This window comes from Lactuca sativa, chromosome 5 (genome assembly GCF_002870075.4).
Source record: "Lactuca sativa cultivar Salinas chromosome 5, Lsat_Salinas_v11, whole genome shotgun sequence".
Lineage (NCBI taxonomy): Eukaryota > Viridiplantae > Streptophyta > Magnoliopsida > Asterales > Asteraceae > Lactuca > Lactuca sativa.
In genome coordinates, this window is record NC_056627.2 from 258825074 (window position 1) to 258886021 (window position 60948).

Here is a 60948-nt window from a genome sequence, read left to right on the forward strand (position 1 = left end):
CCGAGAAGCCCGGAAAATTTATCTTTTCGGTTTCGAAGCCCGACTTTTGCAAAGCCCGGTTTCTTAATAAAACTCCCGGTTTTATTAGAAACGATCGTTTTAGGAAACGAATTGCTGCCCGATTATCATCAAATCATGTGAGTGTATAGTCACTTTCATTTTACATATAGATATGAAGTATTTACCTTGTAATATGTGCTATGTGTAAATATATTAATTGTTTATTCGAGGTGACTGTTGTGTTGATGTTTTACACAAGTTTTAAACTATATAAGTATTCTTATCTACAAATATGTTGGGTAGAACATGGGTAGATAGTGATGTGTGATAAAATAAAATTGATGAGAGGCCTCGATGAGTTTTGAGATCCAGTCATCTAATGGAGTTTGGATGACGACCATGGACTTTCTAGACAGTCCAGCGGGAAACATTAGCAGGTCCGCAACCTGTAGGTGTTAATGAACTGAGAGTGTTCATTCGATGTACTCCATCCCCCTCATGGTAGCCTTTAGGACATATATGGCTGAGGAAACCCCTTAGCAGTAGTGTCCATCCCGATGATGTTCTTTAAGCTAGGTCCCTTGTGACAAGTGTTTAGGGACATAAAGTGAGGATAACGGGAACGGGTAATCAGGATTATTGTTGATTGATGAACTTAGTAAGTTTATTATTATTGTGGGTTGAAAACCCTATATGCTCACCAGGCTCCCAAACCTGACCCACTCAGCTTTTTATGTTACAGGTAGTGGACCCCGATCATAGTCGGAGGACGACGAGAGATTTTTGGATTATAGGCCAGTAGTTGTAAATAACTGTTGAAAGGCTTATAATGTCTTGTTTATGCTTTTGATCTGTATCAGAACATGACATCCCGAGGTTTTGATATATATATATATATATATATATATATATATATATATATATATATATATATATATATATGGAAAACATATACTTTCTTAATGAAGGGTTTTGATAAACTTTTATCATATTTTGTTTGGGGACCAATTCTGCAACATCTTTTAAAAAGATTTCTCTGATTTTATTTTAAAAAGCATAAATTAAATCGGTCTTTTCTGGCCGAGAAATTAGGGGATGTCACACCTTAAGCCACCGATCTAAATGATGAGTACGCCACACGTACAGGCTGAGTACGATGGGCATACTCAGCTGAGTTGACTCAGTTGAATTTTGATCTTTGGCCTTGACTAGGATTTTGACTAAGTTTGACCTAGGGGTATTTTGAGTATTTTGATCAATGATTTGAGACAGGGATACTGTTTATTATATAGGTGACATGTAGAGTTGGTATATTGAGAAGTGCTTTATCCAGATATCTTTTCAGACTGAGAGGTAAGTTTTTTATTCACTGTACTTGTGCGTCGAAGGCACCAATGTCGTCCCACTAGATTATATATCCTACTATATTGGATTTTGTTATGCGTTAGTGATCTGTTACACCTGTATCCTGGTATATAGGATGCTGTTATGCAATAGTGATCTGTAGATCTGCCTATTAGTTTGTTAACTGGTTATATGATTATCTGTTTGCCAAATATATTTTATTTGTTATATGTCAACATAGTGTGGTTGGGTTGAGACGAGGTTATGGGCCTAGTATGCAATATGTGTGGCAATCCAACCGGGAGTTTGTGGGCCAAGACTATCCAACCTGGAGGTTGTGGGCCAGGGTAATCCAACCGAGAGGTTGTGGACCCAACATGCAATACGAATATATGTTTGGTTGTATGTGCTACTTTGGGCGAACTCCCTAAGCTTTGGCTTATAGTTTTAGTTTATTGTTTCAGGTACTTTAGACGATCGTGGAAAGCAAAGGTATGATCATGCATATCCTCTTGGTTATATGATTTTGGATTTTGGGATAATCTAATTGTGAACATTACCCTTGGAAACAATGTTTTGTAAATAATTGTGGTCGTTGGATTGTTTTTGCAAAAATGAAAATTTTACTCTGATTTTTGGGATGTTACAGGTTGAGTATTGATTGTTGATGAATTTTTCAGCTTGTTGTATATATTCATATCTATATTATAGGATGGGTAGTTGTTGACCGGTCAATCAGTTTCAGAGTTTGGTATATTTAGTTTCTTATGGCTTTTGTCTAGTGGTGCATCAGATCAATGAATTAGTTGTCAATGCACTCTTGATCGTTGGTCTTTTTATTCATCGTCAATAGCAGAGGTTCTTCAGAAATTTCGAACTATATCAGTTGGAGTTCCATGGATGTGCCAACCCATTGTCAAAATCTATACTTTGTACATTTGATTTCTGGATATGGGTACCCTCAATGGTTGGTTTTGAAATTGTTGTTCATAGTAGGCTCAATTTTGGTAGACTTCCTTGGTTATTGGAAGTCTGAATGGTGGGATAACATTTTTTAGTTTTTCAGGTGTGGCTTTGGATCTGAGTAGAATCCAATTTTGGCATGTGGCGTCGACAAGGTTGGTAACAGAATTGACCCAACCAAGATTTTGTTAGCCTTTCTGTTAACTTTGGAAGTTTTATTGAGCTAGTTGTGTATTGGTAGGATCTGTTTGGTTTCAATCATGGTATGTTATCTTATGTTCGACCATTCATGTGGATGTTTCTGTTAACGGTTGAGGTCCATCGTTTTGGTAAGATCTCCAGGTACCACACCCTATGGGTAAGGTTGTGAGGAAGAAGGAGTGCAGTAGAAATTGGGTTAATTATGTGTTTCCCTTAAGGATATATGTAGGCTGAGTAAGATCCCATGAGAACGCTTGTATCGAGCTATTGGAATGGTTCTTAATTGGTTTGTAGCCCTTGATTTGGAACAAGAGTGGAGCTGCCTACCTCATTTTCTAGTTGTGTGCGACCACGTTTTCGACTGATTTAACATTGGTAGCAGCCTATTCTGTGAAAGGAATTGTGTGTGATAAAAGGGAATGACCCATGTTGTGTTTGGTTAGCATTGAGGAGGGGATGTTGTTTGGGTTCATGCAAGATGGTGGCTTGATGGTTGATTATTTTTAGGCCCTGGGGTGTTGGTAGTGAGTCTTCATACTAGTGATGGAATGATGGCAAGATCGGCATAGTACCGTGAGCTTTTCGTTTAGTGGTTTGAAGGTGTCACGATGTATCTTGAACTAGTGGTTGTATGATTCATATGGATAGGACCCGGTAGTCATCTGATCGAGACTCTTAGGTCTCGGATCGTTAGCCTTCTTGTCATGGTTAGGTGTTAATGCATTGTTGGGAGTCGGTGGAATCAGTGACTAGCTGGTTTGGATCATGTAGGATATTAAAGGTTGTTGGGAGTAATAGTTGTGCATCATAAGTCTTTTGAAGAGTGTTTGCAATATGAACCCCTTTTGCTTGTGTGTTGTTTATCAGGAGTTTGGTTACCAATGTTGGGTATCGGTTATGGAATTTTGAGTCATGAAGTTCATTGTTAATGTCTCGAGTGATTTGTTAGGTGGAGGTACACCTGATCTAATAAGGGCTTTGGATGCAACATCAAATTCTTGGATGGACCATCATTATACTCGTGGGAGCTGTAGGTTGATGATAGTCATTGCGAATGAGTACTCTCAAGCTATTGGGTTGTTGCTGGCAGCTGTGGGTTTCCGAGTGGTCTCTCGAGTTTTCTTCATAATATGCCTTGATTTCGAAGTAGTTAAAACGATTTTGGGGAATATGTTGACATTGTTCGTGTTTCACTACAACAGTTTTTTAGCTGACACTCGTTTTGGGAGTCACCTTGTTTTTTAGTGGAGAGTTTAACAGTAGTGAATAGTCAAACAAGGTCTTGGATTTCTGGATTTCGGGCAAGGTAGTGATGATTATTCTTCAATGGTTAAAGATAGTAGGTTAGGGACTCATTATTAGTTCGGGTATGTAATATCCTCTAAGATCGGGTTTTGTTTATAGTATGGAAAGGTACTCGCATGTATGAGTCGACTTCTCAGTTTTGAAGGGTTTTGAATGGACTTGGGAACCCAAGGAAGAGATGTGAGAGCATTACCATGAGTTATTCGCAGCACGGACTTCGAGGACGAAGTCTAAATCAAGTGGGGGAGAATTGTAACACCTCGATTTCTAGGTATTTTCCATTTACACCCTTAATATGGTATTGTTTGCAAAATTGGCCCCAAGGATCCTTAAATGAGAAACGCGCCTCTATTGTGTTCGCTGGGCGTATACTTTTCTACGATGGGCGTACGTGGTCGACACTTAAACCCTAAAATTTAGGGTCTGGACCATATTTAAGCATCATTAACTCCCCACGACTCTTCCCCTCATCATCATTCATTGCCCACTTCGTACCTTACAAACCCTAATTTCCATTTGTGGTGTTGTAGGCTCATTTTGGTGATTTGGTGTTCATTCTGGAAGGAAAGAAGCCATTGGATAGAAAGGAAGGAGACCCAAGCTTTGAGATCTGAGTTTTACACCCCTTAAGCAACCTCGAGAAGGTATAAAGTTCTGAACTTGTTGATTACCTCATTATATCTTATTAGATGTGAAGTTTTGTGCGTTTAGTCCCATATTTTTGGTCTAAGTGAGTATGGACTACTCTAGACCAAATGAGTTGTCCTTTTGGACGTTTTAGGGTGTCTAGAGTTATAAAAATGGAATCTTGATTGTTCATATTCCTCCATGCATGCTCTTTATTCGTTTAGAACCTTGTATTAAGTTAGGGTTTTGGTGTTGGGCAACTTATATCCATGCAAGATCATAAAGTTGGAACTTTATGATTAAGAACGTTATTTGGGACTACATCTGGGTTTTGGGATGAAATAACCTAATAGAATAAGCATTTAACGGAAAAAGTTCCATCTGACCGAGTAAGTTGGGTGTACTTCTGTGCATGTTGCGCGTACTCCCTTGGAGCTCCATTTCTGGATTGGTGAGTGTGTCATGCGTACATGCTAAGTATGTTGGGCGTACTCAGCATGACTTAAATCGGTTGACTTTTTGACCTTTGACTTTGACCATGATTTTTACCAAGTTTGACCTAGGGGTATTTTGGGTATATTGATCTGTAGTTTGAGATATGGTCACTGTTTTTAATAAAGGTGACCGGTAGAGTGCTTTTCAGAGCATTGTGGTGTTCAACTATTTCGTCAGGACTGTGAAATGAGTTTTCCTCATTGTATTTGGGCGTCGAAGGCACCAATGTTGGCCTAATAGACGATGTATTATGGTATAAACTGTTTCTTTGTTGTGGAGAACTGTTAAGCTCTACATGATTATTTGGTTGTTGTTATGTGTTTTATCTGTTATATATGTCGACATAGTGTGGTTGGGTTGAGACTGTACTGTTTTGTGATATTAGTCAACAAACCGGGCAATGTAATCGAAAGATTGTGAGCCAGGGGTAATCCAACCAGGAGGTTGTGGACCCAATATGTGTTTTGTATATGTTCTGTTATGTGGTGGTATATATATATATATATATATATATATATATATATATATATATATATATATATATATATATATATATATAATTAGTTTTCGATACAAAAACAATTTTAGAACTAAAATCTCGTCATAATTACAATATATAAGATAAAGATCTCATCATTTTAGAATTTGTTGCTCCATAATCTATTATCACAAAAGTGTTAAGCAAATTATGTTTTTAGTACTTTAATCATTTGATTTTCTATTCATGTGGAAAAACTTCCAATGTTCATGTGGAAAAGCAAAATCCAAAGTAGGAAAAAAAATCCTTTATTGGAGCTGGAATTGTTGAAACCTTTGGATCTCAATCAAAAAACTAGATTAAAGTAGGAGAGTATATACGAGAATGAAAACTTAAAAAAATCTAAAGCTTCATAGGTTAGAGGGAGTGGTGCATGCACCTCATATGATGTCATTTTTGTAACAAAAATGAATAACATGTCGTTTTTTAAAGGGTGTGTCAAGATTATTTTTTTATATATATTTAAAAAAAACAACATTTCATTAAAAAAAACACTACAACATTTGAAATATTATTTAACTTGATTTGATACTTACTAAATACTAGACTTAAAACTTAACTTCAATTTGACTTAAAAATAGACTCAATACTATTTGTCAAAATTATATTTCTTGATAAGCTTCACTTGTATTTTCTCTGCAGCTCAACGTTTATTATCGGGTAATTTTAAACATCTTTCATTATTAGCTTCCACTAACGATTTTTTTCTTTTTGTCAAGGTTGTAAAAAACGCTCGACGTTAGCTAGTCGGTGGACAAAGGTCAAGGGATTAATCGGCTAGACGGAGATTTATCGGAGACCATTAATTGCTAATTTGTTGAATTTTAAAAAATTAAATATGAATAATATCATATCAAAGTTCGTAAATACCACTAATATGATAACAATATAGGTTAATATGATTTATACAACAATAATCATGCCTCAGATTGTTTCCATTGGAATAAAACTTATTCAAAATGTTAAATTTTCATTGTTTTATGATGTTTCACTCATTATGTATGCATGTATTAATCGTTAGGCGCCCTCTAATCTGTAACGCCTGTGTTTCCGGGCTTGCCATTTTTAGCAATGTAATAATCTAGGTTAACCTTTGTAACCCGTTTTGAAATAATAATGAATGTATTATTTGAGTATTATGTGTTTTGTGCTTAATTGCTTAATTATGTGGTCTGATTAATTAAGAATAAATATAAGCGTCAAAATTTAAGTGTAAAATGAACTTAATATCTTTGGTTAATGTTGTAGTAGTTGAAACGAGGTTTCCGAATATATATAGAACGCCCAAATCGGACTTCGTATGAGGAAGTTATGATTTATCGAAGTTTCGACTTAGCGTTATGCAGCCTGAAATACTCGATTTGAGATCGAGCGGTTTTTAGCCGAAGCAATCTAAACGAGGATCGAAGGTCTCGTTGTTGGTATCGAAGCGATAAAAAGTTAGGCGAGAACGGACGTCAAACGAAGAAGTTATGAATTTATAACGAAAGTTTCTGTCGCGGCCTATTAAAAATAAATAATAAAAATAAAGTCAAAATTAGCCGACGGAGTCTAAACGAAAGTTGTGGAGCGTAGTCTCACCTTCGCGTGGATATAAAGAACGTCGAAAACGGAGTTCGTATGAAGAAGATATGAATTTCCGAAGTTTGATAAATAAATTGTATTTATTTTTAATTGAAAAATCGGAAGCTTTATCCGAAAAGTAGTCATCGATCTGATCCGAGGTACGCGCCGCGTAATTGTGTACACCTCGCGTACTCCGAAGGTGTCGACATCACAACAAGTGGCTTCGGATACGTAAGCAGTGACGTTTCTCGGACCAGTACGCCCCGCGTACGTGCGAGGCTCAGCCTCTATAAAAGGAATCCGAAGGCAGCCGAGTCTTTTGCCAATTTCTTCTCTTCTCTCTCCCGTTTTGCATCATTTTGCGTGCTAGAAATACCCTGAAGCCTCGGTATTATTCTCGAGCCCCGAGGCAAGTCCTGAGATCCCGAAGATCCCGAGAAGTGCGGTTTCCGAGTCGAAACTCTGCCCGCGAGAAGTTCGATTGTTGTGAAGATCTTCCAGATCTGCTGAGGATTACTACTTCTGCAAGTCGTAGTGCTGTCCGATCGTCTTCTGATCAAGTGAGTGTATACTACCTTTTATAAACACGATAATAATATATGTATGGTTCGAGTGTATTAAGTAAATTGTGGTTTATATGTGTAAGGGTGCAGTTACTTTCTTCTAACAAGTAACTATGAAGTATTTTATGCCATATACTTGTTATGTGTATATTTTGTGATTGTATGCGTGAATGGATATTCACTTTATTTCATCTCATAGATCTAAATTGCTTTCTATGAAATACGTGTTATGTGGTACGCCTCATCTGTTATGTGGAATATATATTGAATGAAAATGATATACAGGTTTTTAAACTATGTATGAAAATATATATTTTATCTACTAATATGTTGGGTAGAACATGGGTAGATAGTTGGTGTGTAATAAACAGATGAGAGGCCTCGATGTTGTTGTTGTTGTTGATCTAGTTATTCAGCGGAGTATGGACAACGACCACGGACTCTTTCTAGACAGTCCAGTGGAACGCTAGCAGGTTCATAACTTGTAGGTGTTGTGAACGATGTGTTCACCGGTGTACTCTATCCCCCTCATGGTTGCCTTTAGGATATCTATTGTTGAGGAAACCCCTTCGCAATGATGTCCGTCCCGATGAAAATCCTAGATTAGGTCCCTTGAGATAGATGTTATTTTAGGGACGTAAAGTGAGGATAACGGGAATGGGTAATCGGGATAGTGATCGGTTGGTGAAATTAAATATAACTTATTTATTGTAACGCCTGTGTTTCCGGGCTTGCCACTTTTAGCAATGTAATGGTCTAGGTTAACCTTTGTAACCCGTTTTGAAATAATAAGATTGTATTATTTGAGTATTATGTCTTTTGTGCTTAATTGCTTAATTATGTGGTTTGATTAATCAAGAATAAAAATAAGCATCAAAATTTAAGTGTAAAATAAACTTAATATCTTTGATCTATGTTGTAGTAGTTGAAACGAGGTTTCCGAATATATATAGAACGCCCAAATCTGACTTCGTATGAGGAAGTTATGATTTATCGAAGTTCCGGCTTAGCGGTATGCAGCCTGAAATACTCGATTTGAGATCGAACGGTTTTTAGCCGAACCAATCTAAATGAGAATCGAAGATCTCATTGTTGGTATCGAAGCGATAAAAAGTTAGGCGAGAACGGACGTCAAACGAAGAAGTTATGAATTTATAACGAAAGTTTCTGTCTCGGCCTATTAAAAATAATTAATAAAAATAAAGTCAAAATTAGCCGATGGAGTCTAAATGAAAGTCGTAGAGCGTGGTCTCACCTTTCCGTGGATATAAAGAACGTCGAAAACGGAGTTCGTATGAAGAAGTTATGAATTTCCGAAGTTTATTAATCATTTTGTATTTATATTTAAATCAAAATTCGAAAGCATTATCCGAAGCGAGTCATCGATCTGATCCGAGGTACACGCCGCGTACTCGAGTATGCCCCGCGTACTCCGAAGGTGTCGACATCGCAGCAAGTGGCTTCGGATGACGCATGCGCTTACGAACTTGAAGCAGTACGCGCTGCGTACTGCTGTACGCCCCGCGTAATTGAGGCTTCCAGCCTCCTATAAATAGGATGCGAGGGTTCCGGGTTCTTTTGCCAATTTCCTCTCATTTTCGTGTCGAAGCTCTGGGCAAAAACCCCCAAAGCTATCCCGAAGTCCCGGTATCATACTCTAGCCCCGAGGCAAGTCCCGAGATCCCGAAGATCCCGAGAAGTGCGGTTCCCGAGTCGAAGCTCTGCCCGTGAGAAGTTCGATTTTCGAGGAGATCTTCCAGATCTACTGAGGATTACTACTTCTATAAGCCGTAGTGTTGTCGGATCATCTTCTGATCAAGTGAGTGTGTAGTTATTTTCTTCTAATACAATAATACGAAGTATTTTATATAAAATACGTGCTATGTGTATATATTTGGTTGTGTTATGTGTGAATGTGTATTCACTCTCTTCTATCTTATAGATCTGATTATTTCTCTATGAGATATGTGTTATGTGTGTGTGTGGCTCATCTGTTATGTGATATATGTGTTGATTAAAGCATGCTATACAGGTTTTTAAACTATGTATACAAATGTATATTTTTATCTACTAATATGTTGGGTAGAACATGGGTAGATAGTTGGTGTGTAATAAACAGATGAGAGGCCTCATTGTTGTTTGATTTAGTCATCTAGTGGAGTTTAGATGACGACCACATACTTTTCTAGATAGTCTTGTGGAAACATTAGCAGGTTCGCCACCTATAGGTGTTAATGAACTTGGGTTTTCATTCGCTGTACTCCATCCCCCTCATGGTTGCCTTATTTGACTTATATTGCTGAGGTACCCCCGAAGCATGTGTTGTCGCCCCGATGAAATATTCTTAGACTAGGTCCCTTGTGTTAGTTGTTTTAGGGACATTAAAGTGAGAATAACGGGAATGGGTAATTGGGTTATTGTTGGTTGGTGAAAAAATTAAATATGATATTTATTGTGGGTTGAAAACCCTATATGCTCACCAGGCTCCCAAGCCTGACCCACTCAGTTTTAAATTGTATTACAGGTAGTGGCGGAAGGGCATGAGATGGACGAACCATCAAGTTGTTTTGTTTACAAGTCTGCATATGTTTATATTTGTTATATGACTTGTAATGTATTCGTTTATGCTTATTGGTCTGTATCGGAACATGACACCCCGAGTTTTGATTATAATGAAAATACATTTCTTTTATGAAATGCTTAGGTAAACATTGTGTTATCATGTTTTGTTTTTGGGAGCAAATTCCGCAACTCTTTCAAATCAAAAGGATTTACTCTGAAAATATTCAAAAGCATAAATGAAAATCGGTCTTTTCTGGCCGAGATTTTGGGGATGTCACAGTTGGTATCAGAGCATTAGTTTAAGCGAACTAGGAATTTGTAAGATTTCTAGACTTAAACTTAGAATGTTAAGTGAAATTTTGAGATGTGTGTCTGTTGTGATTTAGACACGAGCACTAGATTATTTTAGGAAAGTTGCCTAAAATGCTTTATGTGCTAAATGTTATATGTTGCCATATATGATATTATTTGTTCGGATCTATGGTCTGTTGCCGACCGGATCTAGAAACCTTATGTGTGTAGGATTCTAAGCGTACGTCTACGATATTAGAACTAGCATGTAAACGTTTCGGAGTGATAAGGATGATTTGATTATCTATCATGATTGAGGATCTAATTTCACCTTATTTGGTGTAGATCAAAATGGTGAGAACAAGAAGTGGAGTTGGAAATGCTGACGAAAACAGGAATCAACCACCAGTGATTGAGCAAATACCTGTCGTAGCAGCAGCGCCTGAGCCAATAACCATGGCTGGTGTGTAATTGATGATTCAGACGATGTTGGATCGTCAGATGGATGAAACTAGACGGTTACTTCAATAGAATCGTGAAGAACTGTCGATTCGTGTGGAAGAGCCTAAACTGAATGAAGGGCACTCAGAAGGTGGAAACTTCAGTGGTTCTGTTGGTCCAGCCAACCCACCGATAGTTAGGCAAGACAATCGTGATGGAAGGAATGATGGAATGGGATGCAAGTACAAGGACTTTTTAACTTGCAAACCATCGACCTTCAATGGAAAGGAGGATCTGATTGGGGTTATGGATTGGATCTCCGAAATGGAGCTAGCCTTCATGACGTGTGGCTGCAGAGGTAAGTTGCAAACTATCTATGCCGTGCGTCAGTTCCGAGGTGGAGCCCTTCGTTGGTGGAACACTCTAGGGAAGACTTTGAGCCCTAATGAGCCACTGCAATTGTCATGGGCAGAGTTCTTGGTGCAGTTTAAGCGCAAGTTCTGCTCGGCTCAAAATCTGTTGGAGTTGGAGAACAAGTTCCTGACATTGACTAAAGGCAGCATGTCAGTTGATGAATACACCAATAACTTCACCGATAAGATGGAGTTTGCCTTGCGTATCGTTCCAGATGAGCTGACAAAGGTGGATCGGTATACGAAGGGACTTCCATGGGAGTACGAGGTGCCAGTACGTCAGGCACTTACTCTAGAGGCAGCTATCTGGGTTGCCAAGTCTGTTGAAAACATGATCAAGGGGAGAACCACCGACAAGGTTGATGTTGGTGAGAAAAGAAAGTTTGAGGGAACATCTGGTTCCGGTAAGAAAGGAAAATTTTCGAAATCTGATTCGAAAAAGTTTGGAGGAAAAGGAGGCGAAGCAAAGTGGTGTGATAAGTGTAAGAAAAAGCACTTTGGGAAATGTAGCGAGGATGTGACCTGCTACAAGTGTGGAAAGGTTGGACATTTTGCCAATGAATGTCCGAACAACAAAAGGATGTGTTTTGGGTGTAATGAAGAGGGGCACATTTTGAAAGACTGTCCGAAGAAGAAGGAGGCAGCAAAGCCCAACATTCCACCAAAGCCGAAGGCGAGAGCCTTCCAGATGACACTTGAGGCTGCGAAGGATGAAGCTGATGTCGCTTCAGGTACCTTTCTCGTAAACGAATTACCTGCTCGTATATTGTTTGATTCTGGAGCCAACTACTCCTTTATTTCGCATGAGTTTGGTAGAAAGCTAGCTTTGCCTGTTGATAGACTAGATAATGCTTTATTAGTTCAAGTAGCTAGTGGCAAGTTTGTGCCTGTTAGCCATCGTATGAAAGACATCTTAGTCGACCTTAATGGGAATAAGTTTCACGAGGCGTTATTGCCTATCGAACTAAATGGTTTCAACATCGTGTTAGGAATGGATTGGCTTAGCGCCAATGATGCCGATATTTTATGCAAGAAAAAGATAGTTAAAGTAAACCCGCCTGGAAAAGATTCGTTTATGGTGTATGGGGACAAACGACGAGTGAATTCTGGAATCATTTCTCTAATGAAAGCCAGAAAGTGTTTGACCAAGGGATGTACATCATATTTAGTGTTTGTGATTGATGCTAAGAAAGAAAAGAAGGTGATGCAGAGCATTCCAGTGGTGTGTGATTTTCCGGAAGTATTCCCCGAGGATCTTCCTGGATTACCACCTGATAGACAAGTGGAGTTCAGAATAGACTTGTTACCAGGAACCACGCCAATAGCAAAAGCACCTTATCGATTAGCACCGACGGAGATGAAGGAGCTGATGATGCAACTTCAGGAGTTATTGGACAAAGGTTTCATTAGACCTAGTTCATCGCCCTGGGGAGCTCCGGTGTTATTTGTGAAGAAGAAAGATGGAAGTATGAGAATGTGCATCGATTATAGAGAGCTGAACAAGGCAACAATAAAGAATAGATATCCGTTGCCGAGGATTGATGGCCTGTTTGATCAATTGTAAGGTTCGAGCTATTTCTCGAAGATCGATCTTAGGTCAGGATATCATCAGCTAAAAGTAAGAGAGCAAGATATCGAGAAGACTGCATTCAGAACTAGATATGGACACTACGAGTTCTTGGTTATGTCGTTTGGACTAACCAATGCACCGGCAGCGTTCATGGATTTGATGAATAGGGTTTGTAATCCTTTCCTTGATAAATCCGTGATAGTGTTCATAGACGATATTCTGATTTACTCGAAAAGCCAGGAGGAGCATGGCAGACACTTGCGAGAAGTGTTAGAAGTTTTGAAGAAGGAGAAGCTTTATGCAAAGTTCTCCAAATGTGATTTTTGGATTCGTGAAGTCCAATTCTTGGGTCACGTGGTCAACCAAGAAGGGATAATGGTTGATCCAGCGAAGATCGAAGCTGTGATGAAGTGGGAACAACCGAAAAGTCCCACGGAGATTCGAAGCTTTTTAGGATTAGCCGAATATTACCGCAGGTTTATCCAAGGCTTTTCTTCGACTGCTACTCCCTTAACAGCTTTGACCCACAAAGGAGCTACTTATGCTTGGAGTGATAAGCATAAAGAAGCATTCGAGAAGTTAAAGAAGAAGCTATGCGAGGCACCGATACTTTCTCTACCCGATGGAGTTGAAGACTTTGCTGTTTATAGCGATGCGTCTGGTGTTGGATTGGGTTGTGTTTTGACCCAAAGAGAAAAGGTGATAGCATATGCGTCTCGACAGCTGAAGGAGCATGAAAAGAATTACCCGACTCATGATTTGGAGTTGGCAGTGGTAGTTTTCGCTCTGAAAATATGGAGGCATTACCTCTATGGCACGAAGTGCAAACTTTTTACTGGTCATAAGAGTCTCCAATATCTCTTTAATCAGAAAGAATTGAATATGAGGCAACGACGCTGGCTAGAATTACTTAAAGACTACGACTGCGAGATACTTTACCACCCCGGTAAAGCTAATGTTGTTGTTGATGCTCTCAGTCGGAAGGTCAATCTTGAAAGGAAAAGGCCAAGAGCGTTGAGAATTGAAGTTGTCTCGACCATTGCGGAAAGTATAAAGAAAGCTCAAGAGGAAGCTTCTAAGAAAAATGACCGAAAGGAGGAACGTTCGGGTAAAACGTTGGTGTTTGGTACTAACGGTCATGGACTGAAGGTATTCCAAGATCGTATTTGGGTACCTAAGTCAGGAGGAATTAGGGATCTTCTGATGGAAGAAGCTCACAAAACCATGTACTCAATTCATCCAGGTAGCACTAAAATGTATAGGGACCTGAAACCCTACTACTGGTGGCCGACGATGAAGCTTGATGTTGCAAAGTATGTGGCCGAGTGTGTGACTTGTGCGAGAGTCAAGACACAACATCAGAAACCGCACGGGAGTTTAGAACCATTACCTGTGCCTATGGGTAAGTGGGAAGACATTGCTATGGATTTTGTCACTAAACTGCCCAGAACAAAGAATGGTCACGACATGATTTGGGTGGTCGTTGATCGATTCACTAAGAGTGCGCATTTCATAGCAGCCAAGGAGAAATGGTCTATGGAAAAGCTTGCGAATTCTTACGTGAAGGAAATTGTGAGGCTTCACGGTGTTCCGTTAACGATTGTATCGGATCGTGATAGCCGTTTCACCTCAAGGTTTTGGAAAAGTCTACAAGAGGAAATGGGTACCAAGTTATGTTTAAGCACAGCTTACCATCCGCAGACTGATGGTCAGAGTGAAAGAACAATACAAACACTTGAAGATATGCTGAGAGCATGTACCTTGGAATTCCTAGGTAATTGGGATGAACATTTACCGTTGGTAGAATTTTCCTATAATAATAGTTTTCACTCGAGCATTAAGATGACACCTTATCAAGCTTTGTATGGACAGAAGTGTCGTACGCCGTCTTGTTGGCTTGAGGCTGGGGAAAAGCAGTTTATGGGACTGGAGATGGTTCATCAAACTGCTGAAAAGTTGAAAATAATTAGGGAAAGAATGTTAGCATCTCAAGATCGTCAAAAGAGCTATGCTGACAAGAAGCGAAGACCGATGACTTTTGAGGTTGGAGATTCGGTTTTGCTTAAAGTCTCGCCGTGGAAGGGACTTATAAGATTTGGTAAAAGGGGAAAGTTGAGTCCAAGGTTTATTGGACCGTTTAAAGTCCTTCAGAGGATTGGGAACCAAGCTTACAAGCTCAAATTACCCGAAGAACTGAATGGAATTCACAACACCTTTCATGTGTGTTATTTGAGGAAGTTCACGGGAGAAGTTCCCGATATAATTCATATTTCTGAATTGAGAATTGATGAGAACAAAAGGTTGATTGAAGAACCAGAGGCAATTGTTGACCGAAAGACTAAGAAGTTGCGACGCAAAATGGTTGGGTTAGTGCTTGTCCGATGGAAACACACGAATGGGCCGAATCTCACCTGGGAGACGGAGAGTGACATGTTGAGTCGCTATCCGCATTTGTTTGTTGATGTGTGATTCCGGGGACGGAATCATTCTAAGGTGGAGAGAATTGTAACGCCTGTGTTTCCGGGCTTGCCACTTTTAGCAATGTAATGGTCTAGGTTAACCTTTGTAACCCGTTTTGAAATAATAAGATTGTATTATTTGAGTATTATGTGTTTTGTGCTTAATTGCTTAATTATGTGGTTTGATTAATTAAGAATAAAAATAAACGTCAAAATTTAAGTGTAAAATAAACTTAATATCTTTGATCTATGTTGTAGTAGTTGAAACGAGGTTTCCGAATATATATAGAACGCCCAAATCTGACTTCGTATGAGGAAGTTATGATTTATCGAAGTTCCGGCTTAGCGGTATGCAGCCTGAAATACTCGATTTGAGATCGAGCGGTTTTTAGCCGAAGCAATCTAAATGAGAATCGAAGATCTCATTGTTGGTATCGAAGCGATAAAAAGTTAGGCGAGAACGGACGTCAAACGAAGAAGTTATGAATTCATAACGAAAGTTTCTGTCTCGACCTATTAAAAATAATTAATAAAAATAAAGTCAAAATTAGCCGACGGAGTCTAAACGAAAGTCGTAGAGCGTGGTCTCACCATTCCGTGGATATAAAGAACGTCGAAAACGGAGTTCGTATGAAGAAGTTATGAATTTCCGAAGTTTATTAATCATTTTGTATTTATATTTAAATCAAAATTCGGAAGCATTATCCGAAGCGAGTCATCGATCTGATCCGAGGTACGCGCCGCGTACTCGAGTACGCCCCGCGTACTCCGAGGGTGTCGACATCGCAGCAAGTGGCTTCGGATGACGCATGCGCTTACGAACTTGAAGCAGTACGCGCTGCGTACTGCTGTACGCCCCGCGTAATTGAGGCTTCCAGCCTCCTATAAATAGGATGCGAGGGTTCCGGGTTCTTTTGCCAATTTCCTCTCATTTTTGTGTCGAAGCTCTGGGCAAAAACCCCCGAAGCTATCCCGAAGTCCCGGTATCATACTCTAGCCCCGAGGCAAGTCCCAAGATCCCAAAGATCCCGAGAAGTGCGGTTCCCGAGTCGAAGCTCTGCCCGCGAGAAGTTCAATTTTCGAGGAGATCTTCCAGATCTGCTGAGGATTACTACTTCTATAAGCCGTAGTGTTGTCGGATCATCTTCTGATCAAGTGAGTGTGTAGTTATTTTCTTCTAATACAATAATACGAAGTATTTTATATAAAATACGTGCTATGTGTATATATTTGGTTGTGTTATGTGTGAATGTGTATTCACTCTCTTCTATCTTATAGATCTGATTATTTCTCTATGAGATATGTGTTATGTGTGTGTGTGCCTCATATGTTATGTGATATATGTGTTGATTAAAGCATGTTATACAGGTTTTTAAACTATGTATACAAATGTATATTTTTATCTACTAATATGTTGGGTAGAACATGGGTAGATAGTTGGTGTGTAATAAACAGATGAGAGGCCTCGTTGTTGTTTGATTTAGTCATCTAGCGGAGTTTAGATAACGACCACATACTTTTCTAGATAGTCTTGTGGAAACATTAGCAGGTTCGCCACCTGTAGGTGTTAATGAACTTGGGTGTTCATTTGTTGTACTCCATCCCCCTCATGGTTGCCTTATTTGACTTATATTGCTGAGGTACCCCCGAAGCATGTGTTGTCGCCCCGATGAAATATTCTTAGACTAGGTCCCTTGTGTTAGTTGTTTTAGGGACATTAAAGTGAGAATAACGGGAATGGGTAATTGGGTTATTGTTGGTTGGTGAAAAAATTAAATATGATATTTATTGTGGGTTGAAAACCCTATATGCTCACCAGGCTCCCAAGCCTGATCCACTAAGTTTTAAATGGTATTACAGGTAGTGGCGGAAGGGCATGAGATGGACGAACCATCAAGTTGTTTTGTTTACAAGTCTGCATGTAGGGTTTCAAAGCACTCCATGGATGATGGCAATGGGCCCCTTTGATGAATTCTAGGTTAAAAGCCCAAGACTTGTCTTTTCCCTATAAATAGTCATGTATTATTCATTATTAGGGTTAAGAGAGTGGCAAAATGTAGCCGCCACGTTGTGAGGTTTCTTGTAGAGTTAGATTATTATTTCTTAAGTGTAATTTGTTCCTCACATTTCAATAAATCGAGTGATCATTCGACATAATCTTCATTATTGTGTTTGTTCTTATTTTCCGCATCTTGTTCATCAAATCACAATTAGGGTTTTAATCCTAACAAGTGGTATCAGAGCAGGTCTTTGAAAATCTATTGATTTTTGAAGTATCGGTTCTTGATTTGGTGATTTCCTGCACATATATTGAAGATTATTGGTGTTTTGGCGGTAAGGAATCAAGATTTTTGTTCATATTACTGTTCATCGAGATTTATACTGTTCATCTGGTATTTTTTTTAATCTGAATCTCTTTTCTGTTCGTTGGGGATCAAATCATTTGCTTAATCCCAAATCAATTAATTCCTTTGTTTTTAGCCTTTGAATCCAATCGTATTTGCTTTTGCTTTGGCCCAAAATGTTCAGTCCGTCACTGTTCATAAAGCGGGTATTTGATGATATTCACGATCCAGTTTTATTTGACCCTAATATTACATCTATGTCTCCGTTTCCGTTTGCGTTTTTGTTCTGTGCTTAAACTCTTTCATTCGTGATTATCAATTTCAACATCCGTGTCGCGATTATCGACTCATGAATCGATTCCTTTTGATTTCAAGTTTTTTTTTTCTCGATTGGTGTTCATGTGTTTCTGGGTACTTTGATGAACCATTGAAGGAAGTTTGCTATTTTAAATGAAAAACACATTCGATCTGGAAATGACTTGTAATTTTCACGGAACTCAAATCACCAACCAGAGATTAGCTTTTAATCAGAACAGATGGCTTTTGCAATTAGAATACAGATCTCAGAGTCGGTACCAATTTCTCAGAATTTGGTTTCAAAGTTGTGATGTTGGATGGCGTTTATCGGAACGAGATGGAATGGTAATGCAAAATCTTTGATTCCATTGAACTCACTGAGAACGAATCGGATTTGAAAGTTTATCGGAATGAAATCGTAACTGGTGCATACGATAGTCAAAATCAAAAAGTCAAAATTGATGATGTTCACTGCAAACGAATGGAACTGGAATTGGAAATCAATTGGGAAGGACAATTATCAAACGAAAGTCAAAATCGCTATGAAATTCTTACCTGTGAATGCTCGTTTACTGTGCTTCTCATTGGGGTATAATCGATGAAATTGAAGCGAATCTATGATTGGGTTTGTTTGTTGCCTTGGAACGAAAGAAAGGAAAACAGAAAGCGAACTTGGGTTCGGGTGCTAGCTCTTGGAACGAAAGGGCTTGAAGCGAATGTTGAGTGAGAACAATAAGCGAACCTGGGATTGGAGACTCGCCTTGGGGTATAATCAACGGAATTGGAACGAACCTCGATCTGACATTGGGTTCGTGTTTGAAATTGGTTCGCTTGGGTGAGATTCTTGGTGTTCAGAACATAGGGCTCGGTATGAAGGCTTATGCTCGAAACGAACGTGAAATAATCTTGGGGTCATTTGTTTGCACTTGAACGACAGGGGGGAGATTCGCTTTGGTAGCTATTGGAACGAACCTCGATCTTGAATCCGTGTGTTTAAGCTAGGTTCGGTTGTTAATGGTTGGAGCGAACGAATGATGAACCGAAAGCAAAAGGGGTTTCGCCTGATGATGCTTGATTTGAAACGAACCGAACGTTCGGTTCGCGTGATTACATGGCGATCTTGAAACGAACCTTGGTTCGGTTGCTTGTGGTTGAAACGAAAGTGGACTTAGATTCGCGTCTTTATGCTGGGAAATGATGGTTCCGCTTGTGAACATTCATTTGAAATCATGTTCCAGTCGTTGTGTTCATTCATCTGAATAAAAATGGGAAGATGACTTAATGTTTCGTACTTGGTCCCTGCAACTTCTGCGAATTGACTCTTCTGGTCCCTATTGTTTTCACTTCTTGGCAATTATGGACGATTTCCAGATTTTGTCAGAAATAATGGGGAGTATTGATGCAGAATTACCATTCCAGCCCCTGTCTTTCAGAAAGTGACAGTTTCAGCCCATTTTTCGAAAAATTTGCAATTTTAAGGGCTGGTGAACAGTTTTGGATTCTTTAACGCTCATATTTTTTCGTGAACAGAAAAATTATGGATTCCATCAAGTCTTGGCGGTTCGGAAAGTCATTTTTTTTTTCGTCAAGTTTTCACGATTTTTCTGGATTTTTTTTATATCTTTTTGTCGCGGGGGAGCATAGTAAATTTTTATCCATTCAAGATCATTCTCATGACCTTTTGAAGGCTTTATAATCATGTTTTTGATTATAAATCGGGGGAGAATTTGGTATGGCCATTCGAAATTGGATTTGTGACTTTTCAAAGTCGAAGATTTTTGATAAAGCTTGTGGGAAAATTTTGAAGGTAGCTTTTTTACAGAAGTTCTTCATCGAGCTCTACTAAGGTTTTTACAGAGAAGTATCCTTTACAGCAAGAGTTCTTCATCGAGCTCTGCTAAGGACGTGTTATATCTCCGACTTCTTGTATTTTCTCGATCAAGTGGCGTTACAAATCTTAAAGTTTGGGTTGTTACATGATATTTTTTGATGGCTTATATCATTAGCTTATTTGAAGATCGTTGTGACTTGGAGAGGGAGCTCTTCAAAGACAAGAAGTGATTCAGTTTCTTTGTTCTGAAATGGGTTTTATGGCGGGTTTGGTTTTCATGAAGATTCTTTGGGATTACATTCGAAAATGAAGTTTAAAGACATTACTTCAGTGCTTGATTTATATATCCTAGAGCCCGTGTTTGAAGACTATTGAAGAATCAAGATTCGTGGATTGCTTCATATATTCCTCGTTGCAGATCTTTTTATTTGCTAGATGCTTGTTTTGGAAGTTAAAGCATTGTCATCCATTCCATACTTTGAGGGGGAGATTGTAGGGTTTCAAAGCACTCCATGGATGATGGCAATGGGCCCCTTTGATGAATTCTAGGTTAAAAGCCCAAGACTTGTCTTTTCCCTATAAATAGTCATGTATTATTCATTATTAGGGTTAAGAGAGTGGCAAAATGTAGCCGCCATGTTGTGAGGTTTCTTGTAGAGTTAGATTATTATTTCTTAAGTGTAATTTGTTCCTCACATTTCAATAAATTGAGTGATCATTCGACATAATCTTCATTATTGTGTTTGTTCTTATTTTCCGCATCTTGTTCATCAAATCACAATTAGGGTTTTAATCCTAACACTGCATATGTTTATATTTGTTATATGACTTGTAATGTATTCGTTTATGCTTATTGGTCTGTATCGGAACATGACACCCCGAGTTTTGATTATAATGAAAATACATTTCTTTTATGAAATGCTTCGGTAAACATTGTTTTATCATGTTTTGTTTTTGGGAGCAAATTCCGCAACTCTTTCAAATCAAAAGGATTTACTCTGAAAATATTCAAAAACATAAATGAAAATCGGTCTTTTCTGGCCGAGATTTTGGGGATGTCACATTTATTGTGGGTTGAAAACCCTATATGCTCACTAGGCTCCCAAGCCTGACCCACTCAGTTTTATTTGTATTACACGTAGTGGCGCGAGGGCATAAGATGGTTGAATCATCAAGTTGTTTTGTTTACAAGTCTGTATATGTATATATTTGTTGAATGACTTGTAATGTTATTGTTTATGCTTTATGGTCTGTACCGGAACATGACATCCCGAGTTTTGATTATATAATGAAAATGCATCTCTTGATGAAATGCTTTGATAAATATTATTTTATCATGTTTTGTTTTGGAAACAAATTCCGCAATTCATTCAAATTAAAAGGATTTACTCTGAAATTATTTAAAAGCATAAATGAAAATCGGTCTTTTCTGGCCGTGATTTTGGGGATGTCATAGTTGGTATCAGAGCATTAGTTTAAGCGAACTAGGAATTTGTAGGATTTCTAGACTTAAACTTAGAATGCTAAGTAGAATTTTGAGGTGTGTGTCTGTTGGATTTTAGACACGAGCACTAGTTTATTTTAGGAAAGTTGCCTAAAATGTTTTTATGTGCTAAATGTTATATGTTGCCATATATGATATTGTTTGTTCGGATCTACGGTCTGTTGCCGACCGGATCTGGAAACCTTATGTGTGTAGGATTCTAAGCGTATGTCTACGGTATTAGAACTAGCATGTAAACGTTTCAGAGTAATAAGGATGATTTGAATATCTATCGTGAATGAAGATCTAAATTTCACCCTATTCGGTGTGTAGATCAAAAATGGTGAGAACAAGGAGTGGCGTTGGAAACGCGGATAAAAACAGGAATCAACCGCCAGTGATTGAGCAAATACCTGTTGTAGCAGCAGCACCAGAACCAATAACAATGGCTGCGGTGCAAGCCATGATTCGGGCTATGCTAACCGAACAAAGGGAGGAGATGCGACAAATGTTGCATAATAATAGGGATGAACCTATCATACCTATTGAGGAACCCGAATTGATTCCCGAGCAATCGGAGGAAGGGAACAATAGTCGCATTATGAGTCAAGTTGGGACTCAAGGAGAACGAAGGAACGATCCAGAAAGGAGAAACAACAAGGATGGGCGAATGTACAAGAACTTCTTGGGTGCCAAGCCGCCAAGTCTTTCTGGGAGCCCAAAGCCTGTGGAGATAATGGATTGGATCTCCGAAATGGAGATGGTATTTGAAAGTTGCGACTGTAGCAACAAACAGAAGACCGTCTTTGCGGTTAGACAACTGAAGACTGGGGTCTTGAGTTGGTGGAAGTTGTTGGCAGATACTATGCCACGAGGAGAAGCCCTGAAAATGTCATGGGAGGAATTCTTGGAGCAACTAAGGGTGCAGTATTGTTCAGAAATAGATCTGATTGATCTGAACAATGAGTTCCAAAACTTGAAAAAGGGGAAGATGAGCATAGACGACTATGCTACTGCATTTACTGAGAAAATGAAGTTGTTTCCGTACCTAGTGCCAACGGAACTCTCCAAGATAGAGAGGTTTGCTAATGGACTGCCTGCCGACTTTGGTCCGACAGTCAAGATGGCAACTACTCTGAAAACGGCTGTTCGTGCAGCTAAGAATGTGGAGGCCCAGCAGAAGGAAAAGGGTCTGGAAAGGATAGATGTTGGAGAAAAGAGGAAGTTCGATGGAACTTCAGGGTCCAACAAGAAAAACAAGTTCTCGAAGTCTGGTTCGAGGGGAAGTGGAGGTGAAGCGAAGTGGTGCGACAAATGTAAGAAGAAGCATCATGGAAGATGTGAGGTGGCGAACACATGCTACAAGTGTAGAAAGCCAAGGCACTATGCCAATGTATGTACCATCACTAAGAAAGTTTGCTATGGTTGTGGTGAGGAGGGACATATGTCGAGGGACTGCCCAAAGAAGAAGGAGGCAGCTAGACCCAACATTCCACCAAAGCCAAAGGCGAGAGCATTCCAGATGACACTGGAAGCTGCTAAAGATGAAGCTGATGTCGCTTCAGGTACCTTTCTCATTAACGAATTGCCTGCCCAAATTTTATTTGATTCTGGAGCCAACTACTCCTTTATATCGCATGAATTTGGTAGAAAGCTAGCTTTGCCTGTTGTTAGACTAGATGATGCCTTATTAGTCGAAGTTGCAAGTGGCAAGTTTGTAATTGTTAGCCATCGTATGAAAAACATCTTAATTGATATGAATGGGAATAAGTTCCACGAGGAATTATTGCCTATCGAACTTAATGGTTTCGACATCGTTTTGGGAATGGATTGGCTTAGCGCCAATGACGCCGAAATTTTATGCAAGAAGAAAATAGTCAAAGTAAACCCGTCTGGGAAAGATTCGTTTATGGTGTATGGGGACAAATGCAGAGTGAATTCTGTAATCATTTCATTGATGAAAGCCAGAAAATGTTTGACCAAGGGGTGTACATCATATCTAGCATTCGTGATTGATGCTAAGAAGGAAAAGAAGGTGATGCAGAATATTCCAGTTGTGTGTGATTATCCGGAAGTATTTCCCGAAGATCTCCCTGGATTACCGCCTGATAGACAAGTGGAATTCCGTATTGACTTGTTGCCAGGAACAACGCCAATTGCGAAAGCACCTTATCGATTAGCAATTACGGAGATGAAGGAGCTAATGATGCAACTTCAGGAGTTATCGGACAAAGGTTTCATTAGACCTAGTTCATCACCCTGGGGAGCTCCGGTGTTATTTGTAAAGAAGAAAGATGGAAGCATGAGAATGTGCATTGATTACAGAGAACTGAACAAGGCAACAATAAAGAATAGATATCCGTTGCCAAGGATTGATGACCTGTTTGATCAATTGCAAGGTTCGAGCTATTTCTCGAAGATCGATCTTAGGTCAGGATATCATCAGATGAAAGTAAGAGAGCAGGATATAGAGAAGACTGCATTCAGAACTAGATTTGAACACTATGAGTTCTTGGTTATGTTGTTTGGCTAACCAATGCTCCTGCAACATTCATGGATTTAATGAATAGGGTTTGTAATCCTTTCCTTGATAAATCCGTGATAGTGTTCATAGATGACATTCTGATTTACTCGAAAAGCCAGGAGGAGCATGGCAGACACTTGCGAGAAGTGTTAGAAGTTTTGAAGAAGGAGAAGCTGTATGCTAAGTTCTCCAAATGTGATTTTTGGATTCGTGAAGTCCAATTCTTGGGTCACGTGGTCAACCAATAAGGGATAATGGTTGATCCAGCAAAGATTGAAGCTGTGACAAAGTGGGAACAACCGAAAAGTCCCACGGAGATTCGAAGCTTTTTAGGATTAGCCGGATATTACCGAAGGTTTATCCAAGGCTTTTCTTCGATTGCTAGTCCATTGTCAGCTTTAACCCACAAAGGAGCTACTTATGCTTGGAGTGATAAGCATAAGGAAGCATTCGAGAAGCTAAAGAAGAAGCTATGCGAGGCACCGATACTTTCTCTACCCGATGGAGTTGAAGACTTTGCCGTTTATAGCGATGCGTCTGGGGTTGGATTGGGTTGTGTTTTGACCCAAAGAGAAAAGGTGATAGCATATGCATCTCGACAGCTGAAAGAGCATGAAAAGAATTACCCGAATCATGATTTGGAGTTGGCAGCGGTAGTTTTTGCTCTTAAAATATGGAGGCATTACCCCTATGGCACGAAGTGCAAACTTTTCACTGATCATAAGAGTCTTTAATATCTCTTTAATCAGAAGGAATTGAATATGAGGCAACGACGCTGGCTGGAATTACTTAAAGACTATGACTGTGAGATACTTTATGTGACAACCGTCAATTTTCGGTCAAGTCAAAGTCAACTAAAGTCAACAGGTCAAACCAGTCAACTCAATTTGCCGTGAGTACTAGAGTTTACGTTATGTAATTTCTAAACAACTCTCTATTCTAATGAGAGATCGTAAATCGAAAAGTGCGTACATCTAGATCTCCTTAACCTAAAACGGTGGTACGTGGAGAGCCAAACCGATAAAACAATGTTACATACTCATCGGGAGTATGCAAGATCCTTAAACAAGGCTTAACGGGGTTTACGGACCCTGCATTGTGAAGCCGAACACTCAAAAAGGTCACCAATGAAACCTCTCTCAATCGTTTTCACTTTATCTCTCTCTATGAGAAATCTCTCCAAAATCTCTCCAAGAATGTCAAATCTCTCCCAAATCTCTCTAAGTATGTGAAATCTCTCCCAAATATCTCTTTGTATGTGAAATCTCCCCAAGTGTGTCAAATCTCTCCCAAATCTCTCTAAGAATGTGAAATCTCTCCCACATATCTCTTTGTATGAGAAATCTCTCCAAGAATGTCAAATCTCTCCCAAATCTCTCTAAGTATGTGAAATCTCTCCCAAATATCTCTTTGTATGTGAAATCTCCCCAAGTGTGTCAAATCTCTCCTAAATCTCTCCGAGTATGTGAAATCTCTCTCGAAATCTCTCCCAAATCTCTATAATCACTCGGGGCATCCCGACCCTCGAATTTGGCGAAAACAGCCCAAAAACGGAAGTCTACGCGAAAAACGGACTTAAGGAACCGAAACCCCTCTTAGGAACCGAACCTCCTGATGAAGAGGAACCGAACCGAAGGTACTGTTCACTACTAACCGAACCTCCTGATGAAGAGGAACCGAACCGAAGGTACTGTTCACTACAGTTCATTCGGTTCTGACTTCTCCGGACCGAACCCTCGCCTTCGCCTTCGCTTCTCGCTCCTGGTTCGCATCTCGCTTCCGACTCAGCACCAGCAAGGACCGAACCTCGGCCTAGGACCGAGAGGCCTCGCTGGGAAGCCTTTTTCTCCCGGTTTTCGATTAAATTCGCGTTTTAAGCCCGTTTTTAATTGTTTTAGCACGGGATTTTCACCCAAAACTTTATTTTAACATATAAGGCCCCTAAACTATTAATTAATCACGTTTTTAAGGATAAAACCTTATCCAAAGGGGAGTAGGCGAAGTACAAAGATGGAGTGTTGACTTTCCTTTATTTTATGACACAAGCAACCTCCATCACCCACTCCATGTCACTATTCCCCATCAGCCCTTACCTAGTTATTTCATTGTACTTTTCCCACCTTTTTCCAACCCCACAATTGGTCAAAGGCTAGAAAAGCCTCATCTCTCCTCATTTCTCTCATTTTCTCTCTTTTCTCCAAAAAGAGCAAACTCTTTTCTCTCTCATTTTCCCTCTCTAGAACTCGAGATTTGAGGGCTGATCTTGGGATTTTCCTCCACATTTGGTAAGAATAATCCCTTCTCTTTATGATTATTTCACTTCTTTCTACCCGAATCATGGATATCTTACACAAACTCTCTCATAATTGTGTTAGATCTTCGAATCTTCAAGTGATTCTTCAAGTGTTCTTGGGTTGAACACTTCTCTTCTTCAACACTTACCTACTGAAATCACTCAAGGTGAGTTCATACCCCTATATTTTCATGTTTTCTCAAGTTTTTAGGGGGGGGGGGGGGGGGGGGAATACAAGTTATAACACCAAGAACATAACTAAATTTTTCTAACAGCTTTCATCAGAAAAGTTGGACTCCATTCACGGACTGTTTTGGACGACTTAAACATTTTTGTTTGAAAAACTGTTTTAGGTGTAAGTAGTTCCAGTTCATAGCTTTAAAATGACTACTTGCACATCTCCGTACGATTTTTATACAATTTATGATGATTTTTACAAAACTGCCTATCATTTCAAACACCAATCCGGACCAGTCTGTGATTATGGACTTTTTCACCCAAGTTAGAGATCATTAAAAATCATGATAATAATTATGAGTAAGCTAGACATATTTTGGGAACTCTCAGAAGTTACGGATTTAGTTTTCGACTTCGTATGATTTTTCTATGGCTTTTCTAAAACAGTGCAGGAAGGTCTAATTTAGTTAACATCATATAATTTTCATAACACTTTGTATTATGTTGAGCAAAGTGTATAATAATAAATTCTAAGTATTGAATGTGTTCCTTTGTAAATTTTATCATCATAAACTGAAAATAAGTCATTCATGATAAGATTATTCATTCATTTAGAACACGTATATAAGCTATAATAAGCATAGTTTAATGGATTTCATAACACTAACGCTTTTTCATAAAAGAGTTCTTATATATTACAAACATTTTGGATAAAACTACAATAGGTATAGTTTATGGTACATCACATAACACACACGTACAAAAAGGGTACATTCATACAGAAAGGTTTTACACTCACGCACACAACTTGTAAACTTGTTAACCTAAATTGTGAGACAATCTCTTTCCGTACGTCCGAGTGCGGGATATAAATTCCTGTTAGTTATAATCAGAGTCTCCTGGAGGGAGAACGTGATAGTTGTGTATAGATCTATATTGGGTTTGACACCCCACACCTTGCTGCTAGCTACAGTGGGACCTGCAGGTCTACGGGTGACAAATGTCATTTCAGTTTTACGACGCCTGAGAAACGTCGTGGCAGGTTCATTTAGTCATAGTATGATTATAGCGACTCACATAGGGATATAACAATACATAAAGTTTACGGGATTTTTATAAAACTTAAATGGGTTTTATGTCGATTTTAAAATCACTTTTTATCTCAATAAGTACAGATATTACTGTACACTTTCGGTTTTGGTATTTATGACTACACATCATTTGAAACCACATTTATAACTTTAAGTATGGACAATACTTGTTATTTTCTCGGTCCTGAGATTTAGGACTACATATACATAAAGTATTAACAAACATAAGAATTTACGGGAATTTCATTTAATTCAAGCGCGTTTATGTCAATTTAAACACATATCATTTTCTATTAGTAAGAGAGGTTACTTATACATTTTGGTCTTCGGTTATAAGACTACATTACATAACTTTTATAAAGAAAACATCGGATTTTCTGGATACATATTCTATCGCTTTTACAAGGAAAATGGTTTACTTCTCCAACAAAATCTCTTATGAACTCACCAACCTTTGTGTGACACTTTTCAAAACTACTTGTATTCTCAGGAATTCAGTGAAAACAGGAAATCAACAACGTTTTGAGGATGGGACGATAAATCGTCAAACAGTTCATTTTGTATCATAATGTAATTGATTCGAATCATGTAAACATATACTTTGGTGTAACTTTTTCAATTATATTTATGATGGTTGTATTTACTTTGAGCACTATTATACTCGTTGTTGTGATACTCTACATGAAGTCCTCCACCCTCGGACGTTTCCGCCATCCTTGGTTTGGGGGTGTCACATAATCGGTTGAGTAGCGCCTAGGGATTAATCAGAGATTAATCGGGACCTAGTCGGCATTTTTACAACAGTGCTTTTTTTTATGCAGGTTGCAACATTCTTTCAATGTGCTCATTTTACTCCATGAGCCCTTCTCGCTTCTCATCACTTGAAGAACCTTCGACAACCTTGAGCTTTCTTTTCGCTTGATCTCTTCCTATTAAACGACTCGGCCTTGGAATATCATACGGTTCGTCATAATTGAGGTCAATTTGCATCCGAAGATTGAATATGAGAGTTTTCAGATGTTTTAGTTATTTTTGAACTACCTGTGAAGTCTTCTGATTGTGTTGTTTGAGTCATTTTTCTTTGTCCTTCACAACATTAAAAAGTAACATTTTTTAACACTTTCTTCTTTTCCTTATTGAACATTTCTGAGCGTTGGCTAGGATTTGTACATCATTAGCACCACTTGGCCAAGATTGTTTCACGTTGAAGCGGACACTTAATATTGCCATAATTATACATATATATTTTCATTATTTCAATATATTTTAAGTTATAATTTGGTTAATTAGATATATATTTGGTACTTATTGAGTTAAATTACATTTTGCAGCCAAGAATGACACTCTTTGAGAAAAATGATTGCAAATGAAAAAATTTGGAACCTGAAAGGACCGAGCTGAAGCCGAGAGCTTAATGGAGCTTAAAAGGAAGAAAAATCATGCAACAAGACTTCCCACGATGTGGCTTCAGAGTATCAAGTCGCGGTGATAAGAAAGATCTTGATGATATGCAAAAATTAGAGGCCCACGACATGATCCTTGACCATTCATTTCATGAGAATGAAAGTTCCAGAAGATTACAACGCGGATTACAAGTTTCCTTGCTGAAGAAGGATTTCTACTGAACTCACGATGTGAGCACTATAAGCTCATGACGTGAAGAATGTTATTAGGAAACTATATATATATATATATATATATATATATATATATATATATATATTAATTGATAAATGACTTGAGAGATAAGAGAGATATATTCTGAAGGTTTCATCCGATTTCAGAGCCAAAAAAGTGCAAAAACTGTTGGATTAGTGTCTAAGTCCATAACTATTTTGGTATGTACTTGACCCGATGGTGCATGGTCCTTTTGGGTTGCCTTCACCAAAGCAACTTGATAGGATGAATTATGGAGAGAGAGGATTAAATATGATTTATTAATATATTATGAGAATAATACATTAAAGGAGAAATCATATTGTTTAATTAATATTAGTCAAGAATAAATAATAATTAAGTTTGTGGCTAAAAGACATTAATTAAACTTAAGGGACTAGAACTGTCAATTGTGTGATAGTTGAATATTGGGCTAATGGACTCCATATTAAAGGGGTGGACGAATTCTATGGGGAAACCCATTAGAAATCGTCCAAAGGCCTTTAAGAAAGGGGTTCATGGGTTGCTTAGGGCCTAAGCATCCAAATTAGGGTTTCCTTGTTAGATAACCCTAATAGTCTCACTATTTAAGGAACCCTTATGCCCCAAAAACGTGGTGAACTTGTTCTCTAGGGTTTCCACACGTTTTGGGCAGCCTCCTTTTCTTCTCCTCTTCATCCTCTTGCTCTTGGTGTTTGTGAGCCATTAGAGGAGTGACATTTGTGACTCTAAGCTTTCTAAAGTCATTACAAGGAGGATTTGGGATTGTTATTGCTACATAACAATCAAGGTAATATCTTAAACCCATTATTATGTTAATATTGATTATCATATGCTAGAATTAGGGTTTATAGTCTTGGATGAATTGCATATACAATAGAGAAACCTAGATCCAAGCATTAGGGTTTGTATGAGCACATAGGATGTTCTTATCGCTAAAACCCATCAGTGGTATCAGAGCCTAGGTCGTTTTTCTATTGAATAGATGCAAAAAGATCAGAAAAAACGAAAAATTTTTGTTGTCTGCGCCGCCAACTCGGCGAGTCCATTTATGGACTCGGGGAGTAGCCCCGACTCGGTGAGTACATCAGTTGGTCTCGGCGAGTAGGCTGAACTCGGCGAGTCCATCAGTGGACTCGGCGAGTCCAGAGTGCTGTTGACGAGATTTTCGATTTTTTGAGCAGATTTTGTTAAAGATAATTACCAAAACTCGTTTTTGTTGCCTAAAATCGATTTTTTATGTTTGAAATGATTATCCTTATCAAAATTAATGGATTTGTTTAAATATGGATAATATAGGATTATTATTAGATACATATTTGACCTATTTAGTTTGAAAAGTTTCAATTTGCACCCTTAGGTTTTATAATTTAAATTTGAACTTAAAAGTTTTGTTTTTGAAATTTAAATAGTTAAACCCTAATGTTTTGAAAAGGTTTCAAAACTTGCGCTCAAGTTTTGGAATTTAAATTTTTGATTAAAAGTTTAATTTTGATGTATATTTAAATTCTAAACCCTAATGTTTTGAAATGTTTCAAAAACTTGCCCTCAAGTTTCGGAATTTAAAAGTTGATTAAAAGTTTAATTTAGGAATGTTAAATTCTAAAACCCTAGTATTCTTTTGAAAAGTTCAAATCACACATTTATGGTTTTATTAATTAATTAATGTATATAATTAAAAGAGATTTAATAAATCCATATAGTTTTTGGTTTACATTTAATTAAATTAAAGGTATAATTTTTAAATTAGACCAACTAGTATTTTAAAAGTGTAAAGTACACCTTATACTATATATAACATTAAAAGTCTAATATTATATAAGTATGAGTAAAAGTCAGTCTTACCGTTAGTAGGCCTCATTCACGAAGCTGGTCTATAAGGGGTGTTTAAGGAAATTGCCTATAAAATGGCGATTGAATGGGTATCCACTCTTACCCACCGCACTCTTGACTAGTGGAGGGTCGTTAGCCGAACGGGTAGGATAGGACAGAAACCTTCCATTATAAGTATAATGAAGTACAAAAGTAACTAAATGCTTTTACAAAATTCCCAATCTTAGTTACTTTAGGCAAAAGTGAATTAATGCAATTCCATGAAATTACACTTTGTACCCTTGCTAAGACGTTAGTGGAACATGTGTGGTTAACTGGCACACTAAATGGTTCTAAGCAAAGGTAGCAAAGGGTGACTCGATGTTTGTCATAGTTCGGTGGAGCGTGTGTGGTTAACCGACACATCGAATAGGTGATTGTAACATGTGGGGGCACCATGTAAGTTTGCATGGTTATTCACACCCGCTTTGTGATCCTCGGCATCCCAGTCACAAACTAGAGGGGCATATCGAGATTTAAACATGCCATTGAAAAGGTTCAATGAATCTCAAAGAATCTAGGAGTTTTCAATACATTTAAGACTTAATCTATTTTTCGTTTTTCATGGTGGAAAATTAGTGAATCGTCATTCACTTACCTTCAAATGTTCTGCAATTAGGGTTACGACATCCCTCTCCCGAGTTGTGGAATATTGTGTTGGGTCCTAGCCTTAATATCTCATTTGGGTGATTTATTAAGGACTCAATCGATCAACTAACTTGAATTTGTTTTCTCCCGTTTTGTAGATGTCAAAGTTCGACAACTATGGTCTTCCCAAATCCTGTGGAACAAGCATTCCACATGAAGATGATATTCCACGATTCGGTCGAGGAACAAGAAATCATGCTTCACTTCCTCCACCTCCTCCCGTTATTCTCCCTAACCCACAAGATCGTAGAATTGAAAGGTTCAATGTCACTAAAGCTCTATTGGAAATGAAACATGAAGATGGTAAACCCATGTGTGCCCACGTTCTAGGAATGAAATCACACATCGATAGGTTGATAATGTTGGGTGCGTCATTACCGGATAAGTTGGCTGTGAACTGGGTTCTACAGTCACTTCCCGAATCATATAATGAGTTCAAGAGAAAGTATTATATGATGGATCATGACGAAAACCTCATTGACCTAACTTACATGCTCATTGCTGCTGAATCAGAAATGATTTGGCAAAGCAATGGAGCGTATTTGTTGGGAAAGTCAACCAACCATGCTTCCGAGGACGTTCTAGGAGAACCGACCTGCGTTTGCTGCCAAGAGAAAGGGCGTTGGATACAAGTCTGCCCTAAGAGCCTGAAGAGTCCAGAAGATGGGAGAGTCAAAGAGTATGGCTGTGCCTCAGGTAAAATCCACTATCTAACTCCATTAAGTTCCTTTTCATTGATTCTTAATACATAATGTGATAAGATTGCATTTGAATGTTTTGCAGGATCAGTGAAAAGAGAGGAAGCTTGATGAGAAAGCAAGATGAGTCTAATCACGAAGAAATGGATCTCGATCGCATGGATTCGAAGATTACATTTGAGCTTAGAAAGTTATGATAGAGTTGTTAGGAATATTTGATTACATAGTTTTTTTAGTTGATTTTGCATTGTAAGGACAAATGTTTTCCGCTGCTTTTATGAATAAAATAAATTTTGATTTGACTCATTTATTTATTTATTTATTTCCTTGCAATGAAATCGTTATGAAAAATTGATGTTTGCATATTTCTACAACGAATGGATGTGATTCTTAATTATGATAATTGTGGAAATGTCGAGAATTTACCAAATAGGGAGAGTTTCTCATCGCCCAAGTTTCAATTGGACAGAAACTTGGAATCACGCAACTTGGTTGCATGATGAATGAGAAATTTCATATTTGGAAATTAGACTAATTCGTTGACAAGTGTCAAGTGAAGGACTAGGAGATCGAGTACACAAAGTTGTGTGTTGATCAAGTCCACCACAAGAGTAACAAGACATTCGTCATGGTTTACTAAAGGTTTAGTAAATATGATTATACTTACAAGATTAAGTGTAATTCTGAATTGATTGAAAAAAGTTTAAATCAATGGCAGAACGAATAAGAAGAATCAAGTAGGCAGAAAGATAAAAGTTTCTCTATTCTAAGAAGAAGGGAGAGTACCTTTTATTATGTTTTATGATAGGTCTTAATGATTAAGAACCATATCACAATTGATCCTCTAAGTGAGTCTTAGTACAATTGTATGTCTGAGAAGAGGAATCAAGAATGGAAGAAATGGTTAAATCAAAAAGGTCAATCATACTTCGTTCCAAACCAAGTCTTAGAGTTAAGATTGTGACATTGAGTGACAAGTCTTAAGAAGGTTTATAACATTCATCAAATGTGGAAAGTTGTGATGTCTTGGATAAGACAAAGACCAACTAGGACCAATTTTATGAAGTGTTTTGTCTTGATAAAAGCTACACTAACTCTTGAATATTTGTTTGTCGAGAAATGTTTATTGACAAGAGAATCTTATATGTCAAGGAGTCAATGGGAGTCTTAATGGTCTTGAAAGGTTTCAAGAACAAATCAAGAATAAACCTTATCAATCATCACTAGCACACGACTTGAGGTTTATAACCTATCGTGTTGACGTTATTTTGTTTCTGTGCCATTTTATTTTGTTTCTGTGCCATTCCAATTAAGTTAATTATGCATATGAGTTCTATAAGTTCTCATTTGAAAGCATAAAAGGCAAGGACCTTGGTCAATGAAAATTACATTGATAGGAAAGGGTGAGCTGCTTAACTGCTTGGAAGACATGGTGGGCACTCGTGTTACCATAAGGCAAGAAATCAAGATTAAGAGTTCGGTCCATATGAGTTTGGATTTGTCGCAAACTTTGGTTTTGACAAATTCGCATGGATAGGAACACATACACATTAAAATCTAAGTGTCATAAGATTCCCTGCTTCATGAAAATGACTGTGAGGAAATGCTTTCACTAAGAGAGATTTTAAGAAGATAGTGATTGTGAAAATTGGATTCTCGAATTTGATTATGGTTACAGTATATATCCCTTTCCATAATTCGAATTGTGAGATTTAGCAATTAGTCTAAATTGTTTAGACACACATATGAGCTATCTAAGGCAAAGGTGTATAAGCTTAGATAAAGGATTATCAAAGCATTAGGTATTAGAAATATGAACTTAAGAAATTCAATAGGTATTGCTTTTCTGAAAGTTAAGCTGTTTCTGAATATACATGTCAAAGCTAGTGGGAGCATAAGTGTTATGTTTATAATAATCATCGTGATAGTAGGAGCATAAATGTTATGCTTGTATGATTATTAAGGCAAATATTGCAAGTTAGCAATATTAATTATAGAAAACAAGAGTTATACTTTACAAAGTCGTAAGGATTGAATAGTTGTTTTGCTATAATTAAGGGAGAGAATATTATGCTTCATTTCAAAACTAAAGGCTTAGGTTATGGAATGTTAATAAATTTAGTCAAGGATACATAGTGAGTTCTTAAATTTCGATTATGATTACGGCATTCCTCTTCATAATTCGAATCATAAGAACGTGACTCGTAAGATATTATGGCAGAAGATTGATAAAGTATCAAATCTTTATGTAAGACATTATGCATCATGTTCCATACGCTTCGGGTATAGGATAGATTGCAAATTCTATAATATTTGACCATTATAAAATTTTCCAAATGTCTAGCGCATTTAGAGGGAAAAGGACAAGAATCGGTTTTGACTAGGATAATTAAACAACTATCAAAGGACAATCCAAAGTTCGCCGAGGATTGGTCGCTTGTGAGTAGTTGGAAGTATAGTATTGAATGGAACATATCGACATTATTATGAATAGAAAAGATTCTATTAAGAATGAGTTGTCATATGAAAACTATGGAAATGTTTCCATATTGGGAGTTAGATATTGAGAATCTATGTCTAGATTAGAAACTATTATGCAAAAAGATGTTCAAAGGAATGTACCTTGAGTGAGAGACATCACATCTATGGAATTGTCTTGTAACAATCTCCGATAGAGGACTTTGTAATTTCATTGGCAGTAGTCATTGTGACCTTAGTGCAGTGACATTACAAAAGGATCATTGCGTAAAATGTTAGAATCTAACATATTCTATAAGTGGCAAGAATTTGATATTCTTTCACTTGTGGAAAGGATTAGGAGTTGTGAAATGAGGATGATTGGAAATGTGATCTATTTCACAAAGTAAGAACCATAGGTAAACATTGTGTGCATGCGAAGAGCATGGGACAAGTGTGGTAATAATTCAAGTAAGAAGTTGATTACCCGAAACAACAAATAATGAGTAATCGATATGGTGATAAATAAAAGGTATTTTATTTATACTCAAAGGTTTGAGGCCAAATGGGATTAGTATTATTCTTGTGTTTCACTTTGCATGTTTTGACTTCCTGAATAATTTAATTGGTTCAGAACAGTCAAATTATTCGAACAGGCCACAGTCGTTCATATGTTGGAAGTAAATATGAATGAAGACTGTCGTGAATTGGTGTGTGGATTGTCTAAAGTGTATTAGACATAAGCAATTGTTTGCTGCAACGTTCATGAGTGCTTATGAATATGATTTGAGCATTGGATTAAACCCACACTCACTTGGATCACTTCATGGATTAGTATCACGAGTGATTGGTGAGACGATAACATCTTATATTCTTGAAACCGAGATGTGTGAGTTGTATCTTGCGAGTCGATTGCACATTGATAATATGTAAACGCACCAGTAACTTGGTGTTAAAAAACATATTGTTGTGTGTGATTCGGTGAGTGAGTGCAAGCGAGCATTGAGTCAAAGTTTATCAGTTCCTTTTATCCAAAGTAGGATACAAGCGTGTGGGCCCCTCGATGATTTAGTGACGACACCTAAGCGCTTGGCCAAGCCGAGACTAAATTGATGTGTTCAATTGTAGTCTGTTGCCAGTCGTCATAAATCTGAATTCGGGAAACAGCACATAGACAGAGAGAATGATTTAGATCCATGTCTCAGTCTATATGATATCTAGAATGGAGGAATATATGATCCCTTATCTAAAGGACACACGTATCTGATAAGATCAGAGTTGACAGCGGCTTTAGAAAGCTACGATTGCAGATCAGGATCTGAAGTCATACGCGGAATAGTTATTAGACTTATCCAAGTGGGAGACTGTTGGATTAGTGTCTAAGTCCATAACTATTTTGGTATGTACTTGACCCGATGGTGCATGGTCCTTTTAGGTTGCCTTCACCAAAGCAACTTGATAGGATGAATTATGGAGAGAGAGGATTAAATATTATTTATTAATATATTATGAGAATAATATATTAAAGGAGAAATCATATTGTTTAATTAATATTAGTCAAGAATAAATAAGAATTAAGTTCGTGGCTAAAAGACATTAATTAAACTTAAGGGACTAGAACTGTCAATTGTGTGATAGTTGAATATTGGGCTAATGGACTCCATATTAAAGGGGTGGACGAATTCTATGGGGAAACCCATTATAAATCGTCCAAAGGCCTTTAAGAAAGGGGTTCATGGGTTGCTTAGGGCCTAAGCATCAAAATTAGGGTTTCCTTGTTAGATAACCCTAATAGCCTCACTATTTAAGGAACCCTTATGCCCCAAAAACGTGGTGAACTTGTTCTCTAGGGTTTCCACACGTTTTGGGCAGCCTCCTTTTCTTCTCCTCTTCATCCTCTTGCTCTTGGTCTTTGTGAGCCATTAGAGGAGTGACATTTGTGACTCTAAGCTTTCTAAAGTCATTACAAGGAGGATTTGGGATTGTTATTGCTACATAACAATCAAGGTAATATCTTAAACCCATTATTATGTTAATATTGATTATCATATGCTAGAATTAGGGTTTATAGTCTTGGATGAATTGCATATACAATAGAGAAATCTAGATCCAAACATTAGGGTTTGTATGAGCACATAAGATGTTCTTATGGCTAAAACCCATCAAAAACAACCATTTGGAAGATAAGAAGATTGAAGATTACACATTACATTCGGTATGCATTAGATTAATCATGTCTAATTCTTATGTGTTTTGTGTTTATTTTCTGGCTTTCTGCCATGAGTAGGTAAATCGTTAAGCTTTCGTTTAATGTAGATGAACCCTGATACTATATGTTAGTTTCTTGTTTTTCATGGAATTTACGAAGTTGGTTTAAGTTTGTGTTTGATTTATCTTTAGCTAGCATATTAAAGTTCTAATATTTATTGTTTTGATTCAAGTTAAGTGTAGTTGAATGGCCATTTTGATTACATGAACTTGATTATCTAGTAGCTTATGATCATTAAATTGTTAGAGCTAGGATTTGCCTAATCTTAGATTAGGTAATAACTTTATCCATGTTAAGACTATAATTTGATCATAATTGTGTTTTGTCATTTGTCTTGATAAAAGATAATAATCTTAGATATTTCTCAAATAGCTCAATTATATTTAATAATCAATTATGTGTTTACCTGTGTATGATCATTATATATTAGTTCATGAATTGGTGAAAACGTTAGGAGATCGGATTAGGACGGCTAATTATATTTATATTGGTAACCAACTGAATAAATACATGTTTAGAAACTAACCATAAGAAAAAAAGGGATTCAAAGTTAAACGAAAATGTCCTCATAATCTTAATAACAGTTGTTATTAGTTAAGTGTTTGCTTAGTTTTGAGTTAATTTAGTAGTTAAGTTAATATGAAATTGCAAAATTAGATAAACCCCCTTTTTAGTTATTGTTTTTAAATTAATCTTTAGTAGTTATTTTATTAGCTAAATATCGTTCATTGTGTTCGATACCCAACTTACTTAACTATACTATAAACGGATTAGGCACACTGTCTACACATGCATTAGTAGATAAGTTAGTTATGTTTATAAATTTATATGTTGATAGGTATATATTTTACACATAAACACCATTGAAATCCATTGCATATCTGCTTGTATTCCTCCATATTGTGCATCATTAGGATTTGTCGGTCCTCCCTTTTTTCTTCTTGTTGGCTTGAGGGTTGAGTGGTCGAGCGTCGAGTTGAGTGGTGTGTGCATCTTTGGATTCGGTTGAATCCGAATCAATAACTTGGAATATATTTTCTTGCAATGTTTCAAACACATAAATCGAGTTGGGAAGTAGGTTGTGATTGTAATTAGGATGAAAATTGGGATTGGGATGAAAATTGAGATGAAGATTAGAATTACGGTTGGTTTGCTCCGTATTTATAATACATAACATTTTCGGGATAATGATACATTTGTGGTGAGTAGATGGGCGCATCAAGTTGATGTCGATACACGGAAGGGGAAAAATTGTTTGATGAAGTGTTTGAAGTTTTTTCATATTTCTAGGGTTATTTGTTGACTTGGAGAAGACATTTTAGAATTTATGAGACATGAGAAGTTTGATGTTGTGAAGTTGATCTGGAATGAGTTGGAAGATATAGAAGTATTTTATAGAGAGTGGATGATATTTTAAAATTTTTGAATTTTATAAACTTTAACGATTAGTTTTTTTAGTAAATGGTTTAGTTTGTATTGAGGTAAAAAAAAAAGTTGAAAAAATTAAATTGGTAGGTTAAATTAGTAAATTTTGGGGAAAATAAAACAAAAAAATCACAAAATAGTCGTTCCTCCCTCTCTCACCTCGACAATGAAAAAGCTTCCCTTTTAAGCTTTCTATTTTATAGAGTTGGCATGAAAACTTTACTATTATGGATGTTATTAGTGTTATGTGCACTGTTTTAAAAACCGGTTTGAACCGGCCGGTCGAACCGGTTGGATCGGGAACCGGAAGAGGAAGCGGTTCAACTATCACCGGTTTACATTGATTTCTGAATCGGTTCATAAACCGGCCGGTTTTTAGAAAAAACCGGTTGAACCGATCAAAATAAACCGATTGAACCGGTTAAACCAAATAAAAATACATGAAAAATAATCATTTACATAATAAACTTTGAAGATTTTTTTTTTCAAATCTATTTAGTTTTCTATAATAAAAACCTATGGTAAATGTTATAAATTCTTTTGATGTGTTTGTATTCATCAAAAACTATATTTCGTTTCGGTATTATATTTTATTTTATTTTTGACGTATATTGATTGATGTAAAACACTAAAACTTATGGTTATGTGTTATTTTAATGTATTTGGATTCATCTACAACTTATTTTTATATATATGTTTAATGTTTGAACTTATAAACATTAAATTCATAATTTCTATATGTACGTATGTGTAGGAAAATAAAAAATAAATAAATAAATAAAAACATGAAAACTATAAAAACCGGTTCATCCGGTGGTCGAACCGGTTAAACCAGTTGAACCAGGAATCGGTCACCATACCGGTTCAATTGAAAAACCGGTTTTTAAAACATTGGTTGTGTGTTATGGAATGATATTTTGTAGAAAGTAAAAACCTGAGAGAGAATTGATAATATTAATAAATGCATTTAAGAATTGAACTCTATTCAATTTAATGTTCTATCAAATAATTATTCTATTTTTACAATCTTATTTTATTTTTACAATCTTAGTATTTCTTATGTTGAATTAGACGTATATCCATATGTTACCTAAGATAAATTGTATGGCTAAAAAACACTTATTTGTCAATAATGTTTTTTAAGTCTCTTAACCATATCTTCATAAGCATTTAGAATGATCATGTTTTTTTTAACCTAAGAAACTTCCATATATAGTTACCATGTGTAACAAATTTCTTTAGGTAGATATATATAAATGGACAAACATCTAACGAATTTGTTATTATACTTCATCTACATACAATAAACAAAATCTATCCTAATAAATGAAAATGACTTTGCCACATGTCATTCCCTCATAATTTATTAGCCACATGTCATTTTGTCATAATTTGAGATATATTTATTTTTCACTTTTCATTACTTTAATTTTCATTTTCAATATATCATTAATTTGGTTTCTATAAATTAAACCTACCATTAATTTTAAATTTCAAATAAATTTACGGTTTAAACCTGTGTACTACACAATAAATACATAATTTTTATTTCTTTATTTTTTACATGTTTTTTTCTCATAATTTTCACTTATTTCAATTTCAAATTCAAATAAAATTTCTATTTAATCGTTCGTACTTAACATTTTGTTTTAATCAACCCGTATAATATACGTGTATCACAACTAGTTTTTGTAAGATAAAAAGCTTATAGAAAACATATGATACTTTTAGAAGATTTTTGTATATTTCGATGAATTTTGTACTCACACACCTATGTCAATTTTTTAATTTTTATTGTAACCATTGCATATAAGATATGACTTTGACGTTATTTTGTTAATATAAAAATACATCATCTGTATATATATATATATATATATATATATATATATATATATATATATATATATATATATATATATATATATATATATATATATATATATATATATATATATATATATATATATATAGTGAGATCAAATGAAAACACCAAAAAAGTTAAGAACGCGAGAACATTTCTGGACAAATCATTCTATAAGGGTATACTAGTAATTACATATTTTAATAAAATTATAAAAAAAAATTAAATTATACTTTCTAAAATCTATGGATTATGTTACCAAAAAAATTTATTATTTTTTCTTTTTTATTAATAAATGGTAAAAATCATTTTTATTAATTTCTTTTTTCAAACAAAAATATTCTGCGATTTTTCCTTCTATCATTTCATTTATATATGATTTCAATCATAGATTAATATAAAACACAATATAATTTTATAATTTCATTAAATTAATTTTTATTATATATTAATAGAGTTGAAAAATCCAAAAAACATATGTATTCATACATGAATAAAGTTATATTCAAAATTTCTATCTTATATAAATATATCAATTCATAAATGAATATACACATCATTATTATATTTACATTCATATAGTTATACAAATGAATAGAATAAGACTGTATTAATAAACTTGTATTAATTTAGTTTTATGTATAAATGAATATACAATTGACAAAATACATAATTAATACTATGCACCGAATCCCATACAATTATAATCATAATCGTATATACTAATCCTATAATCATAAATGAATATACTAAGAATGAATCCAATACATTTAAATGACTATACTAAGAATGAATCCAATACATTTATAATCATAATTAAACAGAACTTAATAGCGTCATTCGGCTTCTCTTTTTCGTAGCATTCTCTCATTCTTTGTACGTTTCCCAATCAAGCTATTGTTTCTGTTTCTGTATCAACATAAAACTCAATATTTATAAATGAATATGATGTGAATATTGTTGTCAAGTTATAGTCATAAATGAATCACTCAACAGATTCAATAACAAATTGAAAAACAAATGAAAAGTCAATAGATGTTGGCATGCTATTACGTGCTGGGCCTTTTTCAAAAAATACAAACTTGACAAACAAATTAAAAACAGATTGAGCTCAAAATATATTAAATTATTATACCATCTGCATTTTTAGAAAACTCAAATGAATGACAAAGTCTAAAATTTTAAGCAATATTAATGATGTAAAATTTAGATTACCAAATTCTTATATCTTAAACATTTAACCTTTAAAAGATATCCAAAAGTTAAACCCATAGATAATCTATTCTTTCAAAATAAAAATACAAAACAACAAAAACCAAAAAATAGGATTCATCTTACCAGATTGAGATTAAGAAATTATTTTTTATGCATTTAACACATTGATTTTGATTCCTCCGAGATCTTCCGATTCGCATGAATATGTTGATACCGCATTTCTAGCATTTGAAAAATGCTTAGAATCGGCATCGTAATTTCCAGCGGCTGTTCTAGGGTTTTTTTTGGTGGGTCTCGATGCATAAAAAACTATTGGTTGTATCGGCTTCTATGATGGCGGGTCGATGGTGTGCCAGGTGATATAGGCATGTAGATGATTGTTGTGTGATGATCTAGAAGGTGGAGACAGTTGTTGGTAAGGTGAGGACTGAGGATGGTGATCCATCTTTTTCTTCCGGGTGGCTGTGGTGCTGGTATTGAGGCATAAGAAACAAGAAGATATGGGTGTAGGTGGGTTTTATATGATTAATAGTGAATGTATTACATAGGGTTTTTGTCAACCGAAAGAAAGAAGAAGGAGGCGGCATATTGACTTATGGAGATCGTAAATTAAGGGCGGAGAGAGATTCGGGACGTATAATACAATCTAAATTAATTTCTACTACTTTTAAGGATATAAATAAATATGCAATTACTTCCTTACCCTTTCCGTGTTTTTCATATTTATATCTTGCTACTATTTTTTTAACCAGCAAATGAAATATATATATATATGTTAATAAAAGGGGCCCCCAGCAAGATGCTAGGAAAAACATACAATGAAAAATTGAACCAGATGTAATGAAAACAAGATGAATTACAACCCAATGAAAGGGTTTAAACACCATTCAGACCATCTAACTGCTTTCGTTTTTCCCCTATATTTCTCCCAAGTGAACATTGTAGAAATAATAAGATCTGCCACTTTAGATGGATGCATCCTTTTGTTGTTAAACACCCGTTCATTCCGTGATTTCCAAATGTTCCAAAGAGCTGCATAACAAATTCCTATCAACCTCCTCCTTTTTTTTCGGACAATTACCCCAATTTGAAGCAAAATCAAGAACACCATGAATTGAGGAAAAGTTTGTCTGCTAAACATTACACCATTTTAAAATCCAATTCCATATCGTTTGAGCATATGAGCATTGAACCAGCACATGGTCTGCTGATTCCTCTTCATTACCGCATTGACAACAGGTTGTATGATTCACATTGACCCCTCTTGTCGCTAGGGCTTCTGTAGTTGGAATCCGACCCTGTTTTGCACGCCAAATAAAAGTATTTACTTTAATCGGGACCTCTTTCACCCATTCAAATCTTCCAATATTTACTGGAATGCAATTGTCCAATTTTTTTCTCAAAGCGTTGACCTGATAGTCTCATGTGGTTGTGAGAGGACATCTCCAATCCGCTCCCCCATTTGTTGATTGATTTTTAAGCACCATCCCAAGAGTAATTCTGCATTTATCCAAATCCTTTTGCGAGCATGCGATATTATTCCAAACCCCGGTCAGAGTTTTTAAAGAAAATATGTGGTCCGGTTTGCCCGCCAGATTATTCATACTTGAAATTGCTTTTGCCCAAACCGACTCAGATTCCGATTTGAACCTCCACCACCATTTAATGATCAAAGCAGTATTGAAAGCCTTTATCGATCCAACTCCTAGACCCCCTTCTGTCTTGTTAGCAATGATTTTATCCCAAGATACCCAATGAATCTTGGACTGACCTTCTGAGCCACCCCACAAGAACCGACGCCTCAACTTTTCTAATTTGTCAATTATGCCTGTAGGTGCAACAAAAAGAGACATGAAGTATGTAGGAAGGTTCCCGAGGACTAACTTTATGAGTGTTAATCTCCCGCCAAAAGATAAAGTCTTCGATTTCCAATGGGTAAGCTTATTTTGAAATCTTTCAATCACCGGTTGCCAATGTTTCTTAAGACGCATATTGGCACCCACTGGTACCCCGAGATAGTTAAATAGAAGAATTGCCGGTTCGCATGTTGTTCAGATTTATTCTCGCGTTCTCAACCTTTTTGGTGTTCTCAATTGAACCTACTCCTATATATATATATATATATATATATATATATATATATATATATATATATATATATATATATATATATATATATATATACACACACACACTATAAAGAACAAAATACTTTAAAAGTTAAAATTTAAATAATAAAAATGATGATTTTTAACGTTTTAAATAATAGTCGATGCTGTTTGATAAGATTTAAGTGCATGGTATATTTGTCTTTTAAAATATATAATATATTACAGATTTATTATTAAAAATTAAATTAGAAAAAAGTTACCAATTTTGTTTACTCAAAATACTGAAGTCAAGATAATTTTCAAATATCAACTAAAATTTAGATTGAGTTTAGTCATTCAATGTATAAAGCTCATTATCAACCTTATATAACATACGATTATTTTGGAATCGTACCCTCACATACCCATTAATTGTATATTTAAAGTTTTTAGATTTTTAACAACAATGACTTTATTCATCATATATCTTCATTTATGGGTGAAAATTTCATCATGTTTTTTAACTAGTTATACTATTTAAATATGAATATTATAAAGTAGCACTTATAAAAAAGGTTGATGTCATAAAAGTCCTTAGTTATTGCAAGAAAATATTCAGTTTTACCCTTTGGGGTCTTTTAGGTTCATTAAAACTAAAAATTCGCGTATTTTTTGCGATTTTACTCTTTTTGCAGGTTCTCGATTAGGTAACCAATTATTGCACATGTGGCACGCCGCGTCAGCGATAATTCGACCCATTCATATGACATGGTGACGAGTGTTAATTGATATCATTTGTTTATTCAAAAAATGGAGCGAATAGGGAGGAATACGGAGAGAACGTGTTTTGAACACCCACCCATTCATATGACATGGTGATGACTGTTAACTGATATCATTTGTTTATTCAAAAAATGGACCGAATAGGAAGGAATACGGAGAGAACGTGTTTTGAACACTCGACCTCACAGAACAAATATAACCGCCTTGCCTTTAGGCAAAACCTTCTTCATGTAATTACTCTTGAATCTTTAAATATATTATATAATACTAATATTATTATCATTATTATTATTATTATTTTTAATGATATATACATATATTTTTATATAAAGTAAGTTTTTTGATGTATAAAATATGTTTTTAATGTATAAAATATGTATTTTTGATGTATACATATGTTTTTAAATATATAAATACTTAAATACGCATTTATACATTTAAATCACATATATATACCTTTAAAATATATTTATGTATTAAAAATTTGTGTTTATATGTATAAATAAAATATTAAAGATAAAAAATACGTTTTTAAAAGTATAAATATATTTGAAAGTATTTACGGTTTATACAATATAAACCATATTAATAGGTACTTTTATATTTATATGTATATTATATTTATTTATGTCCAAGGTTCTAAATAGTTCGTCATGGCTCCGTCATGGCTCCGTCATGGCGCGTCATGACTCCAAGGCTTGTACCTTCCGTAAAACTTTATCAAAATGTCACATTGACTCATATATGTGTATAAAAATGAATAATAGTTGCAAATACATATAAAAATATTAATTATATATATAAAATTGTTGTCTTAAGTCACGTCTTACAAACAACGTGGTTCGGCAAAGCTTAGAAAAACTTAAGACTTGACATTGCCGCCAAGTTATGTTTTGCGTTATTTAGAATATTGTTTATGTCAAATAAATATAAATTTAAACATTTAAAATACAAATAAATATAATTTTTAATGCATTAGTACGTTTTGTAAATGTGTAAATACGATTTTAGAAATATACATATGTTTTCTAATATATAAACACATATTTAAATATATAAATATGTTTTTAAACGTGTAAATACCTTTAAAATATATTATATATTTAAAAACGTATTTTTTTAGCTTTAAAAAGTATTTTCATATTTAAAAACATAAATCTATATTTAATATTAAAAAAATACTTTTGTATTTAAAAACATATGTATACATTAATAAAAATATATGATAAGAATAAACAATAATTTTAATAATCAAAATAATCTAAGTAATATTTAAGTAATAATAACAATAATCAGTGTTGGTTGTTATATTTAAAATGCCAGCATAGAATACACAAAACGTCGTAGCCTAGTGGTTTGAACATATGATAGCTATATGGGTTCGATTCTCATTGGCTTTTTCACTTCTCAACAACCCTTATTTTTAAGAAAATGATTCTCAACGCCACGTCAACCACAAATGCACAATCATTGCTAACGTGGCACAACATATATGCAGGGTAATTGACTTATGACCCAAAAACCGACTAAAAGAACATAAGTGCAAAAATTTAACAAAATCTCCGATTTTAATGAACCTAAAATTAGCCAAAGGATAAAACCAAACATTCTTTGAAAATTTGATGGCTTTTATGTCATTATCCCTATAATAAAATTATATATATAATAATAGTCACCTATACGAGTAAACCATGGTTAGAGGCCGTTAAAAAATTTAGTAAACTTATTTTATATAATAATATAGTTTAAATTATTATATAATTTTGTATGAAACTATAATATGAAACTTTATATGTTATAAATAATGGCAACAAAATAGTTATTTTCAATAAAAAAAATAGGTTGAAGGTTCAAGTCCTAATGATCATAAGCATATTAATTAAGAGCAATTTAGTATATTTGTCCTTATATATTTTCAATCAAACTTACATTTATATCTATATTTATATTTATGTTTATATCATTTCTGGTTAAAGTTAAATTATTTATATTTTATTAGATTAAATTAGAGTTTTTTGTTATTAACTTTCACTATAATAGTATTTCTTGTTTATCTTTGTTGAAATATAGTAAATAAAGTTATAAATAATTTAAACATGATTATAACTATATTAAATCAACATTATATTTAATTTCTTAGTAAATAAAAACTCTAATAAAGTGTATTGATTTAGAAGGTACATTGAATATTATGATGATTTCAAATCAATGTAATAAAAAATAATTGATTTATCTTTAACCATAGTAAACCTTGAAAAAAATGCCTTATTTATAATATTTATATAGATATAGATTTTATAAAAGTTCAATGGAACATTTAAATTAAACTAAAAAACTTTTATTTTTTACCTCAATTATTATCTAAATATTATTAAAAGATAACCTTAATTCTAAACTAAAGAAATCATAACCATTAATTGTATTTTATTAATATGTTTCCACCCTTCGATCGTTTTGATGACATCATCACAAACCTCGTTTCTTTTTTTCATTAGTGGTTACGTTCTCCTTAAACCTTTCCATAGTTTTAAAGCTCATACATATATAGTGTCTAATCTTCCATTCTTAACTGAAACACTCGCAAACCTTAAACCTAAGTCGCCTCCACCATTGTAACATGACATCGGCCATTCCTGACCAACTCTATTATTGTTAGATTGAAGAATCACTATCTTGATTCTTGATTTGCGATGGATAAATTCTTTTAAATTTGAAGTTGCTTTACCATGGATAGTGCCCTTTTTCAAGGGATCCATGGCTATAAAAGTTCAAAAATTCATATAGAGCTTTAACACTAAAGAAAGGTAATTAGAAAGAAGAACCCACCACTTATTCCTTGATTCAATGATTCATGAACATTAATATCTAATTGTTTTCCCCCTTTAGTAGATGAATCATCTGTCATCACCATTTTTCTTTCTCTCTCTCTCTCTCTCTCTCTCTCTCTCTCTCTCTCTCTCTCTCTCAACGCAATTGGCTTTCCATTGCAGAAAAATATAGTCGATCATGAACATCAGAACGACCTATGGCCTCCCTCTGCGCCTCTTTGAAATCACTCATCATCACCACCTTTATCTTTCTTTATCAGATCTAATAAAGTAAAACGGTGATGTTGATGATCAATCATCACTTTTCCATCCTCTGTGTACAGCCAAAGCTGCTTAGGAGTTTCATTTTCAATGTAAGTTTTTTTTCAATTTAAATTCAACAATAAATTGCTATTTTTGTAACAGAAATCTTGAATTACTTTAGTTGATTCATGATTTGGTACTTAGATTGTTGATACTTTGAATGGTTTTGATTGTTCTGGTTTCTTAAACATAGTGTGTGGCCATGAAGGAGACAGTAGGGGTGCCCTTCCCTTACTGTACCTAAGAAGATTGTAATTAAATAAAATTAAATAATTTTGATCCCAAAATTAACCTTAGATATTATATAAAATAGTAGCAAAATAGTCAACTTCTAAAATGATGGTGAAAAGATAGAATCTTTGATCTTTTTTCTTTTAATTTTGGTCATTTTTGTATTCATTATTCTTTGAATATTTTCGATCAATAAATCCTAATCCAAGGTCGAAATCCTATAATTATAACTTTTGATATCTTTTTGCAATAGAAACAGGCATGGCCGATTAAGAGGTTTACACATGGTTATTGGTGGTGGTTATGGTTGCCAATGCTTGAACAACAACCAGAAATTCTAAATTTTCATTTTGTTCATATATGCTATTTTATTTGGTTTTCTTTTCAGGTTTATTCTTTTTCTACTACATGAACAAGTCTTACATTCATCTTTGAGATTATAAGGGAATGAATCAAATCATAGTTGTAAGTATGTCAATTTCCAGGTTCAACGAATTACATCGTCTTAATGGAAATAATCAGATTGACATTGTGGGTTTTGGTTTTCCAAATGATATTTAACAAACTTTTGTAGAAGGGCAATATATGTATGTAAGTTTATCTTGAATCTTTTTATCATCACAAAGCGTGATTCAAGGGTGGTCCAACTGGAATCATGAAGTGTCAATATGTTAAGTTGAATATAGACATTGTTTATGATTACAAAATATGTGATATTGCAATTACTTTTAGAAGCCCATAAAGATAAAATGTAGTGTTATATATTATAATCATGTAACTGTTTTGGGATTATTTTGAATTGCAGGATGGCTTTATATGATATGCAGTGGAAGGGACGCAATTAAAACCCCTGAGCAGGTTTTAACTTTTCATATCTAATGCCTAAATTAAGACAATCGTGTTTGTTAATTAATTAGGTTTCATTTTTTTCAAATTAAAGAAGCTCAAGAAACAGTGAAGAAGCTTAATTTGGATGGACTTGTGGTCATTGGTGGGGATGACTCAAACACAAATGCATGACTGCTAGCAGAAAATTTTAGGTCTTTTTATGTTATGTTTCTTTTCAAAACAAGTTACTTCTTATAAACAATTTTTATAATGATTTTTATTGGTGTTTTTGTAGCACGTGATTCTTGGTATGTAATTTATTTAAGTATTTTGCATTTTTGGCCTTGGACTCGGCGAGTTGAAGGACCAACTCGCCGAGTAGAAGCAGGACGGGACACGGGATTTAAGGGGATAGACTCGTCGAGTCGGGTCCCAGACTCGACGAGTAGGCTCTGACTGGACAAAAACCCTAATCTGAGGGTTTGCACCCTATTTAATCATCTCATTCAGCCACCATTCGGCCCTATTGCTCCCAGAAACCCTCCATAGCAAACCCTAAGTGTTTGGTGCAAGATCTAAGGCTTTTATGGTGATTTTGGTAGTTTTGTTCACAAAGAAGAAGGAAGAGCATAGAAGGATCAAGAGGAGACTGAAGGATTCGAGTTTGGTGCATCATTTTCAGTCTTTGAAAGGTATAAAGTTTGTAACTTGCTTGTTCATTTTTTAGATCCCTCTTTGGGGAAGATTTAGGGCTTTTTAAGCCATATGAGGTGGCCAACCATGATTGCAAACATGGTTGGGGTTCAAAACTTCAGATCTAAGTCTTGGGAGGAGTCACAAGGCAGATTTGGGTTGCTTTTGCACCCAAGGAAGGTCCCATGCAACATAAGAGCCATTTTAGAACCTTTTAGGCTCAAAGGTACCATGCATGCACGTAAAGTTCGAAACTTTACGTGCTAGATCGTGCTTAGGGGCTTGGATCTATCATTTGGTCAAAGGTTGTACATCAGAAATCGAGGAAATAAGGCATGGACGTTATCGACTCGGCGAGTCTGTTCTTGGGACTCAGACGAGTCTAAGGCATAAAGTCCCATACCTGTTGAGGGTCAAAATAACTCAGTTGGATGTTAGAAGGGTTGTAGAAGGTCCGAAGGAGTGACCCAACGTATTGGACTTAGCCTTAGACTTGGAGTTCATGGGACTCGACGAGTGCTAGAACAGAATCGGCGAGTCCAAGGCAATCTCCTTATAGTTGAAGATGAACTCGACGAGTTGTTCATACAACTCAACGAGTCAAGGACAGAACTTATTCATCAGATGAAGGTGAACTCGACGAGTTGTTCATACAACTCGGCGAGTCGGACGATTTTGATGTTCATATAGAGGAGAAACTCGTCGATTCGTTGCTAAACTCGACGAGTCGAGTCGTGGACAAAGAAGGATAAAGGGTTAGGGACTTGACGAGTTAACGGCCCAACTCGGCAAGTCAGGTCAACTGGAAGTTGACTTTGGCTTGGACTTGGTTGGGGTAAAATAGTCATTTTACCCTAAGAGTAGATATCAGATTTTGACTGAGTGTTTTGTGGGGATTATAGCCGGAGGATTTCCGAAGCAGCAGCAGATAGAGGTTTCCTGCACAGATTATCAGCAGCTACTCGTACGAGGTGAGTTACCTTCCAGTAGCGGTGGGTCTACGACCACAATGTCGGCCCACTAGTATGAGTTGTATGTTAGATGATTGTCTTTGTGATACTCATCTAGGTTTGTTACTACCTGATATGTATGAGGTAGTATGATATGATATTAGATGCTAGTAGCAGTAGGGAGATAGTCCCTAAGGTTACCGGTCGATAGGGCCAAAGGGGGTGGTTATACCCAATCATACTAAATAGAATATGGTTATGTGTTATATGCTATGTGGTAGTAGTAGAGGGGTGAAATAGTCCCCAACATCCGGTCGAGAGGACCGAAGGGGAGGCCAGCACCCAGGTATGCTAGGCAGTACCCGGTCGAGAGGACCGCTAGGGAGGCCAACACCCAGATATGCTAGGCAGTATCCGGTCGAGAGGACCGAAGGGGAGGCCAACACCCAGGTATGCTAGGCAACATCCGGTCGAAAGGACCGAAGGGGTAGGTCGGGCACCCTGATATGCCTGAAAATATGTGTATGTTATGTGATTGTATGGTATGTGGTACGATGGGGTGTCACACCCCCAAACCAAGGATGGCGGAAACGTTCGGGGGTGGAGGACTTCATGTATAGTATCATAACAACAATGGCAATAGTGATGAAAGTAAACACAACCAACATATATATATATATATATATATATATATATATATATATATATATATATATAATTGAAAAAGTTACATCATTGTATGAATTACATGTTTCAAAATCAATTACAATATGTTGACAAAATATGAAATGTTTGACGCCTTAACGTCCCATCCTCAAAATGCACTTGATTTCCTGTTTAGTGATTTCCTGAGAATACAAGTTGTTTGAAAAAGTGTCAACACAAAGGTTGGTGAGTTCATAAGTTTTTGAGATAAAGAGTTTGTAAACCGTTCTTTGTAATGGGTTGTGTGTCACCAAGAAAATCCAATATTTTCCTTATAAAAGTTATGTGGTCCTAAACCCAGGGCCAAAAGTAAACAAGTACTTTCCATACTTAATGATATAATTGTGGTTTTAAATAAGCATAAATGCCTTTTTAATTTGAGGGAAAATCCCGTAATGAATGACGTGTAGTCTTAAATACCAAGACCGAAAGTGTACAGTAATATCCGTACTTAAAGTAATTTCTGTGAGCTAAATCGACATAACTCACTAATTTAAAAGTAGAACCCGTAAATATTATGATTTGTTAATACCTCATGTGAGCTATCATAACCATACTTGACATAGACGGCCTCGTAATACGACGTTCTTCAGGCGTCGCCATTAAATGACACTTGTCACCACAGACCTGTCGGTCTAGCTGTTGCAAGCAGCTCGGGTGTAGGTTTGTCAAACCCAATATAGATCTATACACAACTATCACGTTCTCCCTACAAGAGACTATGGTTACAATTTACAGGACTTTTTGACTTTGTTACTTTGGAAGTAACCTGAAGCGAATGACTCACAAATTTATTCATTAACAGATTTACGTGAACTAAACTGAAAACCTTTGATAAATAAGTTTGAAAAGTAATTGATACATAAAGTATACCTATTATAGTTTATCCAATATGTTTGTAATGTATAAGAACTCTTTTATGAAAACACATTAGTGTTATGAATCCAATAACTACGCTTATTATAGCTTAGTATATGTGTTATAAATGAATGAATAATCTAATCATGAATGACTAAGTTTCAGTTTATGATGATAAACTAACAAGGAAACACATTCAATATTTAGAACTCATTGTTATACACTTTGCTCAACATAATACAAAGTGTCATGAAAGTTGTAAGTTGTTAACTAGTTTTTAACCTTTCTGCGATATTTTAGAAAAGTCATAGAAAAATCATACGAAGTTGAAAACTAAATCCGTAAATTCTAAGAGTTCCTAAAATTTGTCTAGTTTACTCATAATTTTTATCATGATTTTTGGAAGTCTTTAACGTGTGTTAAAATGTCCATATTCACAGACTGGTCCGGATTTGTTCTTGAAATGATAGGTTGTTTTGAAAAAATCACCATAAATTGTAGAAAAATAATGTGGATATGTGCAAGTAGTCATTTTAAAGCTAAGAACCGGAACTACTTGCACCTAAAACCGTTTTGAAAACTAAAATGTTTAAGTTGTCCAAAACAGTCCGTGAATGGAGTCCAACTTTTCTGATGAAAGCTGTTAGAAAAGTTTAGTTATGTTCTTGATGTTTTAACTTGTATTCCCACCCCCCCCCCCCCCCCCACCTTAAAACTTAAGAAAACATGAAAATACAGGGGTATGAACTCACCTTGAGTGATTTCAGTAAATGATTGTTGAAGAATGGAAGTGTTCAACTCAAGAACACTTGAAGATGCCTTGAAGATTTTCGAGAATCTAACATCAAAGTGATGGAGTTTGTGTAAGCAATCGATGATTGGATTAGAATGAAGTGTAATAATCTCAAGGAGGATGAATTATACTTACCAAGAGTATAGTAAAGCTTGATGATCAGCCTTGGAGTCTCGAACTAGAGGAAAAAGTCTGAGAGAAAAGTTGTGTGTGATTCTTGGTGATATGAGAGCAAGTGAGTGTAAATGGGGAGAGAGGTTGACTTATTCTAGCTCTTAGAACGTGGGAGGGGCTGATGATTGATGGGAAAGGTACAAGGAAGTGACTAGGGATGGTGGGGAGGAGTGTGGGTTAGTCATGGAGTGGGTATGGTGGTTGCTTGTGTCATAATACAAAGAAAAACCAACACTCAATCTTTGTACTTCACCCACTCATTTCTTGGATAAGATTTGCACCAAAAACGTGGGAATTAATGAATTATTAGACTTTAATTGAAAACTAAAGTTTTTGGTGAAAATCCCGTGTTAAAACGATGAAAAACGAAGCCAAAACGAAGTCGGAATCGAAAACCGGGAAGAAATGGGCTTCCCTGCGAGATCTCTCGGTCCTGGCGAGGTTCGGTCCCTTCTGATCATGGGCCGAAGGCGAAATGGAGCAAAGGTGGTAAGAAGCGAAATGGACCGAGGTGGCTTCGGTTCCTTGTGCGAGGTTCGGGCCCGAGAGCACCCTTCGAGTTCGGTTCAGTAGCCTTCGGGTTCGGTCCCTAAGAGGACTTTCGGCCTTAAGAGGGGTTTCAGCTCCTTAAGAGGGGTTTCGGCTCCTTAAGGCTGTTTTTCGCGTAGACTTCCATTTTCGAGCGGTTTTTGACCCAATTAAGGGCCAGGATGCCCCGAGTGATTTTAGAGAGATTTGGGAGAGATTCCACATTCTTCGAGAGATTTAGGAGAGATTTGACATTCTTAGAGAGATTTGGGAGAGATTTGACATACTTGGAGAGATTTCACATACGGAGAGAGATTTGGGAGAGATTTAGTGAATACAATTGAGAGAGGTTTCGTTTGTGACATTTTTGAGTGTCCGGCTTCGCAATGCAAGTTCCGTAAACCCCATTAAGCCATGTTTTAGGATCTTACACACTCCAGATGAGTATGTAACATTGTTTTATAGGTTTTGTTCATTGTTTAGCACTAAGGCTAAGGGAAATTAAACACACGAATTTTCCAAGTGATGTTTTCTCATTAAAATAGCGAGTTATACAGTAATTACATACATAAACCCTAATATACAAGGTTTAATCGAGTTGACCGGTTTGACTCGTTGACTTTGTTTGACTTTGACTTAACCCGAAATTGACCATTGTCACATGGGGGAACTCACTAAGCTTCGTGCTTACAGTTTACAGTTTTGGTTTCAGGTACCTCTTCAGCGAAGGGGAAGGAGCTGGCACGGTAGCGGCACATCATACGCACACTCATTGTTTTCCGCACTATGGATATTATGGGATTGTACTCTAACATGTTCTTATTTTATGACTTGGGTTTTCAGACATGATACATTGTGTTTACGAGATGATGTGATTTCACAGTATTTTCTTATGAATGTTTTATGAGTCATTTAATTAAAAAGAAATTTTTGGTCTTGAAAATTGGGTCGTTACAGTTTTTAAGGTTTTGAAGGGCTAACAACTTAAAAACTCGGGGTATTGGATGGCCAAAAACCATTGATGGTGATTTGAAGTGCAAAGCGGTTCCAACAAGTCTTGGATTTGACACTGCCTGCAAGGTAATACACCAATTTCACTTCAATTGTGAAAAGCTTTTGCATCAAAATTGTTAGCCTATGAATTATGATATGTAGATATATTAAAAAATGATTAGAAATTTAGTGGTAAATGCTTGCTCCACCAGAAAGTTTTATCATTGTGAACTCACATTTTTCAGATATTATAGTTTTTAAAACTAATATATTTGTTTCAAATTGTGAATTACATATATTTATATATATATATATATATATATATATATATATATATATATATATATATTAAAATAATTGATTGTAGTTGTAATGTTAATGGGTCGTGCTGTATCATGCTTAACACTGGAATGTGCTTTGTAGACTCATGGTAGACTCATCCAAACATAACAATCATTGGAGAAGATGTATCTAAATAAATATTTTTATAAAAATCATTTATTTATAAAATATTGTAACTAATTGAATTTGATGTAGGTCAAAAGCAGACGCTAAAGAGTGTTACGGATTATATAACAAATATAATCTGCAACGTGTAGTAGCCGGTTACAATTATGGCATTATTCTCATACTAAAAGGCCTCATTGATTTCATTCAAGAGGTATATATTTATATCTCAAATTAGCCCCCCCCCCCCCCCCCCCCCCCAAACATCTACCTTACCCTTTAATATGATCTATAAGTGCAATCACTTATTGAAGAGCTTAATGAAATTATAGCCCATGATACCATTAATAAAGAAGGGCATGGAAGAAGAAACTTAAGAGACAATCTCAGGAACTCTTTGACATATTACCAAAAACAATTCAGGAACAGCTTTTGCTAGAAAAGAGATCATCACGGAAATGTGCAGGTATTTATTGGCATGACTAGACTGGTTCGGACTAGATACAATTTATATAAATATTTTGAACGATGAGGATATGAAGGGAATTTTCATCTTTTTCATAGACAAAAGATTGAGATTGAGGCCTTATCCTAATTTGTTTAATCTCTTTGGATGAGACAAAAATTGCAATTTTATTAACATCGACAAGACAAGACAAGTAAGACTAGACTACACAATATTAAATAAATTTTCTAGGACTATTTTTAATGATAAGGATTAAAGAGGGCATTCATGTCTTTTTTAGTCTTATTGTCATTGGTCCTATTTTCCAATACAATGCAAGCTAAATGCAGTACTAGACAGGACAAGACAAGTCTAGATAAGCTTTTGATGGTTGTTTTCAATGATGATGACATTCATGTCTTTTTCACACACCAAAAATTTATGTCCTTGTCCTATGTTTTTTTGGTAAGGAGTAAGGACAAAAACTTACAATTCTGTCCACATCAATTTGAGTTCCAATCCAACGCAAGCCAAACATAGTATAAATTTGTTACTCGTCCAATATTGTTTCAATTTTAGATCGAATGCAATTATGTTGCCAAAATTGAAACAAAAGAGATGCTCATTCAAATGGTTTAAACTGAACTAGAGAACAGGAAAAAGAAGGTAAATATCAAAAAGATTTTTAAAGTGAAGCCACACTTTTTTGGGTAAGTAATATGTTCTTTTATCCTAATGAAAACTTGACAAATTTAGGTTTTTATGTCTACAACAAAGACAAGGTCTAATTTCATGCTTTTTTTCTTAAGTTTCTCTCTACAATTCTGCATATTTTCAGGTTTGGTCTTGTGGACTGTTGGTTGATGTAAAGGCGGACAGGTTCTGATCCGTGTTCACCCCACCAGCCAAACAATATTGGATATTGATAAGCTATAGAACAAGATAACTTAACCAACAACTCAGAGATTCAATATTCAAATGATTAAGATAGTTTCTCACAATTCTAGAGGTGAATCTCTCCAAATGTTCATAAGAACAATTACAAAATTCTACATATCCGTTCTTCCAACTACAAGAGGATAAAATAAATGGCCTAGGAGGAGGGGGCGTCACAGAAGGGACCACAACACATAAGGAATGTCCCCCATCCCCACGATTACAACAGAATCAACAAAGATAGTACTAAAGGCTTAACCACTAAAAGAAGGACATAAAATATACGATAAAACAAAAAGGGGAGAAAAGTAATATCCAAGCAGCCCCATAATGAAATTACTCTTTGGTCCTTCTAGTGGTTGATGTGTTGGTGGTATAAACAAGGGAGATGCATATGGTGATATAACCGTGGTTGATGAAGGTGGTTGGTATGGTGGTTGTGGGTGGTGTTTGTGTGACAAAATGGAATATTACATAAGATTATAACAATGTTATTTCATATGGGTAAGGGAAAGGGTAAAAATGTACTTTCATATGGACTTAACAACAAATTTCAAAAATTATTCAACAGTTAGTCATAAGGACCATTTGCGTGTGAAGTTTTCTCTAAAATAATCATTTGTGTGCAAAGTTTTCTCCGTAGGACCATCCATACAAAAAAAAGTTTCATAAGGAATATTTAATGAAAAATTGAAAAGCATTAAAACCATTTGTGAAATTTTGTCTAGGAGATATGATTTCTATACGGTGTAAATCACACAAAATTACAAGAATCAATATTACTACATATATATGATTAATGATTATAATTTTTAAACAACGTTCATATTTTCGAAATATTTTGCATGATTAATTAAAATTAACAATTATACAGTTACAAAATCATGGTTATATCAAATATTCACACATACAGAACGTTGATCGGATATTCATACTGATGTATATATTAATTTTAACTAATCATTAAGATAAGCATCTCTCTTTCTAAATTAATAATTTTTTAAAAAACATTGATTATTTATACCTTTATATGTAATTTTTTTATATGTTCTCCGCGTTTTACGTGTGTCATAATCTAGTTCTTCTATTAAACTATGCATGTGGATGCTCTTTAACTAATGTGTTATTGCATTGCACATAAATAAAATTATATGATTAAAAAGTATTGACAAATATGATATAAATTTGAAACATTTTTGGTATAAATATATCAAATTATTCATAAACCGATCATCAAAATTCATATTAAAAAAATAGTAAAACACATCATCTGAATATCCACATCAACTCGTCTCAAAGTCTACATAAGATGTCATGCACGAAACATTATTGATATTTTGGACATGTCAGAGTTTGAACTATTCATATCTTGTGTGAAATTTCACACTTCAACCATTAAACTCCTATCACATAAACAAAAATGAATTGATATGCATCAGAATTTATAGAAACAGAAATGAATTGATATGCGTCACAATTTATATTGCACATCAATAATAAAGCTTTCATAAGAAAACTCGAACCAAATAGATAATCACATCTTTGAAGTCTATATAACTCTAGTTTCAAAGTATTTATAATGTTTTATTATGTTAATTTAACTAATATCAAGGACATATCCAATAATATTTATGCATTGTATAAAAAAACCATATTTACTTGAATTGCCTCAAAATATAAAATAAAACATACCGACAACATCACGATTTTAACAAAATTACTATCAACGTAGGTCCAGCCCTATGCAAACGTTATCTTCGAAAAAACTTTTACATTCGTTTTAGATAAAAAGAATTGGCCATGTTCAAATGTTCAATACTTCAATCTATTATTGTGATTATCCGATGGAATGAGATGCTTTCTATTTTTAACTTTTTAATAAATTCGTCAAACTTTTGATTTCTACGCGATTCATGCCATTTGAGTTTTGAAACAGATATATTTGAGTCTAAAACCTCAACGGAATCTTCTTAATAAAACTCTTCAGTCACCATAACAGCCGCCTCCGACCTCCATCGTTGCCACCAGTCCGATCGGAAACATGACGATGGAGGGTTTCCGGGTACTTGATGAGAAGTCGTTGAGAGAATACATCAAAGCCACACCATCTTTGGCTTCCAAGCTCGGGAATGAAGTTGATAACTTCAAAATTAAAGAAGTTGGGGACGGCAATCTCAATTTCGTCTACATCGTCATCTCTCCATCTGGTTCGATCGTCATCAAACAGGTTTTTCCCCCAATTAAGACTTCGAATCTTCATAATCAGACAATTTTGTTACTATTACGTCTTTTGTGTGCTTCGAGGGTTTAATCATCAATCACGAAGATCACTCATAACTTGATTTAAGTTGGTTGAGTAATGATTTTACTATTATGAAAATGTTTTATTCTTCATCTTCTTCAATTCGCCTAACCATAATCTAGGTTTTTCTTCATATCGACTTAAATTTCTTCCATATGGGCAGGCTATACCTTATGTTCGTTGTATCGGCGAATCATGGCCAATGACGAAGGAAAGATCTTATTTTGAAGCCACAGCTCTTAAACGTCAGCATGGTTTGTCCCCAAAACATGTCCCAGAAGTTTATCACTTTGATAGAACCATGTCACTTATTGGTATGCGATACATAGAGCCTCCACATATAATCTTGAGAAAAGGATTGATCGCTGGAGTTGAGTATCCATTATTAGCGGAACACATGGCTGAATTTATGGCTAACACCCTCTTTTACACCTCTCTTCTCTATCTCACAACTACACAACTCAAAAGTGCAGGTGACCCGTTACTCCTGTTTATAAGAAGCATTATAATTCTCATTATATTGTTCATAATCATATGAAAATAACTCATGTGTTTACCATTTGCAGTGGCTGAATTTTGTGGAAATGTGGAGTTATGTAGGCTAACTGAGCAAGTGGTGTTTTCAGACCCTTACAAGATTTCAGAATTTAACCGTTGGACTTCACCTTATCTTGATACTGATGCAGAAGCAGTTAGAAATGACCAAATATTAAAACTTGAAGTTGCTGAGCTTAAGTCTAAGTATACAGACTCAATTACCTTTTTACCCTCTTGAATCTTGATGTTCTATTAGATTTCCCATTTAGGCATTTACATATGATATTGAATTTGTGCAGATTCTGTGAAAAAACACAAGCTTTAATACATGGTGATCTCCATACTGGTTCTGTCATGGTTACACATGAGTCAACTCAAGTCATTGACCCAGAATTTGCTTTCTATGGGCCAATGGGGTTTGACATTGGTGCTTTTATTGGAAACTTGTTTTTGGCTTATTTTGCACAAGATGGACATGTGGATCAAGGGAATGACAGAAAAGTATGTAGTTTTCATTTGATTTGTAATTATGCTTTTAAAAGGTTTTGGGTTTTAAAGTGGTAAATATTGTGAATACAGACATATAAAGCATGGATAATGGATACGATAGCAGACACTTGGAATCTTTTTTATAAAAAGTTTACATCTCTTTGGGATATACATAAAGAGGGACCTGGTGAGGCATACCTTCATGAAATTTATAATGATTTGGAGCTTCGGGAGCTTGTGAAACAGAAATACATGATGGATTTGTTCCATGATTCTCTTGGATTTGCTGCTGCCAAAATGATAAGGTAATGTAATTTTTTGAGCTGTTTGACTGTTTGTGAAATGTCTAAATTACCCTTTGAATTGCAGGCGAATTGTTGGGGTGGCTCATGTGGAGGATTTTGAGTCGATTAGTGATCTTGTGAAAAGATCAGATTGTGAACGAAGGGCTCTTGAATTTGCCAAGAATCTTACGAAGAAAAGAAGAAATTTCAACACCATTGCTGATGTCATTGCTTTAGCTAAGTAGTGAATGACATGCAAATATTGTGGCTTACAATAATAGAACATATTTTCTTGCCTTTGTTTGCTTTGTGTAAACCACTAAATATAGGAAGGTAATGTGTTGTTATAAAAATCTTGAAATTTATGTATTAAGATGTTATATTTTGATGGCTGGTAATAGATGTGTAACGCCTGAGATTTTTTTTTTTAATTAACAATTTCAGTTTTCATACAAAAGAATGTCGAGAAAACTTTCTCTTGAGCATGCTAGGTTTGTTTAACTTGAATTGTGAATTCAATCATAAAGATTTGGTTAGTGAAATAGATTTCACAATTTGCAAGTGATTGCCAATAATTTACAATTTGCCCCTATCACATTGTTACCAATTTAAAAATCAATACGTTATGAAGTGTCTATTTGTATTGATGTAGTTATCTAAAATTTCCAAATTTATAAATGATTCATATGAATATTGAAGTGCAAATTTAATATGTTTGACCATGAAAGTCAAAATATATCATCTGTTTTGGGTAAGATCGGAGGTAGGAAGGTAAGATCCAACGATGGTTACCCCCCTCTCCTCCTTGGAACTTCCTCTCCATCAATACCACATTGGTAACCATCTGACCTCGGCACACAACGCACAAAGAAAGTATACAAGGTATCACCAAGCCACAAAATATTTTCAACTTCAACACTAAAATTACCCAAGAAAATTTCATTGCTTTAATTTCCATTGATACCTAGAAACTTGCTCTAAAATCTCACATGATAAATATCATTTGTTCCATGTAGATCTTCCGTCATAAATTCAACTATAAGGTTTCTTTTGAATGACATAAAACATGTGTCGTTGGCGACATACATGCCTTACAAATTGTTGTCAATATTATTCTCACCACCTCCTCACATCCACTATAAAGTATTATGTGAAAACTAGGTGAGTTTCCATGAAAGATCTCAGTCCATTTAACGATTTTCTTGGCATTCACAGAGGACCAATTTCAAACATATTTTAGGTCCGAGACAAAAGAGGAAAAAAAAAGT

At 35.6% G+C, this 60948-nt stretch overlaps 1 protein-coding gene and 1 pseudogene across 1 annotated transcript; both read left to right on the plus strand.

Annotated features, from left to right (window-relative positions):
* The first annotated feature begins 48189 nt into the window (after positions 1-48189).
* On the plus strand, positions 48190-56018 carry LOC128126003 (pyrophosphate--fructose 6-phosphate 1-phosphotransferase subunit beta 1-like; annotated as a pseudogene).
* Positions 56019-57868: 1850 nt separating this feature from the next.
* Positions 57869-60078, plus strand: LOC111877025 (methylthioribose kinase). The gene is made up of 6 exons (XM_023873579.3): positions 57869-58295; positions 58534-58843; positions 58937-59111; positions 59207-59408; positions 59487-59701; positions 59766-60078. Exons 1-6 carry the CDS (start codon positions 58110-58112, stop codon positions 59923-59925), a joined length of 1248 nt encoding a protein of 415 aa, XP_023729347.1. The 5' UTR covers positions 57869-58109; the 3' UTR covers positions 59926-60078.
* The last annotated feature ends 870 nt before the right edge of the window (positions 60079-60948 follow it).

Excerpts from the sequence above, each read along its gene's own strand:
- LOC111877025 (XM_023873579.3), top strand. The coding sequence starts at position 58,110 with ATGACGATGGAGGGTTTCCGGGTACTTGATGAGAAGTCGTTGAGAGAA. Across the intron at positions 58,296-58,533 it reads GTTCGATCGTCATCAAACAG|GCTATACCTTATGTTCGTTG; the intron begins GTTTTTCCCCCA and ends CCATATGGGCAG. Across the intron at positions 59,112-59,206 it reads GTTGCTGAGCTTAAGTCTAA|ATTCTGTGAAAAAACACAAG; the intron begins GTATACAGACTC and ends GAATTTGTGCAG.